The 72,089-nt window shown below is 38.9% G+C and overlaps 2 protein-coding genes across 2 annotated transcripts; both read left to right on the forward strand.

Annotated features, from left to right (window-relative positions):
• Positions 1–8,534: 8,534 nt before the first annotated feature.
• LOC149232147 (tocopherol O-methyltransferase, chloroplastic-like) lies at positions 8,535–14,159 on the forward strand. Its single transcript, XM_089379371.1, has 7 exons — positions 8,535–9,301; positions 9,410–9,579; positions 12,575–12,679; positions 12,827–12,937; positions 13,351–13,443; positions 13,542–13,644; positions 13,990–14,159. Exons 1-7 carry the CDS (start codon positions 8,815–8,817, stop codon positions 14,091–14,093), a joined length of 1,173 nt encoding a protein of 390 aa, XP_089235497.1. The 5' UTR covers positions 8,535–8,814; the 3' UTR covers positions 14,094–14,159.
• Positions 14,160–46,907: 32,748 nt separating this feature from the next.
• On the forward strand, positions 46,908–47,387 carry LOC149232148 (uncharacterized). Its single transcript, XM_089381843.1, has one exon. The coding sequence runs from the start codon at positions 46,908–46,910 to the stop codon at positions 47,385–47,387; it is 480 nt and encodes a 159-aa protein (XP_089237969.1).
• The last annotated feature ends 24,702 nt before the right edge of the window (positions 47,388–72,089 follow it).

A 72,089-nucleotide genomic window follows, 5' to 3' on the forward strand; every position in this document is an offset into this window, starting at 1 on the left:
TATCAGATCGACAATAGTTTCTTGGTACAGCAGGAAGCAGAGATCTGTGTGGATGAGGATGATCCTGGTCGGGTTGTTCGGGTCCAAGCACATCAGGTACCATCATATCAGAGATTGTGTGCAGCGGAGGATCATGTTACTTTCGTACATTCCAACGGAGGATCAGGATGCTGATATTCTGATGAAGGCTCTCACCAGGAGAAAATTCGAGTACCACCGAGGCAGGATAGGGGTTGCTGATAATCCATATCTTGTCGAGAGGGAGTGTTGAGATTGCAACAAGATGATGGAGCTTAGTGAAAAGAGTCGCCTTCACTAAGTGGGCCCGCAGGCTATTTTTGGCGCAAGTCTATTTTTAGACTATGTCTATTTTTAGACATATGGATCATGTCTATTGATTGCAGGTTGTTGTTTATGGATGATTGATCAAGTTGGGAAAAAATAGATGGACTTCTATTTTTGATGAAAGTGTGAGTGATCACAGTGTGAGTGATCAAAGTCTATTTTTAGACTGGCTGTCAAAAATAGAAAAGTCAAATATTATTATCTCACAATAATATTTGGACTATAAACTTAATCTTATTCTCTTGGAGCACTTCATTTTGAGCTACAGAGGTGGCACATGCAGCTGTCAGAAGGAAATACGCTTTTCTTATGAGTCAGTTGAGTTGTTGCATGCATGACTTCAGTTAGAACTCAATCAGTTGAGTTTGGTGGAGTTGATTGTGGAGTTGATGGAGTTGTGTTCAGTTTAGCTTTGTTAAACTGGTTGTATTTAGTCTAACTGGCAAATAGACTAGAGATGAGCTGGGTGAATTAGTTATTAATTAATTCACAAGTTATTAACTCATAATACAACTAATGAATACATCAGTTAACTCAGTTGCATGTCAGTGCATGTTCAGTTCAACAGGGACAGGTGGTAGAGAATCAGATTGCTATCAGTTGTGACTATAGTTGTGCACCAGATCTTGCACAATCAAGGGATTGAGTATGCCAATGAGTTTGCTCACGTATTTGCCCACATTATAGCTTGTGCTCACGTCCAACAAAGAGTGAGTGACTATTTTGCAGGTGAAAAACGAGTTTGGTGAGCCATTCTCATCAGTTCTTGAGCAGTGGAGGCAGGCAAGCAGTGGAAGAGATTTGGAGATCAGATCTGAGCTGTATTGTGTGTAACAGAGGTGGAGATACTTGTGAGAAGTATTATGCTGTGTAATGTTACATGACTCAATCATTAATATACAGATAGTTGGGGTTTTTAGCGAGATGCTTTCCCCGGGATACATACTGTGTTAATGTGTGAATGCTCTTGATGTTTTATTGTTATTGATGCTGCTATATTGATGATCAACGTAGAGGAGCTTATGTATTGTGTATGTTTTCCGCAATAGTACATGATCAGGATAATCTCCATTGAATATGTGCTAAATTATTCAAAATTTCTACATGCTAGGCTGAGGCTGGCTTTTAATTTGTGTTTTTTGGGCCTGCTGCCCTGGTGCTTTGCTAAGTCACTGCTTTGTTATCCTGCTTTCGGTATGCATACTTGACCTTCTTATAAAATTGCCGCAGTCATATCTTGATTCCCTTTGCCTGCTACCCTTTCCTTTAGTTCTCTATTTCCAGCGTTGCCTCTTGCAAATTTTTGGGTTTTGCAGGTAGCCGAGCAATACGAAGCCTTCCATTTTGGGCAATTTTTCTTAGCGATGTGCGCTAATCGCGCATCAAAAACTGCCTCTGTTTCTTGTTTCAGGCATTCTTTGACGCGATTCTCGCCCTTTGCGCCTTTTCTATGATGACGTCAGCATGACGTCATCGACGGGTCCCGGGTACGGCAGGGTGACGTGGCAGTACGGTAGGGTGACGTGGCAGCTGACTGGTTTGATGACGTGGCACAAGACACGGTGGCGGGGTAGGGACAAAGGTAGATGTGGTGGCAACGACACGTAGCAGTGGCGGGTTGACGGGGAGCTGACGTGAGCGGCGACGTGGCGCTGACGTTAGGGGAGGAGAGACAGAAGGCGGTTTGTGGTTTTATCGGACCGCCTTCTGTACGAGGGCAGTAAGTGTCAGAGCCCTCCCGATGCAATCAAAATGGGACACCTGTCTTCTGTACGATGGAGAAACCACTATGTTATCGGAAGCTATCCGTCGGACGTCGGGGCGGCTCCGAAATCGGTGAGAGCCGTCGGATGGGGAGGGCCCGATCCGACGGTGGACGGAGCGCGGAGCTGGCGGCAGGTTAATGTACGGGGCCCGCTGAATATTATATCATTTGTTTATATGGCGGGGGTTCAAACCTTTGGGTTTGTGGGTTATGGTATGTGCGCCGGGGGTAGAGTTTGACTGTTTAATCACATATTTAAACAAAACCCGAAAATGTGAGCGCGCAGGGTAAAACATTAAGGGTTATGGGTAAGGAAAGGGAAGGGAATGGTTATTAATTTAACCGAATGCTAAATTAATTCCAGGTTTGAACGCGGAGAGGCTAATGCCAAGCCCCAAATGAACTTAGCATTTCCCCAAACTGATGTTATAGGGCTATAGTGCCAGGGGATGGGAATATGTATTTTTTTTGGGGTTTTTATATAACTTTTTGTATAATAGGGGATAAGGAAATGATCTAGGGAGTTAGATGATAGAGTTAGGAGTTAATATGACCTTGTGAAGTGAAAGTGTAGGGGCATGAAGCTAAGTTTATGGACTGAAACTTAGACATAAGAAGTGAATGGAATGCGGAGAAATGATTTTTACACAAGAAATGTGGCTTCTTTTCATTGAAGAAAGTCAAAGCTTGACTTAGTATTTTTCAAAAAAGAAGTGATAGCAGGACTTATTGGGTAGATCCCAAGGTCCTTAAGGGGTGTTAGTAAGAAACTTTGAGGGGGGGGGGTGAAAGGGAGTTAGACATGCTTCCATAATTCTGCCATCAAACAACTGCCTTGACACTTTTGTCACTGATGAGATGAGCTCTCCTTTGATAATACATGAGGTGATCAAAACCTTGTTTCTACAACCTCAAGCTACTTACCCAGCCTAATTCACCTAACATTTTTTCTTCCTTTTGAATGGGTGCACTTAGACTTGCAGACCCTGATTATCCTTTTTTCTTTTGACTGTCCTCCTATCTAAGTGTACCCTTATCTCTTCCAAGGGCCCAGATTAAGCAGTTGGGCTCCTTCATTTCTCTACCTAGCTACTCATCTACCAAGCTTAAGCTGTTTGGACAGATATTCATTCTCTATCTTCTAAAACAAGCAATTTAAACCTAGGGAAGCCAAGATTAAGCTGTTTGGCTTTCCCTTAACTGTAAAACTCTTCAAAAATGGTATGATTCTTCAAAAATGGAACTTCTTGGAAATATGGAACCTTGCAGCATGAAAAGATGACATATTTGGCATGTAAAACAGTGAATCATGAAATATGAAACCTATTGCAATAGGAGGCTAACAATATCAATTGAAAGAAGTTGTTTATTTTTCCAAATTAGATTTGCATAGTGGATATCATCAGGTCAGAGTTGCAGAACAAGATACATGGAAGACTGCTTTCAAAACAAAGCAGGGATTGTATGAGTGGCTAGTTATGCCTTTTGGCTTAACTAATGCTCCTGCTACTTTCATGAGAATAATGAATGATGTACTCAGACCTTTTCTTGATGATTTTGTTATTGTATATCTGGATGACATTCTTATATTTAGCCAAACGTGGGAAGAACATTTAAAGCATGTTAAACAGACACTAGATGTTTTGAAAAGAGAAAAACTTCATGTTAAACTCTCAAAGGTGAATTTGGAAAAACATCCTTAAATAATTTGGGACATATAGTAGGGGGTAGTGAATTGAAGATAGATCCCTCTAAGGTGGAAGTCATTGTAAACTGACCTAAACCCAAATCTGCTACAAAAGTTAGAAGCTTCTTAGGAGCAGCACAATATTGGAGAAAGTTCATTTTTAACTTTTCCTTAATTGCAGCTCCCTTACATGCTTTAACAGGATTGAACAAGGTGTTTCAGTGGGGAGGCAAACAACAGAAAGCCTTCGACACCTTGAAAGAAAAGATTAGTACAACACCAGTACTAGCACTACCAGATCTTCAAAGACCGTTTGAGATCCAAACAGATGCCAGTGACTATGCCATGGGAGCAGTGTTGATACAACATGGTAAACCCATATATAATCATTCTGAAACATTAATTCTGCAGTAGTTAACTATCCCACATATGATAAAGAATTGTATGCATTAGTACAGAGTGTGAAAAAGTGGAAACATTACTTAATGGGCAAAGAAACAATTATACACACTAATCATCAACCACTTCAATATTTACACTCCCAAACTAAGTTGCAGCAATCAAGGCACTACAGGTGGATGGGGTTCCTATAGCAGTTTCATCTAGTAATCAGATATAAAAAGGGCATACATAATAAAGTTGCAGATATGTTATCTAGACCCATTATAAATGCATCTACTATACTTAAGCATAATTCTGTGTTGCATGAGAGCTACATTGAACAATATGTTCAAGATATAGACTTCAAATATGTATATGCAACTTTAAGTCAAGGCAAACGAGTAGAAGAATTGGATTATCACATTAAGGACCAACTCTTGTATCATTGTGGGAAGCTATGCATTCCACAAACTGAAAGAGTAAAGATAATACAAGAGGCACACACTTCTCTAATATCAGGTCACTTTGGGGTAAGCAAAACAGTTGCATAACTGCAAAGATTTTGTTATCGGCCAAAAATGAACGAGACAGTTTCTAGTTATGTAAGAGGGTGTATTATGTGTGTTAAAAGATAGCCCAGCAATAGGAAAATAGGCTTGTACACTCCATTGCCAGTTCCTTCTCATCCTTGGGAAAGTATTTCCATGGACTTTGTTGGAGGACTGCCTAAATCTAGGAAAGGTCATGACTATCTATATGTTGTTGTGGATAGGTTCAGCGAAATGTGTATTTCGATACCTTGTAATAAACAGATTACAATTGAACAAACTGCAAAACTGTTCTTTCAACATGTATGGGTTCATTTTAGATTACCCACTTCCATTATATCTGATCGAGACACCAGATTTGTGGGAAAGTTTTGGTCAAGTCTGTCGGAACTGATGGACACCAAACTGAAGAAAAGCACAGCTTTCCATCCACAAACTGATAGCCAGACAGAAGTAGTCAACATGACAGTGATCCAGTTGCTCAGGGGATATTGCAGCAAGCATCCCAAGCTTTGGGATGAACATTTGTGTTATGTGCAGCATGCTTACAATCGAGCCAAACATTCTTCCACACAAAGATCTCCTTTTGAGACCTGTTTTGGTTTTACACCTAGGTCACCCTTGGATTTTGTCTTTGGTAGGACACAACAGTTGGGGGACACAGCGATGTGGACAAGGCAACTAGGTTCGTTGAAAAAATCCAAGAGATTCACCAGGCAGTACAGAAACAACTGGAAAAGAGCCATGCCAAATACAAGGCAAGGCATGACAAGCATCGGATGGAGCATAGTTTCGAAGTTGGTGATCAAGTCTGGTTGTATATCAACAAGGACAGGATGCAAGGTGAAGGTAAAAAGCTAAAACCAATAAGGTATGGCCCTTTCAGGACCCTTGAGAAAATTGGTGAGAATGCTTTTCGTCTTGATTTGCCAGCTTATATGCACATCTACTCAGTCGTCAATGCAGATAGCTTGAGACTATTTAAACCTTCGCTAATTGAAGACCCTGAAGAGCAGAGTCAATTGCCTTCTATTGATGACCTGCTACCTGAATATCTTGATGAATCGCAGAAAGACACAGTTCTAGACAGGAAGGTGAGGGTGACGCACAGGGGAGATGTTGAGTACCTCAGAATTGGGTTCAAGGGTTCAAAGCCAAGCAGTGCAAAATGGATAGAGATTGGACAGGTGAGAAAGTTGTATCCTCACTTAGTCGATGCTTGAAAACCAACTTTTGGTGGTCCAAAATCTTTTTCAGTGGGAAGGCCGTGATCCGAATTGGATCCTCAAACAATTCCATGATTGTTAAGAATGAATGACAGACTTCAAGAAATCTTATAGCTATCAGAAATAACCTCTAAATAATGGTAATTTGCAGCCAGCACGGAACAACGAGGACCTTCGGTCAAAGCGCGCTGACCGTTGGCCCATGGAGACCACGCATGGCGCAAAAATGGCAATTGGGAAGCTCAGATCCAGAAATGGAGGTTGTTTCTGATACGCGCAAAACCCCTCGAGAAGGAAAGGCCCCGAGCGCTCGGTCACAAGGGAAACCAGAAAACCGTGGGAAAGCGCTAAAACCAACAAGGCGGGTCCCGCGCTCAAAACCAGCGGAATATCGGAGGCATTTCGAGCGGTAAGTAGGTTTGGCCGAGGACCCAGCGATTCCATACACCGAGTGATGCGTGTCCGGCGGGGAGAGAGAGAAACTGCTTACATCGCAGACTAACGGTCGAGCAACTCAACCGCGTGATATAAGCGAAGATCGTAGGATCTGGGGGTTCCAGATCAACGACGGAGGTTCAACCCGATGGATGACCGGACCCGAGGGAGAAATAAACTACAGTGCATAAGATTTGAAGTCCGATTTGATTGATGAATTGATAGAAGGATCCATTTTGCAGGCATCTGGGAAAAAACGGGAAAAAATTGACCGTTCAGGAAGAATCGACACTCAGTTCGCAAGAAGACAGGTGGCCACCTCTCTGTGAAGCGTTACATAGCAATGATGATGCAGGGCAGAGGAGTCCCAACAGACAGAGGTAGGCGATCCAGAGAGTTGGGGAGCCGAAACGAACAGTCGAGGGAACGAATTGGCTTTAAAGCCACAAGCTGATAGAGACAGTGAGGCAGAGAAGTAGTGAAGAAGCCGAAGGCCGAGAGACACATAAAGAGAGGCAAAATTGCAGAGAACAAAGTAGCTGAGCTGACCCTCACAGTAAGGGTAGCATCGAGCAGACAGAGACTAATTGAGGTAAAAATTTGGTAAGGGGAGTTTGTGAACTCTAAGGACTTGGGAGTTCCAAGTTCCATCCTACTGATCATCCTCTGTCAAGTGAGACTCAGATTGAGCTCCTTATTGTAAGACTTTGCTTTTAAAAACATAATAAAAGGGCCACCACTAAAGGCTGGACCAGGAGACGTAGCCCAGGAGGATTGGGTGAACTCCTTATTAAATTTTGTTGTGTTTATGTTTGCTTACTGTGATCTCTTACTGTTTCTAGTGTCTATGTATTTCGCAATCTTATCGATCCGTTGCACAAGATAACATAGAAACACACACTAGCACATGAGTCTGTAATACCTTCATTATTTTTTCTAAGGTCACCTAGGGGTGATTTCAAATCATAGGATTAGGAATAGGAAAAGTTCATACCACTTCTGGGATTGCCTATGCTTCGTCTATAAGTTTACGAAACCCCTGGGTTGACAATTAAGTGTCGAGGAGTTTGCTTAAGCGCAATTCCTGCACCCAACAACCCTGTACAATGGTGGTTTTGGGGATTTGATGAATTGATAGTCTGTTGTTGCAGCCAAAAAGAAAGGAAGAGAGAGTCGAACTTCGTGGGCCCGTAGCCCACAAGCTCTGAGATTAGAGCCACCAGGGGATGGAAATGAGGAACCCTGTTGATACTCATCAGTTAGGCCATGACTGCGCTCTTCTAGACCAGTCTAGACATTTCCTCTTCTGATAAACAAGACCCTTCAATGATTTCAAATGGCTTTTCCAAATTTGTTCCTACTTTTTCGCTTGGGACTAATCACTTTGTGAAGCCCTTTCCACCCTCTATAACCTTGAATGAAGGCTCCCAAATCCCCCTCAATCCTATAGATCATCCTTTTGTCCCCTCTTTCAAGGATGTCCTCAATATGGCTCTTATCCCTACATTTTCAGGGTCATCTCCTATTGATCAACTATTGACAAATCGTCTTTCACCATTCCAAAATGTAATCATAAAAAAGAAAAAACTAACCAAAAATCTTTGGCAAGAGAGAAAATCCTCGAAAGGTCATCCAATGCCAATACCATGTTTTATCAATACCACACGCCCAAAACACCATAACTCATTCCATATGATAGGTATTCATAGTAGAAAAAGCATAACTATTTTGGAGATAAATATCAATCTTTGATTTGTGACTACTACTAAAAATATTCTAAAATATTTCATGAAGGTTAAATCTTTATCATCCATTTAATAATTAAATTAAAATTATGGAAACCCTATTTCAAAATAGACATACTTATAAATGTAAATATTTTATAGATATTCTATAAATTAAAACTCTACTATCTACTTATTTAAATATTAATAATTAAAATAATTAAATTAAAATTCTGTAAAACTGTTTCAAAAATACATATAAAATATAAAAATTATTTAAAATAAAATTATAATTTTAAAAAATACATATAAAATATAAAAATTACTTAAAATAAAATAAAATTATAATTTAATTGAAATATATAATAAAATAGGTTTCTTCGATTTTTATATATGTGCACTACCTTAACGATGACAAAAATCTGTTAATCTTTGCCAATCTCTATCGAAGCTGGATGAAAACCTGATTCACTGCATTCTGACCTTAAAAAATTAAATAATTGGTTTCAATTTTTTATATCTGCACTACTTTAACTATGACAAAAATCTGTTAGATCTTTGCCAGTCTCCCTCTGTGAAGCCTTAAAACGATTGATTGGATTCTGACCTCAAAAATTTTAATAATTGGATTTTGGAATGCCAATTATCAGAAGCCAACAAAAAGCAGAAGAGGTTTGAATCAGGTACTGAAAAACAGAGTTGAATGGCTGCTCCTGCTATTTATGGTAGTGTTACAACACCAGAAATAGTCTGGCATTATACCGCTGCGTTATCCCAGCCATTGCGACTACGCCTACCGTCACTTGACAAGTGTTCAACCCGGATTCGATACCCATTAGCGCCTCCCACAGCAGTAGCAGGCTGCCACAATAACGCTGCATTGTCCCTGCCATTGCGACTACGGCCTTCCTTACTGGATAAGCGTTCAACTTCGATTCGATTCCCATCAGCGCCTCCCACAATGCCTGGAAGTCGCGTCCAGTGCAAGGCCGGGGCCGACGCGAGTTTTGCTGATCTGCGCACTGGAATAGCAGAGTTCTACGATGAGTCGTCCGGGGTTTGGGAGGAGATGTGGGGGGAACATATGCATCACGGATTCTACGAACTCCCACCGCCCCAAAAGCTCCTCGAACACAGAGACGCCCAGATTAGAATGATAGAGGAATCCCTCTCATTCGCTGCCATCTCTGGTTAGCATGAATGCCATTGGTTATATGATTCTTGACTTTAATTTGATTGGTAGATTCTGGAAAAATGGGATACGGTATTTTGGTATTAAATAAGATGTTCTGTTGCAGAGGAGGATGTTAAGAAACCAAGGCGTGTGGTGGACATTGGTTGTGGTATCGGAGGGAGCTCCAGATATTTGGCAAGAAAGTACGGAGCCCATGTTCAGGGCATCACACTCAGCCCACTGCAGGCTCAGAGGGCCTCTGCTCTTACTGCTTCCCAGGGTCTCAGCGATAAGGTATGTGTGTTTTTTGGGCAATCCCCTTCTCTTAAGCTGACCTGTTTACCCAGCTAAACCAAGGTCTCATACCTCATAAGAATTCAAATGTCCTTCATTTTGGTAGGGATGGGTCAGTTGCCATTCATTGACAGAGCAGATTCGTTTAGGTGTGACTTTAATCAAACAAAGTTTTTTTGGGTTGTAATCCAATTATATTTCATTCATTGTAATATTTTCCATATAAGGAAAGTGCATGCTTGCAGCTCAGTTACTCAACAACATCGTCAACGTCCATGTGCATATCAGATCTAGGTTAGATGGATATTTAGTCAACTCTGGATGTGTTTTGATGGTACCCTGAATCTAAACGAGCGTATAAACACTTTGGAAAGGGTGGAACACCTCACCATTACTTGAACTGTAAAATATACCTTGTGTTTTTAGTAAAATTATACAAACCACTGCATCATATGAATCGATCAAGTGCAAATATATTTTAGACCACAAAGTTACCTTTACTAGAAGATAAGATCCCAGTCTCAGACTTACATGGGATTGGCAAGTCAGGGGCTGGTCAGGTTTGTCGAAAATTGGAGGAGCCGAAGACATGTCGCCGGCCAATGGGCTGCTCTACGCTGTGGGATAACTGCCATTGAAAGCGCCCTACCTTCTTCATGTTTTTGGGCAGAAATCAGCTTGGAATCAAAGAGCTGCAATCAGAGCACTCTTGAATCATTCGGGCGTTGTCTAACTTTTTGGCTAGAATTTGGGCCAAACAATTTTGGGTGGGATTGTTTTTTTTTGTTATTTAAAATCTTTTTTGAATGTATAAAATGATTTAACGTCCTGAAAAAACCCTAAAATTATTTGAATATAACCCTGAAATTACTTGAATAATGTAAAGTTCACAGATCAATATGGTGATTCCAGTAAACTCCTGGTAGGTTATCCACAAATTTGACCAGAAAATATATAAAAAAGAAAAACCATAAGACTACGACTAATCATAATCCGAATCATAATCCTGGTAACGGAAAACTGCGATTTTAGAGTTTTCCTGGTTCTTCTCTAAATCAGCCTGGGACCTCAAAATTGCAATCTAAGCAATGGAACATTCCAAGAATGTTCCCGTACCTCAAAATTGCAATCTAAACAACATAATATTCCGGGGAGGTTGCCAGAAATGAGGCAATTTATGTGCCAGTTATCAAGCTCCCTGCTGAGTTACATTTCCTTAATTAAATCGAATGGTCTGGATGGCTACCTCACATACACCCGTCTATCTCAGCTTTACCAGGTCGGTTAGGAGAACTGGCCCTTTCACGGAGCTAGCTCTAATGAAACCTCAGGACCTTCCCGACAAAGGTATTTCGCATGACTCAGGTAGGTTAGGTCTCTTACATGAGGCCAAGGTAATGTCATCACTTGCCCTTTTCTAAAAAGATATCACTATTCTTAACTATGGCATAAGGTAAGTGATAAGCATATCCATGCAGAAGAAAAGTGTCTGGTCTTTCTGGTACTATGGTGAAAAACATACCTTTGCGAAGCTCGAAGGCCTTACTTGAGCGACAAGAGATAACCTTGCCTTTAGGTAGCGAAAGATTTTACCTGAGCTACGAGGATAGCCTCACTGATGCAGACTACCTTGAGGCTTTAGTCTACTGCATCTCTATACGACCGATCAGTTCAGATGCGAGCATATACCATAGTCCTAGATATATAGAGCGGCCTCTGGGATGTATCTCCAGCCCTGCAAAGATATTGGTAACAGCAAGGCAGTAAATTGGGCAATACGACAGCTAAAACACAGGGGATCCCCAATACAATATATTAACAGAACTTACAGCTGCTAGAAGGAAGCTTGCCAGTGAGGAAAACAAAGAACTACAGCAGCTGCGCAGCACATTTCAATCTGAAGCGAAGCCTCTCCCTCTCTGTATCCCCCAAAAGAACATACGTTCTTACAGAGCAAACAGGGCAGTCGGTAATCATTAACTCTTGTCTTTTCCTAAGAATAATCTGCCCTAGTCTAAAGATCATCCCGCTAGTACCCAACTACTTTAGAAAAGACAGGAGGAGGTGGGCTCTGGGGCCATCAATTATTTCCGCAATCTTGTCAATGGAACCATGGTTGTTGCTTCACGGAGGTTGCAAAACCCATATTCGGGAACTGCCAGTGGAGCCCATAGTTGCACCAATTGGATACCTTTCCATAGCAATAAAGTCTTACCCAAGCTATAAGGAATCAGGATAACCTGCCCTTCACATAGTTAGGTATCCACACTTTGGCTCATAGGTCTCCTAGCCATCGCCCTACCACTGACCTACCTGGCTTTCATATTAGTTGAAAGTTTGACAAGTTAGCAACTGAATCCACGACCTGGCCAGAATAATAAGGTGCTCTACCCCTAACCTACTTAATCCTTAAAAATTTAATGTCTGTTGTTACCTAAAACACCTCCCCTTCAAGCTACACTTTGGCTTAGGAGACCTAGACACCAGCATCCTACTTGGCTCTCCTTCCATGTTAAAGATTAAACAGGGATGGAATCAAACCAGGACTTGCCCCAGTCAACAGGCTACTCTATTATTACGTTACGTATCTTTACGTCTTTGTTGTGAAAACACAGGGTTCAAATGTATCTGTGTTTATCATTGTCACTGTAACATGGTAATTCTATACCAGCTACTCACAAATTTTTAATCATCATGGTTCATCCCTTTAAGATTTTGCTAATAATATTCCTTATGACTCAAGGCACTCTCCAAATCACCTTCGGGTTTCTGATGTGAATATCAAAAACCCATTCCTATTAATTTGTTTCTGCATGCACTTACCTGTTCAACCTAAAGCCGTGGATTGCTCAGGTAAAGGATAATCTCTTACCTTTTCCCTAAGGGATAACCTTTAGCTGGGACATTTCAGTTTAGATTGAAATTAATTATATGACTACATTTTATTCAGTTTTTTGAGCTGAAACTGTAATCTAATTTGTCCCCATTTGCACAGGTTGCTTTTCAAGTAGCAGATGCATTAGACCAGCCTTTTCCAGACGGGCAGTTTGATCTGGTTTGGTCAATGGAGAGTGGGGAACACATGCCAGATAAGGAAAAGGTGGGCTAAGATTTGTTTCTTTCTTCAAATATTTTGTAAGCTGAGATAAGTCCAACTTTGAACAGTGTTTCAAGAATATACTGTAATAGCTATTATGCAATTTCAGACATATGAAGTGGTATGTTCATCTTTTGATTTGTTTTACAGTTTATGCAAGAGTTGGTCCGAGTCGCAGCACCTGGTGGTTCCATAATTGTAGTGACCTGGTGCCACAGAGACTTGTTGCCAGGGGAGACCTCTCTGCAACCCAGTGAGCAGGTATATGCACAAGCTACTGTAGATTGCATTAGGACTAAGAGCACTATTTCAATTCTTTTTAACGTAATTAAATTAGTCCAAAATGTTACCAGGTGACTTGGGGGGAGGGTTCCTTTAGTTTAGTGGAAAGACACATGGTTGCAGTTAAGCCATGTCAATTGCAACTAGGTTATGGGTATACTTCAGTTGAGGCATTTCTTAAAACTCACGTGATATGAAGGTCCAGCACAGATTATGGGGCTGCAGTGAATGCAAATCTAATGAAAGGCACTCTCTAACAAGATAGAAAGGCTGGACAGCTTCGGCTGTTCATCTAAGGGCAGGCTGGATAATATTTTCCAACACAGAGGAGGGAGTCAGGGAAGGGTATGTCTAAGTTTTTGGCTCTGACATTGCAATTGAATTGACATCAGGAGCTCTTGGACAAGATTTGTGGTGCATATTACCTTCCTGCTTGGTGTTCCACTGCTGACTATGTGAGGATCGCACAAGCTTTGTCACTACAGGTGAACTCTAGTTTTACTCTGAAACCAATCAAGCAATAAAGTTTGCAATACAGACTGCATACAGAACAGCTCTGATTGATTCTAGTATTTTTCAACAGAATATCAAAACTGCAGACTGGTCAGAAAATGTAGCTCCATTTTGGTCAGCAGTAATAAGATCAGCCATAAGCTGGAGAGGGATAACGGGTCTCCTTAATTCTGGTAAGTTAGCTGTCCATTTAGTCTTCAACCATCTGGTAAGCAGCCTTTTCCTCCAACTTTGTTATGTTTGATGGTCCCTGCCTTCCTGTGGCACGGGATATGCACAAGAAAGTATACATAATTTCTTAGGCAAACTTCGAAGTATACCAAATTTTGATTTTTATCAGAGAGATGGTTCAATTGTTTAAAGCGCTAAGTTTAATGTTGGCCAGCGAACGTTATCTCTGATTTAAAATTTAAACTACTAGTCGATTGGAAGATTGAACTGCTCTCCATCACATGTCCTGCAGTTCAGAGAGTATTAGCTGACCATTGTTATCCAATTTGGTTTGGCTTTTTGCGCAGGATGGAAGACCATTAAAGGTGCATTTGCCATGTTTCTTATGGTGAAAGGCTACAAGCAAGGACTCATAAAATTTGCAGTTATTACTGCTCAGAAACCAGCATGAAGCACGATAAAACGATGCCAAAGGTGCCTTTGATTGTTACCCAATATGAAGACACTGCTATTTATAGGTTCAGAGACAAACTAAGACAAGGATCACAAATAGTTTATGAAAGTAATTGTAATTCATGAAAACGTGAAGCGTATCGGCTTTGACTAGACATGAATATTACATATTAGTGAAGTGGGAATGCTAGTGTGGATGAATCCAATAAAATTCTTTGTTAATAAATTCGGAACTGACATATAGCTACAATAAACAACCGAGAGTCTCAAAGAAAAATTACATGAGGGAGGATTGATCTACAAAAACCTATATCTGGTGATTATAGTAAATAATGAATTTTTCTTTGAGCATTTATTTACAATGGATGGTCAAAGCTGTCTCCAAAATTCCAAAGAGGCTCTCTTTCTGGAAAGTGCTCCTAACTTATCATTCAAACCAGAGGCAGTTGACTTATCAACCAATAATGTCAAATTAAAACTTCAATTGCTTTGGTTAAATATGTTTTTAAAATTTATATCATATTTTCACATGAAATGTTTAGTTCTTTAGGAAGTTTGCTACAAGTATAACTCAGTTTAATGGTCAAGAGTATGTGTTTCCTCCTAAGAAGAGGTTACAGGTTCAAATCTAGAAAAGTAGATTGTGTATGCCTTCCTAGGCTTTAGTAGTCACATCGCTACTAGAAAGTGGGTCCTTTATCTCACAAAAAGGGTGGTTTCATACACCAATTTGGTGTTTGGTTTGACTATAACCTTCAAATTAGATTATTATTACTATTCCACAAATACATTTTATTGTTCACAATAACTACATAGGCCAAAACTCTTTTAGACATGGGCCATTTCAACATGGAGTCATCTAACGAGGTAGAGGAATTGCCCGGACGGCCAAAAGAGGCCAGAATCTAGGCAAAAAAATTTCATAAAATCTTGTAGACGCAGTGTTTGAATCATGCTTTTGATGGTGGAAATGGATTCAGCACCATTAAAAACGTCTAGGACACCTAAAATTTTGAAGTTTAACAACTATAACTTGGATTTACAAAAATCCTTGCTGGATTTTTTCTAAATATGACTGGAATTTCCATAACTTTCCGGGCAACTCCTCCGCCTCGTTAGACTACGCATTTCAAATTCTCTATTGGGCCATGTCTCCTCCAAGAATATTTGCTATGGGGTGTTTTGGGGATTTTGGATGACCATTAAAGATTTTATTGGGATTCAACGACTTGTTTTTATATTTAAATATTTTAGGTAATTTTTTTTTTATGTTTCTAGCCGATTTTAGAGATATTTTGGATATGTATCTTTAGTTTTGACAATGAACAATGATTGATTAGACAATATGGTTATTTCCCCACCCTTTTTTTCCCTATATCACATGAATATGTAAGTCCAACTCAAAAACATGGGTTTCAATTTGGGTTTTGCAATTCAACTATTGTTTTTCAACAACATTACAACGAGCAAAGCCTCTATGTATTGGAACCATGAAATTTCACATGTTAAAACATGTCAGAGCTTTGATCCTTCACGTTATTGTCCTTATTCTTCTCATTTTAAAGGTCATCTTAACTTTTACATATTATACATGGGTGAGTTGTTATGTGAGTCCAATTTTTCCACCATCCCAACTTTAAGCATTGTGCAAACAATGAAATGGTGTTACTTCTGATTGTGTGTACAAAATGGTTGAATAATTTTCTATTCAAACACTTTCTTAGTCTCAAATATAAATTTAATCTCTTTACATAATGCATTGCTTGTATATCCTGAAGTCTTTCATAGTGGTTTTCAACACCACGTTAAAACTCTATAGAATTTATTGAGAAGGGAATGTCTTTTAACATAATCATCGTAAACAAGAAATATGAGGAAGAAAAGCCATTATAGAGATAAGCATTTGTCTTATAAACTCTTCAAGAACTTTAGTGTAAATTGAAAATAGTTACATTTATGTTTGTAAACTAAATTACATTTTGCTCATATTTAGGTGTTCAAAACCATTATAATTATACACTCTATATGAACTCAAAATGTTGCTAGTAAAAATTGAATTTTGTTAATTTTGGATAATAATGGTATGTTCTATGCTTTAGAGCAATTTACTTCAATTTTTCTTATTAGCCCAATATCAATTTTTAGATTAGCAATCACATTAACATTGATAGTAAATGCAGATAGAAAATAAACAAAAAACAGAAGACAAGTCATGATAAGAGGATACAGAATTTGGCGGATGCCAAGGAAAAGCCCCAATGTGGGGAAAACCCTTTGATCAAATATTCTTATTATTCTTCAAAAGTTCACCAGAGAGAGAAAGTACAATATACAAAATTTACTTGCCCAAACACTGTAAAAAACAATCCAGTCAAATTGCAGTCAATAGGATGGCCTAACCAGAAAGTTAACGCTGGTCAGACCAACAAAAATTCTCCTCTAATTCAGCTCGGTCAAACCCAGTGACTCGGCCTTCAAAGACAATCCAAATCAGCCCAAAACTGTTAGGCCAGGCAGTAACTCTCCAAAGGCAGTAAAACTGATTCGTATTTCATTCAATTAGGTAGGTCTATTATATACATGAGGGAGAGACTGTTCAGTTCATCTCCCGATCACTATTCACATTTCTCATTTATTTATTAACATAAAATTCACCCAATCATGAAGATTAGGTGTCAACATCCCCCCCCTTAATCTGAAGGGATGTTGGTGAGTCCAAGCATCATTTTGAATCGTTCAAGCTTTTCCCTTCCAAGTGCTTTGGTGAAGATGTCTGCAATTTGCTCATTTGTGGAACAATGATGGAGATGAATTGTTTTGGCCTCAACATGATGTCGAATCAGATGATATTTAGTATTGATGTGCTTCGTTCGATCATGGAACTTTGGGTTCTTGGCCAACTTTATTGCAGAGGTATTGTCAATCATGAGTGGGGTTGATTGTACTTGTTTTACCTGCAAATCTTCAAGAATTTTCCTAAGCCACACAATTTCTTTTGTTGCTTCAGCTGCTGCCACGTATTCTGCTTCTGTTGTGGAATCTGCTGGAATTGATTGTTTGCGTGATCTCCAAGAGACAACTCCTGATTCAAGATTCATAACATATCCTGAAGTAGATACCCCAGTTTCTTTGTCTCCATCGAAGTCCGAATCAGAGTATCCAATCAAGCTGAAGTTGTCCACCTGTGTATACTTGATTCCAAGGTCTTGAGTTCCCTTCAAGTACCTTAGAACTCTTTTTGCAGCAGACCAATGTCCCTCATAAGGCTTTTGCATAAACCTGGAGAGGATTCCAACAGCAAATGAAATGTCTGGTCTGGTAGTAGTGAGGTAGATGAGACTTCCTACAAGTTGTCTATACTTTGTTGCATCCTCAAATTCATTTCTTTCAATAGATGTGAGCTTTAAGTTTTGTTCCATTGGAGTAGTGAGAGGATTGCATTCTGTCATGCCAAACCTGTTCAACAAATCTCCAATGTATTTCTTTTGAGAAAGAAATATGGACTTTGGATGTTGGGTTACTTCAATGCCAAGATAGTAATGAACATAGCCCAAATCAATCATTTCAAAACTTTTCCCCAATTCCTTCTTTATGGATGCAATGTAGCTTTCATTGTTCCCTGTCATTAAAAGATCATCTACATATACTACAAGATATACAACTGTTTTTCCAACTTTCTTGACAAATAAAGTTGCATCATCAAGATCAAAATGATTGAAATTGAGTTTCAGAAGATGCTCAGTTAGTTTTTCATACCAGGCTCGCGGTGCTTGTTTGAGGCCATACAAGGACTTCACAAGTTTGCGTACTTTATGTTCATGTCCTTTCATAGCAAATCCTTCAGGCTGGGACATAAAAACATTCTCTTTTAGATCTCCATTCAAGAAGGTAGTTTTTACATCCATTTGATGGACTTTCCAACCGTTCTGAGCTGCTAGTGCAAAGAGTGTCCAGATGGTGGCCCATTTTGCTGTGGGGGCAAAAGTTTCCTCATAATCGACCCCTTCTTTCTGCGCAAAACCTTTTGCCACAAGCCTAGCTTTGTGCTTGTCAAGTGAGCCATCAACTTTGTACTTGTTCTTGTAGACCCACTTGCAGCCAATTGGTTTGGTTCCAAATGGAGGATCAACCAGCTTCCAAGTGCCGTTCTTTATGAGGGCATCATATTCCTTTTGCATCGCTTCTTTCCATTCATCATGAGAAGCAGCTTCTTTAAAGGAAGTTGGTTCAAAATCTGTAGACAAGTTCAATTCACAATCATAAGAAACATCCATATCAACAGGTGAATTAGAGTCATCTACATCACCTCCATTTTGGCGGTTTGAATTTCTGGTTCATGTTTTTCCGATTTCATCAAGATGAACACTTTCAAGTGTCTTTGTCAGCCACTTTGGGGGACCTTTCTGAGATGGTCCAGGCTACTGTGTTGATTGAGTTGAGACTGAATCACGATTGAGTCTCCCAATTCTATCAATTACATCACTTAAAGCATCATCTGTTGTTAGAGTTTCATTTGGGGGAGAGTGTTCTTCAGAAGAAGATTCCACATGTTGATCTAGAATAGGAACCCCCCTTCAAGATGTGGAATGTGATTATCGAATTCTTGAAATGATTTTGTTTTTGCGAATCTATCCAAGCGATCAAGTTGCCGCTCAACAACATTGTCAGATTTGGATGATTCAAGAAAAATTACATCTCCAGATACAACGAACTTTTTATTTACTTCATCATAGAGACGATATGCTTTGGAGGTGTTTGAATACCCCAGGAAGATACACTTACGACTTCTAGCACCAAGTTTGTTTCTATGTACCTTTGGTATCAAAGCATAACAGGTGGAACCAAAGACCCTGAGATGTTTTACCGAAGGAACATGTCCATACCACAATTCATAAGGAGTCTTATTTCTTATAGCATTAGATGGACATTTATTCTTTATATATGCAGCGCATAGAACAACATCAGCCCAAAACATTATCTTTACATTTTTGAAGAAAAGCATGGATCGTACCATATTCAAGATTGTTCTATTCATTCTTTCAGCTACACCATTCTGTTGGGGATTATAAGGCACAGTTGTTTGATGTTTGATCCCATGTTGGCGAAGATAGTTTTCAAATTCATTTGATGTAAATTCTTTTCCATTATCAGTGCGAATAGACCCAATATGAGATTGTGCATCATTTTCAATCCATTTATGAAAATTCTTGAATGTTTGAAAAGCATCAGATTTGTTCTTCAATAAATAAATCCAACACATTCTGGTGTAGTCATCAATAAATGTCATGATATATTTATTTCCATTTGCAGAAGGAACAGGCATTGGACCACATAAATCTGAATGAATGAGTTCAAGCTTCCTATGTGCTCTTGAATGTGAATCATGAAAACACTATTTGCTATGCTTTCCTAGAATGCAAGCATCACATTGCTTATGTTTTCTAGGAATTGTAGGCAAACCAGCAACACCATTTTTCTTCAATAAGTGGAGACTGTCATAGTTTAAATGTCCAAATCTAGCATGCCATAATAAACTTGATGGAAGTGTACCTTCTTCATGATGAGAAATATATGAGAAATGTTGTGCATGAGCAGAGGTTCCTTGCAGCTTGAGAAGCATTTCTTCTTCTATTCCCCTCATGACAAGTGAGTGGTCAGATGCTTTTCTTACCTCAAGCTTGCCATCAAACATATGAATGGAGTGACCTTGCTAGCGGATGTGGAGCAAGGACATCAAGTTTCTCTTGAGCTGTGGGAGATATAGAACATGATCCAGAAGAAAGTCTGGAAGATCAGGCAGTTTAAGCCTGTTTGTGCCAAGCCCCGATGGCTTGATTTTTTACTGATCTGCAAAGTATACTGCTCCATCAACATTGTCAGTGAAATATTCAAAAAAATATTTTCTATGAGTCATGTGACAGGTTGCTCCTGAATCAAGCAACCAATCATTTTTCCATGGAGCAAGTGAAGCATTAAACAAATCTTCATTTACTCCAATGTTACATTGTGCCTCAACATAGTGAGCGGATTCAGGTTCTTTACCTTTGTCTGTATCATCAGTTTTACCTTTTTGTTGGTTTCTTTTCTGTTCAATTTTGTCCCATGGTAGCTTGCATGTAGAGGCATCATGTGATCCATTTTTTTTGCAGCGAATGTAGTGTAAGTTTCCCTTTTCTCCTTGAGAATGTCTGCCCCCCTGCCTCTGAAATATCTTCCTCTTCCTCTTCGTCCACCTCTTCCTCTTGTAGAATCTTGAGCAGGAAGGATGCTTTTCTTTATGAGCAAGGCACACAGTCTCTTCAGAAGATTCAGGGGCTGTCTTCTTTCCGAAAGCTTTCTCTCTTTCAACGAACTTTTTCGCAAGGGAGTCAAAGGTTATATCTTTAAGATTTCCGTTTGCTTGTAATGACTCAAGATAATTGGAGTAAGTAGGATAGAGTGCCTTGAGAAAAGCAATAAGAGGGATATCCAGCTCAACCTTAGTGGAATTGATATCATGCATTATAGACTTTACTTCAGATGCAAGAGCAAGAGGATCATTATTTTGCAGTTCAAGAGTGAAGAGTTTAATTATGAGCTGAACAAATTCAAGTGCAGAATGTGAGTCATATAGTTCTTTTAGCGTTTGTAAGGCTTCAAAGGCAGTTGAATATGAAGAAATATGGCGACTCACCTTTTCATTTACAGATGCTACGATTAATGCATAAGCTTTGCTTTTCTTGTTTTCCCAAATGGCGAGCTCTTTGTCTGAGGTAGACTGTACTGGGTCTTTGTCTCCTTCTCCGACACACACTCCTTTCCACAACTCATTGAAGATGAGGGTGTGTTTTATCATCCGGGACCATTTAGGATAGTTCTCCTTGCCAGTGAGAACTATTCCTACCATGGAGATGATTGAATGCATTCTGTAAAAAAAAACTTTTGCTGATAGAAAAGAATACTTCTGCCAATGTACTCAAAAAAGCATTCTCAAAGGATTTCAAATCCACAATGTGACTCATATAACTCATATAAATCCATCATTGTATAAATTCACCTCACATAAACCTCATATAAGTTTTATATAAGTCCATCATATAAATCTCATAAAACTTCACCTTATAAATCTTATATAAATCTCATAAAAATACCATGGTCATGCGCATTCTTTGAACTGTAATTTACAGCGGTCAACCTCGGCAAAGCATTAAACCAAGTTATGGGTGAACCAAGTTATGGAGGCCAATGCTCAAAACTTATTTGAAATTCAAACTATTCAAAATGTATTGAAACCATTCACCATACCATTTGATCGTATACCATTCAGGCATGTCAAAAATACCATTCGAACTTATTTGAAACAGGCAGCAAGCGTATTTATTTGAAATATTCAAAGTATATGTCAGCAGCATTCAAAACCGCGTTCAAAACTTATGAGAGTTTTGCAGCAGTAATTTAAAAAACGCACACGCAGCACTTATTTGAAAACAACAGCATCATTCCGCCAACCTTAAACCAGTATAGTGCTACACCGTTGAGCCACAACGACAACACTTATTTGAAAACAACAGCGTTTGTTTGAAAGCACCACGAACAAGGGAAGAGACCTGGGCTCATCAACGCTTTCACTACCATTCGATATCATTCGATATATGACAATGTTCATACGATATGACAGGACAGGCAGCATTTATTTGAAACAGGTATTCGATACCATATTAAAAACGTAAAGGAAACAATGAAATACCGAAGCCCTTCAAATTGCGTGTACCCCTTCTTTGTATCACAGAGGAATTGAACCAACCGTTAAACATGTATGGGCTCTTGGTACACAAAGGTCTGTCAAACGCAGCAAACGTATTTCAGGTAGCATTTAAAACAGTGGTGATACTGCTTCCGCTCATCACGCTTCCGCTGCTGGGCTTATCACGTTTCAACAGTGTTAACGGTGGTATGTCGATTCAACAGCGTTTGTCTGCCTTCCGCTCTGGACAGAGGTGTTGAGGACAGTGCTCAGGTCAGAACGACAGAGGACAGTGCTCAGTGGACAGTGCTCAGACCAGCGTACAACCCACAGTAGCAAAAATGAAGGGAGTTACAACTTATTTTGAGAACTGGCTGTGATACCATGTCAGGCCAGGCAGCAACTCTCCAAAGGTAGTAAAACTGATTTGTATTTCATTTAATCAAGTAGGTATATTATATACATGAGGGAGAGACTGTTCAGTTCATCTCTCGATGACTGTTCACATTTCTTATTTATTTATTTACATAAAATTCACCCAATCATGAAGATTAGGTGTCAACAAAAACAGTGCTGAAAAATCTGGGAAACTGGTCAATGCACATTCAACTTTCTGTGGGCAAAGGGATGCAGTCAACGCTGGTCAACCCGCTTAGAAAATCTCAATTTCTGTGCGAGAATATGTGGCCTGCTCAAACAGAGAATTTACCACAAAAAAGTAGTCAAACGAAGTCAAACACTGCCCGGTCAACGCTGGTCAAAGTTGTCTGCAACTCGGTCAACGCAGAGAGCAGAAATCCCAAACCTTCGCATGTGTAGAGAGGAACAGGTTCCCTGTAATTTTGTACGACCCAATCATATGTAGAGAGAAAAAGATGTGTGATGATGAGTGACCAAATGAGGAAAATGACTCTTTTATATATACACGACGTTGAGGGTGAAGATACACATTTGTTGGGCTTCATGAGCCTACATTAGACTTTTGGCTGATCTTGACAATTTGTCCATAGAAGAAATAAATTCATAATTCCATTTATACTTGTTAGAATGAAATGATTTTTAGATCAATCAATCCAATAAAAATATCGTCTCTATCATACGAGTTGTCCAAAGTGGAATTTAACCCTAATTGCCAATTTTAATAAATTTGAATAAAGAGAATAACAATCCTTCCTCTTAAATTTTAAAATAAATCTAATTAACCATATTTTTCACAATCTTATATAAAAAAATGTAAATGTGATACATTGTTCCACTAAAGGAAAATGTATGTATATGTTTATAATGAATTTTAAATTTAAATTTAAATTTTATTACAAAATATTTGTTACCATAAGTAAAAGTGAATATTGTTAATATATAAAAATTGTCTTTGAGAAAGCTTAAAATCATTATTTTAAAATACATACCGGATTAATAAATATATGACGGTCGTATGTTATAAGACAAGTATGCTCATATATCTTTTAATTTTAAGATAAAATATTAAATATAAATTAAAAAATTAATATATAAAAAATTGATTACTTTAAATTTAATATTAAAAAAATATTTTGATAATTTTTAAATAAAAATTAATATAATATTGTTGTTAGAGATTTTTTGGAAATGAATTGTGTAGTGTTTCGATTTGTCCAATATTTTGGATGGTTACTCCATTCATCATCATGGTCCGTCCAATGTCTTAGATGGTTACTTCGAAACATTGGATGGACCATGTTGATGGATAGAATAACCATTTGAAATGTTGAACTAACCATGATGATGGATGGAGTAACCATCCGAAACATTGGACGCACTGAAAACACTACATAGTTCATTTCCAGAAATCTCCAACAATAATATGAATAACTGTGGAAGCTTCAGATTACCAATATAATATTGTAAAAATTTCATTTTAAAATACACTGAGTGACCGCTACATCCACAAGAAAATCCAGGTAGATCATCCCAAAGGGATCTACCCGTCGACCAAACTAGCAAGGTCTAACCCCAAGGGCGTCAAGGAGATTTGACCCTGTAACCTCCCAATAAGTGAGGTACTTAGCAACAAGAACTCGACCAATTGAGCTATCCTTTCGAGCTTTATAATTTAAAATATTACAATTATATAAATCGATTTATTAAATTCTCATGTTTTTTTGTAATCCAATGTAACATAGGTTACATATAAAAATATCTATTTTTTATTTTTTTTTAAACTAGAAGAGTTGGTTTTGTGACATAGGATTGATTTCGACCACTACCACTATATATTTAGGTGCCGATGTGTGCCCTTTTTGTAGACATGTATAAATTAGAGAGATTTGAACCTCGAACCTCTTGACACAGTACACTTCATTTCACCATCTCAAATTAAACACCCTAAAGACTGTAAAAACCTCATTTTATATTATATTTTTTACTAAAATAACCTTATTATACTTGCTGCAGGCATGGTATCACGCATTCAATTTGTTTTGATTGCTTATTAGTTTTCCTTTGACAAAAAATTATGTTGGGAATCATGATTGCCATTAGAACAAAACCCGCAAGTGTTAGTCAACGACCACATCACCAGATATAAGGATCCACGAGAGGCGATTAGTCCATGTCACGAAACACACAAGGAGCGTTGGTTTAATTGATGTCCAACAATCTCCCCCCCAACGCGAGCCGGGTGTGTATCAAACTTGTAACCTACGCTCTGATAGCACTTGTTGGGAATCACGATTGTCGTTAGAACAAAACCTGCAAGTGTTAGTCAACGATCACATCGCCAAATATAAGGATCCACGAGTGGTGGTTAGTCCATGTCACGAAACACACAGGGAGCATTAATTTATCCAATGTCCAACAAATCCCTGTTGTTTATCCATCTTTTAACATTGGGAATTCAATTTTTATTATTATTTAAATTTATTTATTTGTAAGGTGATTGGTTGAGGTCTTATTATGGGTTATTTAGTAATTTCTATTTCTATTACTATTTTTTTTTTCCTTTTTATTTAACTTTTTGATTTTTTTTTTTCCTTTTTTCTATTATTTCCATTTTCATGACTTCTAATTTTTTCTCTATATTTTCAATTTAAGATGGCTTATTATTATATTTAAAACATATTTTAATAATTTTAATTATAAAAAATTATATATATTAATAAAAAATAAAACACACACATATATGTTAAAGTGCATATAGGTTAATATAAATAATGACTATATCAGAGTTCACCTTAGGGCTTTTCAAAGAGTCAGTAACGATTCTAGGGTTAAGCCCCCTCGAGAGGATCCCATTTCTAAAGTGCAACTCCCGTGTCTCCAAGGGATCACCAACATGATTGCCCATATTCTTAAAAAAATAAAATTTATGCTTCTTTCAAACCTCTTAATACCATTAGAAATTCTCTCAGGTTTGTTAAGGACCCTAAGGACCCTAAAGACATGAAAGGTGTCTACTCGATTCCTTGTTCCTGCGGGATTCCCTACATTGGAGAAATTGACTGTTCCATTAACCAAAGAATCCAAGAATACACAATAGACATTAGACACAACCGAATCTGCTCATCAGTTGTAGCTGATCATGCTGATAAATATAAGCACCATGTCTGCATTAAGGATGCAAATGTCATTGCAATGGTTGATCACTTCTACCATGGGAAGTTAAGACATGCTATTGAGATTGAGAAGCATGCAATCAACCTCCATAAAGATGATGGTTGGAAAATGAGTAAGAGTTGGATTTAGACCCTCTCTTCCCTCCTTGTTATTTCCTTTTTAATTAATTAATTAGTGAATAAAAATTTAGTTATTTTCTTTAATTATTTCTTTTGAATTTTAATTTCTTCCTCATTTTATTGAATTTTATTATTCCAAATTATTTATTTTTTTTTATATAAAATTAAAAATTAATTTATTAATAATAATAATACTAACCATGACTCTTCACAATTTGACACTTTAAAATTTATTGATTTTATAATTTTATATTTGAATTTGATTTTAATTAATTTTTGTATTTTAATTTCATATTTTTACTTTATATTTCTAATTTTGAATTTTAATTTAAAAAAATATTATTTGAATTTATGATTTTATATTTGAATTTCATTTTAATTAAATTTTTATATTTTAACTGAATTTATGATTTTATATTTGAATTTGATTTGAAATAATTTTATATTTTAATTTCAAATTTTTACTTTATTTTTTTTATTGACGTTATATTTTTATTTTTGAAATTTTAATTTAATTAATTTTTATATTTTTATTACTTTTTATGTTTTAATTAATAACGCATCATATATCACATTTGTATAATTAAAATTTTATTTTAATTAATTCTTAACTGCTATCTTGATGTATTTTTGTTATTTATTTGTTTGGATTGACGGATTTATTCACTTTTATCTTGAAGATGAACCACACTAATTGGTTTGAAACATCGACTAAATTTTAATAATCTGATTCTCATTTACAATATAGATCACAAAAGTCTAAAATCTAATATAAATAATATTAGTTAATCACATTTCTTAATTTTTAGTAATAATTTTAATAATACAATAATTTATTAATTATTTTATTTTTGTTATAAAATTTTATGTTTATATTATTATTATTTTAATAATTTAATTAAATTTTTTTAAACTAAACAACAAATACTAACTACAATATAACCCTTATTTTATATTAAAATAACTAAAATATAACCCTTATTTTATATTAAAATATCATAATTATATAAATGCATTCCATTGTAATTTTAAATAGCAAAATTTATTGTATGGCCCATCTGGAGTTATATACCTCTTGTAAAATATAACTCAGCTTTCTTAAAAGAATCGTCATTGAAATACGTATAACCTCATTTTATATTATGTTCTGTATTAATTTTTTTTTATTTTTTTTTTTATCATTTTTTTTCCCTTAAGGAAAAAGTCGTAATTTCTATTAATAATAGGAAATTACATTTTGTAGATGCTGGTCGCATATTCATATGAGGCCAATGGCCTGTCTGTATATACAAAAAACCTGAAAGAGCTGGATCTCCACGCAGGGAGTCATATAGTTGGCTGTCTATAACACCCACAGTTTTTTACAAAAATACTGCTCTGCTCTAAGAGCACTGATATAGGCCGTTACAGAAACTAGAAATATACAATATAAGTCCATGTATCAAAATTTGCCAAAAATAGCTGTGATTGTTTTTAGGCGGGTCAATGACCCGTTCTATTGAGGTCCACAAAAGGCCTGTGATAGTATTGATGGAAGGTTCCATCAATCTTCTCCTGGATCAGCCATTGATCTAGTTGGCTGTGCGCCGCTTCTTTGGAAAGTTGGTCCGCTTCTGTATTCTGTTCCCTGTATATATGACGACAGACAAAGGATTCAAAAGATGTTGTCAGTCTTTTGGCTTCATCCAGTATGTGTCTCAAAGAATATGCATGACAATGAGATGCAGAATTTAGCCAATTGCAAACAATCTGTGAGTCTCCAAACAGTTGCAGGTGTCTGCAGTGTTTTTGGTGTGCAAAATGAATGATGTGTTTTGCTGTGCATAATTCGGCGAAATTGTTTGTGCCATTTTCAAGTTTGATCTGGATCTTGTAGCAGTGTGATTCATTGATGTATAATACAGCTCCACCACCACAGCCCGCATCCTGTGCGGATCCATCGAAGAAGGCCCAGGGCTTTGACTTATCAATAGCAATGGGATTAATAGTGCGGGGTGGGGGGTTGGAGACTGTTTCAGGTATTAGATTGTAGTCTGCTATAGTATGATTCAGTATAGTAGGCCAGTGGGGAGCTTTATTGTTGAAGATGATATGATTCCGCGCTATCCAAATAGCTCTGCATACCAAGAGCGGCATGTTAATGGTCTTCCCTGAGTTTTCTCAAATCCAATAGCTCCAAGCCTCCTGGATGTTCGCACCATGCTACTCAGTAAGGGAGGTATAATATGATGTTATTCTGTGCCAGAACTCTCTAGTGACTGAACAGTGTAAGAAGAGGTGATCCGTGCTCTCCTCGTCGTTACAGCAGAGGTGACATCTGTATGGCCCGTGGAAAGATCTTTTCAAGAGATTTTTTCCGGTGGGAACCTTATCAAATATGATGTTCCACATTAATAATCGGCAGCGGGGGGTAGCTTGAAGCTTCCATAAATTTTTCCATAGAGGGAGGATATTCGGGGGCATATGTGGCTCCATTAATTTCAGGTACCCCATTTTGGGAGAGTACAATCCATGTTTTGATATGGCCCAAATGAGCTCGTCCGGTCCATCTGTCAGTCTGATGTGAGCCTGGGTGAGAGCGTCGGTGAAGTTACCCCATTCGTCCTGCCATTGCTTAGGTATACCCAGAGTCTCGGATGAAAGCCAAGCCTGTTGTAGGAAATTTGAGTTTTCACTGTCACCAATTTGATTGATATGTGTGATGCCTCTGTTGTGTAGATGTCCGATGAGGCCCTCCGAAAGTCTGTGTATATTACCACACCCGACCCATGGGTCCTTCCCAATTCTAACGCTCTGCCCCCTCTTGATGCGCCAGGTAATACCCTCCCTCAAAAGTGGGAGGGAGCGCAGCACTGCCTTCCAAATGTTGGATATGTTATGCCCAGGCTCTTGGTGCTGTCGGAACCAGTCCATGAGATGAGCAGGTCTGATGTATTTTGCTTGGGCGACCGGGGACCAAAGGCTGTCGGAGGTCAGTAGCTACCATCCGAGTTTTGCTGCTAGAGCATTAGCAAAGAGATCAAGCCTTTTGATGCCCCAGCCTCCCCAACGTTTTGGCCTAGCAATAGTGTCCCATTTCACCCATGCAAAAATCTTCCCAGAGTGCTGTCCTTTCCATAGAAATCTAGAGCATATACTCTGAATTCTATTGAGTACGCCACGTGGTATCCAAGCAAGGGTCATCCAGTATACTGGCGTAGCTTCTATGACTGCTTTAATGAGAATTAGCCGACCCGCTCGAGAGAGGAATTTGTGATACCATATATGTAGTCTTTTTTCCACCTTGGCTATCAGCCAAGTCCAGTCAGCAATCTTGTAGCCAAGAGGTTTTAGTCTGTACCCCAAATATTTGATACCGTTAGCAAGGGTAGATGAGGAAAAGGGGAAGCGATGTGTGGCATAAGCAACTTCATGTCTAGAGCAACCAACCGTAGTGATAGTGGATTTACTATCGTTAACCATCATCCCCGTTGCTTGCTGAAATAGGAGAAAATTATTGTGGAGGGCAGTGACATCTCCTATGCCTCCATTTAGGAATATGAGGATATCATCCACAAACAGTAGATGCGAGAGGAAATTTTTTTCCGATATATTAATTCCAGTAAGCTGATTCCTATCCCTGGAGGCAATGATAAGCCTGCTTAGCCCTTCCATGACTAGAAGGAAGAGGAGAGGGGAAAGAGGGCAGCCCTGCCTGAGCCCTCTTTCCGATGTGAAGAACAGAGTGGCTTCCCCGTTGAGGAGAACACTATAAGGCACATCCGTAATACAACTCATGACCCATTTAGTGAAGTTGTATGGAAAGCCGAGGTGTGTCAGAAGCAATCTGATGTAGAGCCAGTTGACTCTATCAAATGCTTTGGATAGGTCCACCTTCAAAATCATTCCTTTTTGCTTTTTAGTGTGAAGGGTATGAAGGAGTTCCTGAGCAGTAGCTATGGCTTCATGGATCTGTCGGTGGTTTAGGAAAGCGAATTGTTTTGATGAAATGTGGCGAGATAATATAGGCTTCAGACAGTTGGCAATGATTTTTGCAACAATTTTGTATAGACAATTGTAGAGAGATATGGGTATGAAGTCATTGAATGATGCAGGGTGGTCAGCTTTAGGGATGAGGGCGATGAAGGTAGATTTTAGGGCCGAGGAAACTCTACCATCCTGCCTGCAGAGTTCGATGATTTTCAGGAGATCATTTGCCAGGATGTCAAAGAAAGCGATATAGAACTCAATGGACCAACCATCCGGGCCAGGGCTCTTATCCTTTTTAAACCATTTAATGGTCGCTTCTAGTTCCTCCATGGTCACTTCCTGAGTGAGGTCGTCATGATCCTCTTGAGAGACGAATCTGGGGAATTTCTCGGCCACCCTCATGATTTCGAGGATGTTGGCCTCCCTGGGTGCCTTGAAGATGCTTTTGAAATGATCAGTCGCTAGCTTTGCCAGGTGCCTCTGAGATGTGACGATATGTTCCTGATCATCCTTTAATTCCCAGATTGTGTTAATGGCCTTCCTGCCGTTTGCAAAATTGTGGTAGAATTTGGTGTTGTCATCCCTTGCTGTGAGCCAAATGGCTCTGCTTCTTAGCCTCCAACTTTCTTCTCTTTCTTTCAGGATCTGTGTCCGTTTGGCTATGAGAGAGGTGTATAGATCCTTGCTTTCCTGAGAAGGGAATATGCCTCCTTCATCTTCCTCATGTGTTGCGATGATCCTCTCAGTCTCGCTCAATGTTTGGTCATCACGGAGACGCTTCTGATGGGCCCAGAGCTTAGAAATTCTTTTGAGCTCCGATAATTTCCTAGTGAAACCTTCAATAAGGTTTTCACTGTCTCTGATGGGGTTATTCTGCCAATACTCGGTGACCATCTGGGCGAAGGATGGGTCCTGCAACCAGGAGGAGTTAAACTTGAAAGGGCTCTTAATTTTGTAGTGGGTGTCGGAGATCTCCAGATAGATTGGACGATGATCCGAGATGCCCCCTGATCCAATCCATTGTCTGATGTGAGCAATTCTATTGTATAGGGATTCTTTAATCAGGAATCTGTCAAGTCTCCTGGCTAAGCTCTGGTCACCACATCGATTGTTTGTCCAGGTGTGTTGAAGTTTGGCCATAGGAGTGTCTATCCAGTGGTGATCTTCCAGCAGAGTAGATATTGTTTCCGAAAAAGGGTCCACCCTGGCTACATGTCCCCAGGATTCACAGAAACCCATGGTGAAGTTAAGGTCTCCTCCCATTATGATGTTATCTTCGCGTAATAGGGCTGATCCCAGAAGGGAGCTCCAGAAGGTTGCCCTATCAGAGCAAGGGCCATATACATTGATGAGGCGAAGGTCTAATTCCATGGAGCGAACGTATGCATCTATACCAATATACCCTCGTCCACCCCAAGTATTCTTAAGCCTCAACGCTTTATTATTGATACCTATAGCCAATCCGCCAGATCTCCCGGAGGCATCTAAAGCGAAGAAGGTCCAGTTGGGTAACCAGGTTTTGAATATAGGCATAAGAGTATCAGCAGGACAAAGAGTCTCTTGCAGAAAAATAATATCCAATTGCGCGAGGGAGAGTAATCTCCTGAGTGCTAGTTTTTTGGGGTTACTAGCAAACCCTCTGCAGTTATAGGATAGAATCTTCATGACGGATGGGAGGCAGGGCCTGTCTGTGCTCTAAGGGCCCTAAAGATGGTCTGCTGTCGTCCAATGGCGACTTCAGCATCTGCAGTATGTCTAGCTTTCGATATGCGAGATGGCCTGCCCCGAGAGTGCTTGAGAGAGGCAGGCACAGAATCCAGGGCAAGTCCAATAACATCCGGACCTCTGTCTTTTGATCTGGGGCGGAGGGAGTATCTGGGGGGAGCAGGGGAAGATGGGGCCGAGAGCACATCAGAATTTGTGGGAAGAGTCGGCGAGCTTGAGGAGGAGACCAGAGGAGGGGGAGGGATAGGGCAGATGAGAGAGGAAGGGAGAGGAGCGGTGGATGGTATTGAGGACGCAGTAGGAGCTGTTTGAGGGGGAGGATGCAAGTTATGCAGATGTGCAAATGCAGAAATTGATGATCAATCAGAGGCGATAAAATAAAAGATGAAGATGGGAAAGACATACCCGGCATATCGTCTCCCATCGGAGCAGTGACTGCGGGAGCTGAGGCAGACGATGTGCGGGTCCGAACCCCAGTCGAGGAACTCGGATGATCTGGAGGAGATCCCTCAACCTGCCCCTGAGTGTCCCCGGGCTCCCCAGATAGTGGATGAGCAGGTGATGGGGAGGGTCTAGCCAGTGTATCTTCTTGATCTTCTACCCTTCCTTTACGGAGAAGAGGGCAATCCCGATAAAGATGCCCAACCTTGTGGCATCTGCGGCATCTGTATGGGATCCCTTCATAATCAATGATCTGCCTCCTGGATGAGTCCCTCCATTGAATCGTGATGTATTCCTGCAGACCTCCCCTAGTGTCCAGGTTGATGAGAAGGCACGCGTAAGCCATCATGCCCGTGTGAAGATACGACTTGTCATAGTCCATGAAGCCGCCAATGGCGTTTCCAATTCTCCTGAATATGTCTTCTGACTAGTACTGCAGGGGAAGATCAGGAAGCCTGATCCATACAGGTCCTATCCCAATCTGCTCAGTTGCCGGGTCGAATAACGGGGTCCATCGTTTGAGAAGGACCGGGGCGTGCTCGAAGTGCCAAAACGAGGATAGGACCCAATTAGTGTGGTCGACACGAGCGAATCTGAATGCGAACCATCCCCTCACAAAGGTTTGCACGAAGGGGATGTCAACCAGATGTTGGCCCCAAACTTCAGTAGCCCAGGTCTTTAGTTGAGCTGCCGAGTAATTCCTGCCCCTGATGCGGCCCACAAGGACTCTGTCTGCAAAATCGATGACCTCGCCCCACTGTATGTCCTCTTCAAGCCTGAGAAATGTATCCTCCACCCTGGATTTGAAACATCGGTACTTCGATTTGTGACCAGATCTCGTCGGGGGGTTTGATACCGGGTCGGGGCCGAAACCCTGACGGGGTGGAACGCTGGTTGCGGGGGGCAGGGGGATGTTACCGGTGGAGGAGAGAGGTCCAGAGAGTGGCGGGATCCCGGTGAAGCTACCAGATAGAGCACCGGCAGATGAGGAGGCGGTTAAGGGGGGAGCGGAAGGCGGAGTGACATTAGTTGACCAGGGTACCGAGGTTTGATAAGGGGCAGAACTAGGGTTAGGGTTTATACAGCCCGCAACAAAACCCAGGGTGGCCGGAGAGTGAGGAGGTGTAGACAAAGCCGGCCAGGTGGGGGGGAATCCGGGAGAATCACAGGATAGTGACGCGGCGACAACCCAACGGAATATGAAACCAAATTTTCCGGGAGATCTGTTTGAAGCATACCTTGTGATGTGGAATAGGGTGTACGCCAGATGGAGACGCCCTCCAGCGGGTCCTCAGAGTAGTCGACAGCATCCTGATCCTCCATATTGACAGCGACAAACCTCGGAACAACGGACACCTCGGTTGCAGTTAGCCGCAGAGAAGTAGGGTGAGGGCAGTGTCTGCCGTTAACGGTTGATGGCGATCTGGTAACACAAAGCGGAGGAGTCGGTAGGTGAAACAGGGTCGCAGGGGGGAGCCCGAGCCCGAATGCGACCTAGAATGTGAACAGCGACCGGGGAATGATGCGAGTGACCGGGTGAGTATTCATTCGCGTACCGCAGCAGTGTTAACAGAAACCCTAACTTTAACCGAACCCGCCGCGCTCCATTTCCGCCTTATCATTTTTATTTTGAAATATATATATATATAATATTTTATATTAAAATATCATAATTTTATGCATTCGCTTGTAATTTTAAATAGCAAAATTTATTGTATGGCACATCTGGGAATATTAAAATATCATAATTATATAAATGCATTCGCTTGTAATTTTAAATAGCAAAATTTAATGTCCATCTGGGGTTATCTACCTCTTGTAAAATATAACTGAACTTTCTTAAGAGAATCGAGAGAATCATCATTGAAATACGTATAACCTCATTTCATATTATGTTCTGTATTAAAATATTAACAATTTTTTTATATTTATCATTTTTATTTTGAAATATATATATATATATATATATATATATATATATAATATTTCTTTTTTATTTTCTTGTGGTTAAGAGTAATTTGATATATGTATAATTTTTTTATTTATAAATTTGTTTTTGTTTTTAATTTATTATTGGTTCTATAAATCATATAATTATATTATATAAAAAGAATTTTCAAAATATATTTATGAATTATGTTATTTAAATCGCTCTGGAGTATGTTTTAAGATTTAGAGGCATCCAATAAGAGTAAAATCGTGCCTTATTATATACTACCAATGAGTCAACTTGCATTTGCCGATAGCAATTAGGGATGATTGTCCTTACTCGTTTGACTCCAATCTTTGAAAAAAAATAAAAAATCATGCTATTTAAATAGAGTATGTTAATATAGAGATGTTCACAAGTTTATTATAACAATAAAAACTATGGAGTATGTCCCAAGATCCAGAGGCATCCGACAAGAGTGAAAACATGCCCCCTTATGGACCACCAATGAGTCAACCTTAGCAACTAGAGATGGTTGTCCTTTCTGATGGTTTGACAAGTGAGTTATGATACGTTTTCCTACCTTTGAAAAAAAAAATGAAAAATCATACTATTTAAATAAACTATGTTAATATAGAGATGTTCACAAGTCTATTATAACAATAAAAACTTGAACAAAAGTTGTAATTGCAATTAACCAATGTTGTAATAATGTTTTATTCGTAGAGTAGACAAACATTACATTCAATAGATATTTTATATGTTTTTTGACTCTAAATATTATTGGAAACACTCAGAGGGGGATGAATTAGTATTTCCTTTCAATTGTTATTTTTACCAGTTAGATCACTTATATTTAGAACACAAAATAAATAATAAGAATAAAAGCTTTTATTAATTTCTTCTTTACAATAAATCAAGTACAATATATATATGGCTCCAACCCTAGATGAAGACACCGATCTTCAATTTCCCAGGCTCCAACCTATATTTTGCCAAGCACCGACTTGGACTTCCAAGGCTCCAACCTTGTCAATTTAGAGGCACCAACCTCAAGGGCTCTGACCCTATATCTAGTTCAGGCTCCGACCTAGTTTCTTGAGGACTCCGATCCTCTAGGGCTCCAACCCTATCTTCCAAAGCACCAACTTTGTCCTTTCGAGGCTCCAATCTCTTGGGCTCCAACCCTCAGCTTCACTTCGTCAAGATGTATTTAACTACACTTCACGGCTCCCAATGTCTTCTTCAATGAACCCTATCAATCTTCAATAATTCCTTCACTTAGTCTCCACGTCACATCATCAATGACAATCTTGATCTTCACATGAAAGTGTCTCTGCTGTTCTTCATGATACCCAAACAATTTCTTCAAGTCACCTCATGATAACTTCAATATATCATGGTCTCCAAAGGTGTCTCCAAGATTAGCTTCAATACGCCCACAAATTAAGTCCACAAGTCAACTCAATCGAGACCATCAAAACTGCCTCAAATAAGCTCAACACTTTTTTCCAATCAAGAATGCCTTCAAACACTTACGAACTGCCAATCCCGTGCTTCCAAAGTTTGCAACAAACTGCCAACTCAAGGTCTGCAATAGATCTGTATCAAGCTCCAATTTGTCCACTGAATCGTTTTCAAAAGTTTCACTTGTCCAAAGTAATGTTCCAAGTGTCCTTTGTCCAAGGTTCCTAGATGTTTCCAATATGTGACTGTCCTTGGCTACCAATGCTTGACTGTAGCTGCAATCTTCCACAGGACTGCTCCATGATTTAAAAATTTGCTTTATCTTAAAAAACACTTCATAGAATAATGGTATAACTGTCCAAGACTTTTTAGGCACTCATCAAGCTTAATTGTCTGATATAGTTAATATCCAAGCTAGCTTCACTGTTTGACTTACTAACCATAGAAAGTACCCAGGTCCGAAGCATCTATTGTTGAGAGTTCTTTGATGATCTATACCTTCAATCTGAGCTTGTTAATCAATTTTCCAACTGTTCCGAAGTTCTCTGGGTGAATTTAGCTTCTTGACAAAGGACCCGAGCCATATTATACTTCGATCCCGAGCACATATATATTTATCACTCTTGGGTCCAATTTCAACCTTCAAAAATATGAGTTAGGTCTGTGTGACATCTTTTACATCTACAGGTGACTGTACATTTAGATGGAATGATAACCCAATAGCCCAAACATAAATGACTATGCCCTCCTCGGCCTTTTTGTCTTGTTGTTCTATATTTCTGAAGCAATCTTCATTGTGAATGATAACCGACAGTCCGCAGAGAGGATCCAAGCCACAGAGAGATGCTGCACCAAGAATATGTCCGAACCACAGAGAATTGTTGCATCTGTTCCGAGGGTCCTTTAAGGTTTCAATCAATTCGATGCACAAATTCTTATGTCAGCGAGCTTCCAAAACGTTTTATAGTGCAGTTTCGACGTTTATGAACATACCCCCTTTTTTTTCACATGAGCATCTTCGCCTTAGAGCACCTATTGCCCAGACCCTTCTAGAATTCACGAGATGTGAATTGTTGTTTTTGTTCTGTCCCTGTGGGTTGTCTTCGAAGAGTTGATCGATAAACCGAATGAGCTCATGCGATGTATATCGATATACGCAGTTGCCAGTTTGAATAATTACGTCTGACTTAGTGTACCCGACCGATGTTGAATGGTCATTTTTTTTTTTTGGGTTGAATTAGAGGGCCGACAGAAGAGTTTGAGTTGATTTAAATATATGCTCAATATATGTTAACATCCAATGTATGTGGTAGATACATTTTTATTTATTGTCAATATATGTTATATATTTTATATCATATAAATATAACATATATATTTATGTTTGATATAAATATACATATATATATGTTGAGTGATTTTTGCCCCCTTTTTTTGGTTTTATTTTGGTCATCCCTCAAAGGTCAGGGCATATTTTTGTAGGATTTTTCATGAAGACCTTTTTATCAAATTAGGGTTATAGTTTGCTTTCAACAAAGGCTAGGGTTTAATAAAGCTAGGGCTAGGGTTTCATAGTTTTAGGGCTAGGGTAAGATAGTCTAGGGCTAGGGTTATGTATCACAAGAATATTTGCCATCTCGACAATGCCATATTGACATCAATGTCAACCTTGATTAACAAACATTTGGTGTATGTGTTTTATTTCCTTTTTGGGAGGGTTTTGATTCAGAGAGATTAATACAATTAAAAAAAGTTAATTGTATTATAGGTGTTTCTTTTTCTCTAAAGACATCAAATAGACAATGATCTTCTCAATCTAAGTTGTTCATTCACAACTAATTTACTCAATTTTGACTGCTCATTGAGCACAATTCTATTTCACTTGTCAAATAAGTGTTATGAATGAGTGGGTAGTTATGTTCCATTGGTGAGTGTAAAAGGAATCTAGAATGAAGCATTTAGAATGAAAGGGAAAGGTCAGAGTTGCACCAAGTTTTTTTATCCTCCATTTGTGTTCGTATTGAGGGTCTATAAAATGTTGACAATAATAGAGATAATGACAAGATTGTGAATAACACATAACACAAATTTTACTTGGTAAAACCCTAACAATTTATCAGGGGAACATTCACGAGGCAAGGTAAGCTATTTTATCATCAAAGATGAACAATTATAACAAGGCTTACGACCCCATCCATGCATCTCTTAGACTGCCTTGATATATCTATCTTGGCATTGTTACATTCTTGATATGAACTACCACTGTTTTCATAAACCAACACCATTAGACTGGCCACCAAATATTTACCTAAGTAAATTTTGGTTTTTTACATTTTTTTTAATTTATTAGTTGTCACATTCTAACAATCTTCACCTTGACAACAATTTACTGACACCTTTCCCAACCCCTTTATCACTTCTTTAAGCCAAGAGAAGCCAAAAATCACCACAACTTCTCTAACAACTTGACCAAGCCCCTTCATCACATTTTTTGTAAGCCAAGAGAACTTGAACACCACTGCAACTTCTCTATCAACATTGGTTTTGTAAATATGTTTGCACAATTTTCTGTGTGTACCTTTTTAAGATCTACTCCACCTCTATCAATGATTTGTGTTACAAAATGGTACTTGATATTAATATGCCTAGTCTTACTATGATAAGTTGCATTTGTAGCCAAATGAATAACACTTTGGCTATCACATAATATAGTGACATTGTCCGACATTCTTCCAAGATCACCTAGAATACCCTTCAACCAAATTGCCTCTTTGCAAGTGTGTGAGACAATGATATATCTTGCTTCTGTAGTGGATAAAACAATTGTTTACTGAAATTTTGACATCCAACTAATAGATCCTCCTACGAGAGTAAATACATAACCTAAAGTAGATGTCCTCTTGTCCAAATCAGTTGCAAAATCTAAATCCACTTAATTGCATAAATAATCACTATTATTAATAGGTGGATGCAATAATCACTTGTTCTGCTAAGATACAAAAGTACAAATTTCATTGCATTCCAATGCCCTTTTCCTAAATTTTCCATGTACCTGTTGACAACGCCTAGTACACTTGAAATATTTGGTCTTAGTACATAACAACAAGTACATCAAATATTTTAATTTTGACACTTCAAACCCCAAGGATCTTATAAGAAATATTATTTCCCATAAGAACAATTCCCCCATGAACAACTTGATATGAAGAAAACCAACTTCTATGTGGACACATGTGATGAGAAGCATTAGAATGTAGAAACCATTCTTTATAATATTGAGGGACGTTACAAGTAGACAACACTTCACCAATCATACTTAGACCTAATTGAATTGGATTTGCCTCCTTTTTGGAGTCTTCCTTCAATTCCTTTCTCTTTGCATAATCCTTCTTGAGATGCCATGACTTGTTATAGTACCAACAATTAAGTTTGCTCTTCTTTCCCTTTGACTTTGATCTGGATGCACTTCTTGACTTCTCTCCTTTTTCTCTGGACTGAGCTCTAACCACCATTACTTATGGTGTGGAGGTTTCAATGTAAATTTCCTCCTCACATCTTTAGGCAACGATGCTCCAACAATAGAATAAAATTCAAGAGTCTCAATTATACTAAAGCTAATGGAAGTTAGAAAATGATCCCATGATTAAGGTAATGAACACAACAATCTAACAACCTTATATTTTTTATTGAGTTTAATCCATACTATTCGATTGGCATATATAAGATGTAACATCCGCCTAATTTTACCCCTATTATTTTAAATATAGAGACGACAACCACATTAGCATGGAAACAACTACAACGGGCTAAAACCCCAAATTAGCTATTGATATTAATTAATTAAAAAAATATTAATTAACGCAACTGAAGGTTGCATTGCCTTACAAATCCTCAGTATGAGGGAAAATTACTGAGAATTAGTTTTTGACTGGAAAACCATAACCTTAACTTGCTGCATTTAATTATGGAACCACTCACAATTGGGAAAAGTAATTTCTCCTATCAAATTTTTAATAAACTATAGCTTACCAATTTTAAAGTTGGCAGATTGGCTGACTAGCTCTAATGTAAAGAGATAAAACAAAGTTGGCAGGATTGCTGATTGTTTTTGCTTGGGAGAGGCAAGTTGACCGAGTCGTGCGGTTGGAAGGAGCAAGACATGGGGGGGGGGAAGGTACCTAGGGTGGTTCCCTCTTCACTGTGCCAAGGAAGCATAACACAGGCTCTAAATACATAGAATAGATATGGATCATAAAGGGTACCATTCCTTTAATACTATATTTTGTTCTATCTAAAAATGTTGGCTCATATGTATCACATCTTGTTGAGGATGTTGTGCCACCTCTAGTTAATGCTGAGCAACCACACAATTCCCTCCTTCACACAGGTGCTAAACACAACATCGCTTATTGGAAACTCTTGTACCATTTTAGAATTCTAGATCACATGCCCCATCCCTCAAAATGTTAGTTGTTTATCAACTTGGATGATAGAGAATTGAACTGGGGATTTTCCAGTGTCCCGTCAATCTACCCGTGATTTCCTCAGACCTTGGATTCAACTTTGGGTGGTCAGCGACAAGATAGTTAGTGGCACATCTGGCCTATGGTTGGGAGGAGAGTATAATGCCTCATTTAGTTTCCAATTGAATCATCCATATAAGTAACAGGATCTACACCTTCTGCGTTGTGAAATCTATGTTTCACAATGATCAATTTATCTTTAGTTTACAATGGTTAGTTATTTCACTGTAAAAATTACAATTGAATACCAGTTAGCTATATAATTATGCCCTGAGATGTTCAGTGATCACTTAGTTGTCTAGTCTTGTTGATTCAACGACACTTTAGAAGTCAAAATTCACTTTATAAGTTGGACAATACCAAGATTGTACCATGCACCCTATGTGCCTGTTGATCCTCAGTTTTGTTCTTATCACTGCAGGAATTAATTCCCATTTTGCCCCTTTTTGTCACCATGGAACCCCTTTCTCTGCTAAATCACTATCCTAATCCTATCTTTACTCTCCACTTGAGGTAAACCTTCTCATGGTTGCATTTAGCTAATTATTGGTAGATTTAAGTAAAATAGAAGTGGCATATTCTCAAACTAACTTATTATTATTATCTAGTGTAGACTCTCGGCTGAATATGCAGGTCGATCCCTAGAAGGAGCAGTTGATGCATGAAGATCTTCTACTTTGGTACTCAAGGGTTATATGCAGATGGGCGCTCAAATATCGAAATGGATAAGATTGCAGCATGTTCTGGAAGATGAGAGGGCATCGCCACAAGCAGCACGCATCATGATCCTGAGATCCTCGTCTGATTTCCCTCGATTGAAGCATATACAAAATTGGGAATTGGTTATGGATAGACCAAATTTGAGATGCCTGTTTGAACCAACTCACCTGAAAGGAGTAATGCGGATTTACTTGTTATTTTTAGTTTATGTTTAACTGTTAGTGAAATGCCTATAAAGGCGATTGAATGTAATATGTTAAGGGGAAGACCATAGCACTGTGGCACTGAACTTATGAAGTAATTTTGATGTATGTTCGAACCAGTTGAATACAATCATAATGCTATTGTTCTGAAGCGGTTTCCAAATGCGTTGATGGAATGAAGTTCATGTTTTAATTATGTATCGAATCGTTAAACTACTGTAAGTTCTCCAACCCCAGGTGTGGCCGGGCCCACCCATCTGGGATTGTTTGTATTTTGGAACAGTAGTGACACTGCAACCCTCGATTTGCTTAATTCAATTTTACAGTTCAGTCGTGTGAATTATCATTTGTTTGACGGATTGTTGGTTATGCTTGCAGCAGTCTTTTCATTTTTATGAATTGCAATTGGTTTGGTGTGATTTCGTGCCTTTCGAACCAGAGCCACCCCATCACTTTGTTGCCCTCACCTGGAACTCATTATATAATCATTTATATATCAATTGGAATTGTCATATCAGAGCCCCTAACGCTTTCAAATAACTAGATGAAAAATGATTTCAATTGCATCGAATAGGCTCTGTCTATTTTCCCTAAGTCCACCTCTGTTTCATTAGCATCAACTTAAATCCATTCCATTGTAGCATTACAGAGGCATTGAAGATAGGCTGGCACTAGCTAGATCGTTTGAGAAATTCAATGAACTTAGTTAAATGATCAAACTAGTAGTTTAAATACATGTATGTCTGAATTGCACAAATGATTAGTTGATTGTTTTACTATGGATGGATGCACTGTGAATTGGTATAAACATTCCAGAGAGGTTCCCAAAAGAACCACCCTATAGTTACCATTTATCCCCTTCTGCTCATTTAACTATTAATACCGGCGATAAATCGAAAGATCATCCTTACTTCTGTGCAAAAGACAGTCTCCTGTGAATGAATGATTTCTTTTTCAGTTCATACATTAGGATGTTTACTCCATGAATAGCTCAACGTTCTGATCAACAGCAACATAGTGATTTGTTTGATCGCAACATTATGATTTGATTGAGTGTAGCATAGAATTAGATACATCTTTCAGGATTGATAGCTGGCATTAATGAGATAGTATCCTAGTTGTTTTCATTTATGAGAATTCTGTAAGTGATCCATTGAATCCAAAGTATCAAGACAAAGCAAAATAGAGTAATTCTCCCAATTGGTGCTTGAATCCTAATCCTTGATTTGAACATGAACCCTTAAGTATAGGATAATTGGTTGATTGAAGCATTAACATGAGAGATCACTTGTTGAATTAGTAGTTGGATTGTCATATATTAGTTATCCTGATTTGCTCTGGTAACGAATGCTTATGGCATCAATAGTTTAATAAGCAGGGTGGTGATTATCATAGGGTTGTTTGATTGCTTTCAAAGAATTGTCATTACAGAATGTTTGATTGAGTGATTTTTCATATAGAGTCTGGTACCAGCATGCAAAGTTTGATTAGGGTTTGGTGTGAATAGAAGTTCATTTTTATTAGGAATATTTAGTTAAGTGCAGATTTGAATATTGAGATTTATGAAGATTTTAGGTAAGATTTGATTGTTGGGTTTGCTCATTAGACGATAAGATTTGCAAGTATTTCTTTCGTAAATCATTAATAAGGAAAACATTACAATCTGACATAGCCTGAACAAAGGAAGCGCAAGGCAATTCGTGCTTATGAACCCTGGGTTGACAATTAATCTTAAGGGATCTAATCTGACAAATTAATCTCTCAACATTTTGGCGCCGTTGCCGGGGAAATTGCCATTTCTTATTCAGGTAATCACTGTCAATTGAGTTTCAAGAACCTGTAGAACTGTCAAGAGGGCAGAGAGAGTACGGTAAGACGTGAGTGAAGAGCCACGCATCCACTTTTGTGGGGTTGCTCCAAAGTCTGACTGATCACTGTTTGTTCTTGAATTTCTATTTCCTTCATCTTTATGCATAAGAGTACAGGTAGACCTAGGGACAGCAAAGGTAGATTTATTTCAAACTCTAAATTTCCTACAACTTTTGGATCAGTCAATATACCTGTTTTAACTGCTGCTAATCGATATGCAGGTCTAAGACAAGAAGGAGGAAGTGTTGACGCCAACATGGTTTTAGATCAGGAATTATTTGATCAAGAAGGAAGGATCATTCAGGAAATTATCTTTGATAACCCAGTAGAAGAACTAGTGGAACAACCAGACCTCGTGGATGAGCAGTCAACCAATATCTATCGTGTTCCAACACCCCAAATCCACACCTTGATCAACAAACCCCAGTGGGTACCTATCGCAGATATGGAGCATGCAAGGGGTGAAGGCAGACACAATGACGAGCACCAAGAGGAAGGAGAAGGCCCTAGAAGGAATGTTAACCTACTTGGGGGAAACCAGGAAGAAGAAGAGGAAGAAGTTACTTTCGGGTTCCCTATCCTGGATGTAACTCGCGACATTAATATGAAGAACATTCTGATGGCATCTCTACCACTATTCTACAGTAAATCATCTGAAGATCCCGATGCTTTCCTTTTCGAGTTTGATATCTTATGTCGTAGCTATAACTATTATGACGATGCACACAAACTCAAATTGTTTCCCGCCACATTAAAAGATGCAGCCCTTAGGTGGTTCATGAGTCTAGGGCAGCATACCATATACACATGGGATGACATGAGGTCAACCTTTCTAAAAAAATATCAAGACTTCTGTAAGAGTAGGGACATCAGTGATATCCTTAGGATGCAACAAACTGAAGATGAAAACCTAGAGGAGTATCTTGAGAGGTTCCTATACAACTTTCATAAATCCCGTGGAAATACCCTAGATTTAAAAATCATCAGAACAATGTTCTTAAGAGGGCTAAGAGATGATTGTATAGAGACATTAAACTTGCTTAGTGGTGGGGACATTTACAAGAAATCCTTTGCTGAAGTCATTGACCTTTGTCGCACCTACTCTAGGAGCCAAGCTAAAGTAGGTAAAAAGCTTCGTGAGCTTAGAGACAATTCTCGAGACTATGTGCAGAAGAAAGCTGTGGCTAATACTGTCACTAGGGTTGAACTGGGAAACCTATTAGAAAATTTCAAAACTGACATCTTAAATACAATCAGCAACTAGCTTGACACCATGAAAGTCAACCAAAAGCATGAGGCTGAAAAGGCAGCTATGGCAGTCTTTTGTCCCAAGTGTAGACGGAAACATGCAAAGAGGGAATGTCCTCTAAATTCTATAGAAGTCTGTGGAATCTGCACTCTAGAGCACCAAACCGAGAAATTCCCATCACTTCCTAGTCTTCAGGCCATTTATAAAGGCAATACTGAAACCCTTGACCAAGCTTAGCTAGCCAAGAGACCCACCTGGAGAGGTCAGAGTCAGAGTGCGCCCCTAGACCCAAATTTTCAAGGGTACAACCAAAACCAACCTTGGACCTTTCCTGCATCCTACTCCCCTTGGGGTGCTCAAAGTACTGCCTGGAGCCAGAATTGGAGAACGAGCCCTTATAGCACCAGCTATCAACCTCAATCCCAATTCTACACGCCTTATCCAAATATGCCAAGTACTTCATACAATCCAACCATGCAAACCTATCAGCAGGCATATAATCCTAATATGTACCAACAACCTACGCAGTTTCCACCACCTTTACATCAATTGCTGCCAGCACCTGCCAACACAACACCTCCTATGCATCAATTGCTACCTGCACCTACTAACACATCACCACCGTAGGCACCAGCTAACATAAACCCCCCACGACCTACACTGCTGCCTGCACAACCCATACCTAACCCAAATCACAATAGGACACCTCAACTGGTGCAAAACATAGATATCCAGCCCTTTCTGACATACATGATTAGGCCATCCATATGAATGAAATTCAGTTACAATCGGGGAAAAAAGTTAATAAAGGAAAATCAACTATGGTTATTGAAGAATAGGTGCCCTCCGCGTCATCCGAAAAACAACTACAAAACGAAAAACAACAAACAACAAACAACGAAAGAAGAATTAACTGAACCACCGTACCTTGAGAGGCTAATAGTAAGAAAAGAAGAGGTCCCGCTTGAATATGACCTGGAAAATGAGCTTAGGAATGTTTGTATTAAAATTCCACTCTTACAAGCAATCCGAGACATTCCTATATACACTAAAATTGTCAAGGATCTCTGTATCAAGAAACCGAGGAGAAAAGGGCATAAAAACCAGAATGTCAAGATTATGAGTCAAATGTCCATGATGATTTTAAATCTGCCTGCAAAATACAGTGACCCTGGAAATCCCATCGTCACTATTGAAATAAATGGAGTGCTTCTGCCAAATACTCTTGTAGATTTAGGGGCTGCGATAAATGTAATGACTTACGAAACAATGATATTGCTACAACTGCCTAGATTGAAAACCACCCCTATCATTTTAGAGATGGCAGATAAATCCATTGTCAAACCAATAGGATCCTTGGAAGATATAGTAGTCACTATCTCCTCCTGGAAATATCCTATAGACTTTGTAGTCATTTCTCCAAAAACTTCTAGACCTGGACACCCTGTGGTCCTGGGAAGGCCATGGCTGGCAACTGCAGACGTCGTCATTAGATGCAGAAATGGGAAATGACCATTTCAAATGGATCTCACAATCAAACATTGTCCATCTTTCCACCTGCTCAAACAACTGCCGAAGTACCGGTATGGCTCGAAAATCCTTATGGAAACGAAGACTGTATGTTTCCATTATTAACATTAGAACAGTCTAGAGGTTTCCAGGAACACTCTGACGAGCATGTTTTGCAGCAGTTTCTAGCTGATAGTTCTTGCATTAATTATCCCATCTCGTTTAATGGTTATCAACATGTGTTTAGTGATGAGTTTCAGGAAACTTTCCATCCAGCCGTCTTTACCTCATTTGCCACCATGGAGGTAAGTCGTGAGCTCACCATAGAACCTGTGGAAATGTTTGAAGGGAAGATTCTACATATTGGCACAGGATTGACTGCAGAACAAAGACAACAGTTGATGAGCATGGTTCGTGAACAAACCAGAGCATTTGCATGGGATTACTTGGTATACATCCAGACACTTGCATCCATCATCTCTACCCAAATGAAGAAATGAGACCTGTTTGGCAACCCCAGAGGTGAATGAACCCCACATTAAAAGATATTGTTAAAGAAGAGCTTCAGAAACTTCTGGCCGCATATTTCATTTACCCCATTTCTGATAGCAAGTGGGTGTCACCTTTGGTAGTAGTCCCAAAGAAGAATGGAAAATGGTGAATCTGTGTCGACTATAGAGAATTAAACAAGGCCACACTGCGCGATTATTTTCCATTGCCTTTTATCGATCAAGTTCTCGACACACTCTCAGGTAAGAAATATTTTTCTTTTCTAGATGGTTATAGTGGATACAATCAAATACAAATAGCTAAAGAGGACCAGGAAAAGACCACCTTTACATGCCCATGGGGTACTTATGCATATAAAGTCCTTCCCTTCGGCCTCTGCAATGCCCCTGCCACCTTCCAGAGAGCTGTGCTTGCTATCTTTTCTGACCTAATCCATGACTGTGTGGAAGTCTATATGGACGACTTCACAGTCTATGGGGATGATTTCCTGCAAGCCTTGGAGAATCTAGAAAAGGTATTGATCCACTGTCAAGAAGCCGACCTAGCCCTTAGTAGTGATAAATGTAGGATGATGCAAACTAAGGGAATTTTTCTAGGCCACCATGTATCATTTGATGGGATCTAAGTAGATCCAACAAAAATTAAGGTAATTTCATGTATCCCTATTCTGAGCTCGCAAAAGGAGGTAAGAAGTTTTCTAGGGCATGCAGGATATTATCGAAGATTCATTGAAAATTTCACTAGAATAGCAACACCATTATTTAAATTGTTAACTAAAGATGTTGAATTTGTATGGAATGTCGACTGTCAATAGGCTTTTTAGGTACTGAAGGAAAAATTGTCTACAACTCCGGTGCTAAGAGGACCAAATTGGTCCTTACCCTTTCACATTTGTATAGATGCCTCAGATACTGCACTGGGAGCAGTTTTGGGACAAAGGGAGGATAACTTTCCCTATGCCATTTACTTTGTTAGCAAAAATCTCTCTCCCGCTGAATTAAATTATACAGTCACTGAAAAAGAGCTATTAGCAGTTGTACATGCCATAGGGAAGTTTAGACATTATATTACTGGTTATGAGACATTTGTCCATACAGATCATTTTTCTGTTAGATTTTTAATGAATAAACCAATTACTAACAGTAGGATAACTAGATGGTTGTTTCTTTTACAAGAATTTAACATAACTATAATTGATAGGCCTGGAAGGGATAATCTAGCAGCTAACTTTTTATCTCGTTTAAACCTTGCGCAGGGGAACATGCCAATGCCAGTGCCCGATGAATTCCCAGATGAAGATCTATTTGCCATTTCTACCATTACTCCTTGGTTCGCTGATGTTGCCAATTATTTGGTATCAGGAAAACTGCCTCAGAACATGTCGACTTGGGAAAGGCATAACATAGTGCAACATAGTGCGAGTTACTCATGGATTGAGGGAGATCTATTCTATACAGGGCCAGACTTGATTATAAGGCGATGTGTGTGGGAAGACGAAATGCATGACATACTAAGCGCTAGCCATAACGAGCCTTGTGGCAGCCATTTTGCCGATAAAAGGACGACATACAAAGTTCTCCGCACTGGATACTATTGGCCTATGCTCTTCAAGGACGCCAAGAAGTTTGTTTTAAGTTGTGACACTTGCCAAAGAATGGGGAGGCTAGTGGCCTCCGAAGAAATGCCCCTTCACCGCAAATTGCTATCGAACCCTTTGAGAAGTGGGCATTGGATTCCATAGGGCCCATCTCCCCAATGTCAAACAAGAAAAAATATATTCTGGTGTGTACTGATTACGTCACCAAGTGGGTGGAGGAAGTGGGTGGAGGCTAAAGCACTGTACGCTGCCATGGAAAAGGTGGTGGTAGAATTCTTGTTTGAGTACATCTTTACAAGATTTGGGGTTCCACGGGAAATTGTCACTGACTAAGGAACCCAATTTACATCAAAGCTAGTCAAAACACTTACAAAACAATACCAAGTGAAGCACTGCAAATCGACTCCCTACCACCCTGTTGATGCCCCAAAAATCGTTGTATCAACATTGGGGGATAACCACCCGGTTCGGACCTTAATACAACTCCTTTTCCGTTTGGAATGGTGGCTCCGACTGGGTATAAAGGGACCAGTTTCCCAATAATGAATAAAAGGGGTGGATGAATGATTGATTATCTAATCTATCGATAGGTGAATAACTTAATCTATCAGCAAAAATAAAAGAACTACTACTAATCCCGGGAACTATTATTCTTTGAAATGTAGCGCTTGATGATCTTTGTCTATTGACAGGCATATAGATGACTCTGTCTAATAAACATAGACATTTATTCATTCAAAGATTACTTTGTTTAAATAGTTAAACAAAGTGATTAACACAATATTTCTACACTTATCATTTAAATTATCGATACATATATGATCAAAAGAAAAGCATACTGTAAACATCCAATAGTGGAAGGAATAAAGAATGCTGTTAAAAACACACACATATATCCGATAATAGCAAAAGCGATCAAATGACAATTCATATAAGAAGAATGAATTCAGACATAGATAATAGTACCATATGAGCTGCTAATCACTCCCAATATCAATCGCTATTTGAAATTCTTCTTCCGACTCAGAAATACTTTCAAACAAAGACAATAGTGCACATTCGCATAAAAGCTTCTTTGTCAAAATCAGAATAATTGGTCCAGTTTTATAAAAGAATATGCCTGAAGTACAGTAGTGCAACTTCAGGTTTTAAGTCATATACAAAACTTACGACCCTTTCCAAATACATGAAAGGGTCTATAAATACTTAATTAAGCTAACTACCTATGAAACTGAAATCCTACTTAATTGGTAGCAATTGATTCTTAATATCTCTTTCACAGCAATCTGGCAGTCGGCGGCATGAATCATCATTTAGGCTGTTTGCCTTTAAACCTGAGCTGGCATATCGCAGGCATTGGCTCCACTTCGGGTGGTCTGTTGAGGCGAGAATTGAGTTGGGCAGCATAGGTGGCATCCTGTATATCGGGAATGATATACCCGATTGCACCTGTAAGGCATTTGAGGGCGGCTCTCTGGCTGTATGGTTTGACTAAGAAGAACCAATAGGTGTCCCATGTCAAACTGTTAATTCCTGCGATTAATCTCCCATTTTTCTCTAGTTCTGGATAACGTGACTGCTCCAATGTTTTAGCCGCTGTCAATTTACCTGGAGTACATTGAGAAATCATGTTAGACAAGTAGAGAATATTATTAACCAATTCAACCAAATTACTTGTGGTTGATTTGCATCTTGAAATTGCTCTCCCTGCTTCCATTAACTGGGACTGCCATTCTGTAAATAATATCTCCTTATGTGATTCTAAAATCTTTGGTGAATTAGCCGCCTGTCCCTGATCGGTATCTTGCCACTCAAGAAAATTAGTTAATGTTTCATCGGCTTGATCCAAGTCTGTTCTAGCTTTTTCTGATTTTTCACTTATTGATGTCATCAAATCGCATAACGGTTCCGCCTGGGCGATTTGTTGACATAAAAGCTTTATCTGTGTTATCAATGCCTTGTTTATCTGTAATGCCTCTTCTCTGAATTCAGTTAGCTGTGGAAGATTCTTTGTTTTCTCTAGCTGGGCTGATAGTTGAGCAATTTGCTATTCTTTTGACTTCAGCATTTGTTCATTCACTGCTTTCAGTTGTGCCAATGCCTCGGACAGCTCTTTCTGCTTTTGGACTGCACTATAATCAATCCTCGGTTTCTCTTCCTGCAATTGTTTAGTCAATTGATTATTTATTTGTTGTTGTGTAAACAATTGCCGTTTTGCTTGCTCCGCCTTTTGCTGTGCCTCCGATAGTTGTGCCTGTAGTGAGAAGATCTCCTGGTCTTTTGTTTTTAATAAATTACTCACCTCTAATGCCTTGTCTATTTTTGCTGCCGAATAGGCTCCAGCATATTGGGATAGTTTTGTGAGGTCATCGGAGGGGTCAAATTCCTCTTTCCAAACTACGTTGCCCGTCACTGTTTGTTCTGGGAATAGGGAAGGTTAATCAATCCTTCTCCTTTTCCGCTGTCGTTTTACCACAGCCTTGTGTCTTGGGCTATAGAAGACATCTAAGGAAGGAATTTCTTCTACTTGCAAAATAATCTGATCGGAGGGATCCTTTGGGATTATCTCTACTTCTTTCGAACTGGGTAGGCTGCTGGTTCCACTTGGAACCTATTTTGAAGTTGTCTCCTGTGTATCAGCCGTTTTTTATGTCTCGGCTTCCTTAGAGCACTCAAGATTGCTGATGATTGAGTCGAATTGCTGCCATTCCTGGAGCAATTTCGGGTCAACCTGAGTATCTACATTCACCTCTATGCTGCTCTGTTCCTGCTCTTTTGTCTGGGTTTCCTCTTGTTTTCTCATATGCACTTCCTCCTGTTCTTTTGATGTAACAAGAGGTTCCTTAGTGAGTCGCTGCTCAGGCTCGCTTGATTCTGTCGTTGGGGTTGTTGCTAACAGATCTAGAGGCAGAGTTTGCAACCTCTGTTCTCTAAGTCTGTTGAATTCAACTAACCCGTCATCTTTGTATTCCATTATGGCTAGCGATTTAACTTGGGACATTGACTCGGTTGAGGAGAACAGGTCATCGAACTTATCTTCTTTATGATCAAACTTTGTCAATTTGGCCTGTTCAAGTGCATTATAGGCGACTTTGTTTGGATCAAATCGCCTATTAGGGAGAGTTGCTAGAGTTAATGCCTTCATCTTTTCAGCTTCTTTCTTTGCATGTTTAAAATCATGCAAAGTGTAGACACCGCATCTCAGAGGAAAAGAGGGCCAAACCTACTTCTTATTTTTCTTCAGAGTTTATGTAACTCCTTCGGACATAATCTGATAGGCTATCTCCCTAGCCAACAGTTTATCAGGTATGTACAAAGGGAGGACATGAGGTTTAGCTTGGCTGCCGAAAATTCTTATGTAAGTAAATTTTTCCTCTTCGAACCATCTTCCTATGGATGTCAAATCAACCCCTGCTTGGTAGGAAATCTTAGGAGCAGGTTTATCAAAAATATAGTAGTGAATGGGTAACATAAAGCCATTGCAGACTTGGTATAAATGGTGCTTATAGTAAGTTTTCCAAAACTTCTGATGGTATATGTGAATGGGCATGGAGTCTTGTGGAGTCGACCTCCATCCAAGCACGGGAAATTCAGAATTAAAACACAGGGTGTCCAGGATATAAGCACTGTAGTAGAATGGGGGAATAAGCCTTTCAGTGACGCGGGTTTTGCTTCTAAAATCAAGAACTGCGGTTGCTAGCTTATTTGACAGTATAGTTGCCCAATCCATTATTTCACTATTACATGCCGCTTCCATCAAAGGAACCATTTCTATAGTGAAATTAGCGGAATCATGCAACCCCCACAACCTACACATCATTATCCCAGCATAACAATAAGGAGAACATAGAGAATCAACAGAGTACTTACCCGAAGACTCATGCTTGTGTTTTGCCGGATTTTGCCTCCAATCCCGAATGGGTTCGGATTCAATTTCGTTCTCATCTCAGAATTTCTCCAGAAATGCCTTGTTGTACTTCTTCTATGGTATAGGCAAATGATACATTTGCCGCAAATCATTAGATTGAAATGAACCGAAGATTCTCCCATCTCTGGTGCAAAAGGTTCTGTCTGTGATTGGGATTTCCTCAATTGCCCACCTCACTACATCCGTATATGGGAGAATTTGTTCCCGAGCTGTTACCGATGAAGGAAAGAGTCGGCTAAATCCTTTAGAGTAGCATCTGATTTTCGAGTGGTATCTACTGTGGCTTGTACTGCTGTCACCTCGGGTTCTTTGGCCTCAATAAAATTATAGGTACTTTTCCAAGTAGTTTTGCCGAGTCCTAGACATGTAGTGTCGGATATCAATCCTTTTCTTTTAGTTCCTGGATTAGCGATGAGTTGTCCTGAGGCTGGTGAAGCGGAGGCGATTGTAGTTTTCTTAGACTTCTTCCCCATTTTTCTTGAATCTACTGCTTCAGAAGAGTTATGCACAGGAGTGAAAATGAACGTAATGCAGAGAATTGGTAGCGCAAACCAAATATGAGCGAGATATATTGATCAATGCATGATGAAGGATTACCTTAAAGTGGCCACAGATACAATCTGTGAAAAGATTTATTAGACTTACTATTCCATTAAATGGCCGTTAAAACCTGTCAATCCTTTAAATGCCCATCATATCGTTTATTGGCCGAATGATTTTTTTAAGCGTGCCTTGGATGTTTTGGCGGTTGAGCGCAGGTGAATCGCTGTTGGGAAGATAAATCCTTTAATACGAATTAATCGTAATATCCCTACTTTATCAATTCTTTGAAATTTGCGCTTTTGGCTTTATCGCAATCGGCCGTCGGGAAAACTTAAATCGTTATATTGGTTCCTTTTGGAATCCCCGATTGCCGATAGCGATATCGCATTGCATCGGGAGTATTAACTGAGAACTTTGCAAAGCATGCATGGTACATCCCCGATCGCCGATAGCGATATTGCATCGCATCGGAGCAAAAGGGACTTTATCGCATCGCATCAGAGCGAAAGGGACGTTTGTTATGATAACTCGTTATTGCCGATATCCGATAACCTTTTGCGTGTTGTCGCATCAGAGAAAACCAATGGGTCTTTAAGTTATGCCTCCTTTGTCATTGCGACATGCAATCTTGCGATCACTTTATCGCAATGATAAAAGATTAATCATTTATATATTATAAGACCAAATAATTGGTTTATCAAAAAGGTTTTGTAATGTTTTCATTTTGTTTTCGGACCTTTTTGAATAATACTAAGTTGATACCAACCAAAAGGAAAAAGGGGCCCATTTCATATTATAGTTTTGGAATAAAAATGATATGAAATAGGGGGTTGTTGTAGAGCACAACAATTGGCGATTCGCTGGAAGAAGCAATTATCTCTGAAAAGTACGGAAATACTTAAACTTTTTTCAAAATATAAATCTCATCAAAGGGGAAAATTCTAATATAACTAGGTATATATGCATTCCAAATAAAATGAAACTATCTTTGCTAATTTCCTATCTTGTTTAAAATTAGATACATTCTAAGTTTTAAATTGGCCTCTATTGGTTGATAATGATAAAACAGAAAACCTTTCCAAATCAGCTTTTAGAATTGACTCCTTTGTCATAGGTAGAGCCTCTGCGGCCAACAAACGTTCATAGTTTCGACAGGGATACCTTTTAACCATGTTATTGTCCATTGTCCCATCCATTTCAGAGTATGATTAACAAAATGCATTCAAGACATGCTTTTCACATTTTGCATTTCTTTTCTACTTTTCTGTTATTTTGTAAGATAAAAAGCCATTGTCCTGGTTTGGTGACCAGCTGAGTGACAATGCCATTCACTGGTAGTAATTTAACCGAACAAGATGGCTTGTGATGTGACCCCTTGTCTTATAATTCTAAGCCATTACCCTGTTTTGGTATGCAGTATTGGTAATGTCGGTTAAACTGTTTCCCTATGATCATGGTAAGCAGGCTTGTAATAAGACCTCTTATCTTTTATATCAAATATTTTAGAATTACACTCTGAGTAATCATAAGCTTTGGTGAGTGGGATAGACAATTTTCTCCTTAAGAGTAAATGGATGACAAGGTAAGAGTTAAAGATGCTGAAGTTGGATTAGTTCCTATTTTGATATTGATAACCCTTTTGTGACCAATTTGAAAACATAAAATGATTTACAATACTTCTAAACTTTGAGAAGCGTTCACAAAAATTGAAGTGTGGTTTCAGAATGCAATTATACCTAGTTTCCTAGAAATTATCCCTTTTGTTTAAGACTTCTATTATTTTAAAAGCAAATATCAACACTACTTCTTTTGAACAACTTTTAAATACAGCAAAGGTCAATGGAAGATACCTTACAACTTTATTTTCTAATGGTCCTACAAACTACAAAATTCTATTAAACTAAAAAAAGGAGAAGGGGTTACCTCCTCAATTGAAGAATTTTTTTAAGATAAGACCATTAACAGGGAGAGAATCTCTCAAACCTGATAAATCTTGTAATATGAAGGTCGAATGGCCTATCTTCTCACAGATCTGAAATGGCCCAAGCCACATCTTCTGGAACTTGGTGTGTTTTCCCTTATCTTCATGGGCTTTGTCCCATTTCAGAACTAAATCACCGACTAGAAATTGTTTTGAACCGGATGAGACTGAATCAAAGGATGACTTGATAATTTGTTGATGTTTTGCATGAATAACCTTGGCTTTTTCTCTTTCCTCTTCTAATTTTAGAATTTGGTCATGTCTAAGTTGAATAGATGAAGAAGGGCTTTCCTCAATAAACTGAACTAGGGCTAGAGAAGGAAGGACAAGATTTGTTGGTAGTACTGCTTCTTTTCCATACACGAGATTGAACGGAGAAGAACCTATGGAAGCCTTCTGCGTTATCCTATCAGCCCATAGTGCAAATATTAAGGATTTGTGCCATTTTTTATGATTCTGTTCGATAGTCCGCTTAATAATTTTAATCAGATTTTTATTTGTGGATTCTGCTAAACCATTACCCTGGGGATAGTAATTAGCAAAATATTTCAATTTAAATCCTCTTTTAATAACGAAATCAAACATAGCATTGCCTGAGAAGTAAGATGCATTATCAAAAACAAGAGCATTTGGGACACCAAACCTCGTAATGATGAATTGATCTATGAATTCTATGATTACCTCAGAATTTGTTGTCTTTAAAGGAATTGCTTCAACCCACTTAGTAAAATAATTAGTAGCGGTAAGGATATACTTATGCTGTTTGGAAGAGTGTGGAGTAATTTCTCCAATGATGTCCAATCCCCATTGCTCAAATGGTTGTTCAATGTTGACTGGTTGCAAAGGGAAAGCTGGCTTTCGTTGTCTTCCACTAGAAGTTTGACAATTTCGGCATTTCCTTACATATTCGTGCGCATCTCTAAACAGAGTGGGCCAATAATATCCAGCATGAATGATTTTGTGGGCTATTGTGTCAGCTCCAAAATGTCCTCCTGCTGGTCCATCATGTAATTCCTGCAAAACCTTTTGTGCTTCAGGTTTTTCTAGGCATCTTAATAAGATTGAATCATAATTTTGCCTAAAAAGCACATCATCAATAATTGTGAATTTTTTTCTTTTAATCTAATGGCCCTTTTGTTTTTGTAAGACAGGTTAGAAGGTGCATATCCATTTTTCAAATAAAAGATTAAGTCAACATATTGTGATTCAGAATCAGTGATACTTATCTGGCTGATCTCTTCGGTTTGATCTGTATCACCTGATTCTTGAATGTGGGATGCTCCTGCCAATAACCTGCAAAAACCTTGGCCTCTAACAATCTTTGCTGGTTTAATTTCTAAGTCATATTCTTGAAGTGCTGTAACCCAATTTTCCCTTTTTTTCACCTAATTCCCTTTGGATTAATAGTTGCCTTATTGCAGGGAAAGGAACTATAACTTTTGTATGGGCTTTTAAAAGGAAGGGTCTGTAATGTTTGACAACTTTATATACAACAAAGGCTTGTTTTTCTACTTCAGAGTAATTCAATTCAGCACCCTGAAGGTTTGAACTATAGAATGAAATGGGTGCTTCTAAGTTGTGATTGTTAATCTGTGTGAGTATTGCTGCATAAGACAAATCGGATGCGATAGTATACAATGTGAAATGATCAGAAAAATTAGGAGTATTTAAAGTGGGGGCATTGATTATTGATTGTTTGATTAAATCAAACGCTTCCTTTTCTGCTGATCCCCATCTAAAGACTGAATTTTTCTTAATCATAGTTTGAAGTGGCAAAATGATTTGAGAAAAGTCTGGAACGAATCTTTTGACAAAATTGATTTGGCCTAAAAATGACTGCATGGATTTTTTATTATGAGGGAAAGGGATTTCAGAGATTTCTTTAATCCTGTTCGGATCAATATAAACGCCATCTTTAGAAACAATAAAGCCTAAGAGCTTTCCTTGGTCAAGAGCGAAGAAGGATTTTTTAGGGTTAAGTGAGATACCATACCTTTTGCAACATTGAAAGATTTGATTTAAATCATGCAAATGATTGGATTTCTTTTTAGAAAATACAGTAATATCGTCTAAGTAGACAACTACTGTTTTGTTAATCAACCCTTTAAAAGCTATATCCATCGCTCTTTGGAACGTGGCTCCTGCATTAATAAGTCCGAAAGACATTTTCTGATATGCATACGTTCCCCATTTTGTTCTGAATGTGGTTTTGAGTCGGTCATCAGGATGGACCAAAACTTGGTTATATCCTGAAAAATCGTCTAAAAAGGACATCAACTCAGAGCCTGCCACTGATTGGAGTATCTGCTCCATAGTAGGTAATGGGGAATTATCTTTTAGACTCGCCTTATTCAAATTTCTGAAATCTATACAAATCCTGATGTCGCCATTTTTCTTTCTGACAGGCACCATATTGGAGACCCAGTTTGAGTGCCGAACGGGAAAAATAATCTTAGCTTTCAAGAGTTTATTGAGTTCAGATTTTATTTGACTCTCTAAGTTCTGATGTATTTTTCTCAACTTCTGTTGAATTGGTTTCTGTCCGGGAAGCATTGGAATGGTATGCTGGATGATGGATGTATCGTATGTCTTTAAATTGTCATATTTCCAAGCAAAAACATGTTTATTTTTCCGTAACAGTCTAATGAATGCCTCCTTTTCTTCCACGGAAAGTCCTAATCCTAAATTAATGTTTTGAGGATTTTGCTCAGTGCCAAGGTTTATCGATTCAAACCTTAAGGTGGAACTTTGGAGCTTTGTATTGGTCACAGGTTTAAACCTGTCTTTAATATCATAAAGATCCTCAAGTTTCACCACAGTCACCACAGGCTTTGGGATTGAATTTTCCTCGTGCTTACCTCTCATTTGAAGGTCATGCTCATTTTCCTCAATGATTTGATCATCATAGGACTTTTCGGAAGTTAAAAATTGTAAAATGTCTTCATCGTGGTTGAATACTCTCCAATTAGTGACATTGTCAGGAATCGTTGGCCTAAAAAGTAATTCTACTAAAAATCTATCTGGGCTATAATCTTCGGAAGGTAGGAGCTTGGAAGCAACATTGGCTAGCAAGTAGGCTGTTGAATTTTGAGACCTGGGGATGGAAGAAATATTGAATGCCGAAAAGTGGGAGGTGAGTTCCTGTACCAGTGACTGATAATGTTTGAGATGGCTAGAAAGACAATGAATTGTATTCCTTACCTGTTTAATAATAATTTCCGAATCTCCAAACACTTTCAAATTTTGAACCTTGAGGCCAATTGCTTTATATAGTCCTTGGACTAAGGCTTCATACTCAGCTGTATTATTCGTGCATTCAAACTCCAACCTATAGGATAGCATTGTTTTTTCTCCCTGTGGGCTAACCAAAATACATCCTGCTCCTGAGCCCTCGCTAGACTTAGACCCATCGAAATATAGTGACCAAAATAAAGAAGTATTAACAATTTTATTTACAGTTTCCTCAGTATCATTAAAACATCTTGACCTATCTGTTTGTGAATAATTTTCGATCTGAGATGTAGAATTGTTTACTGAGAAAGGAGATGGTTGGGCAGTGAAGTTGCCAAAGAATGACTCAGATGAATAATTCCCCAAAATGTTGTTATTAAATGATATTGGTTGGTTTTCTTGTTCAAATTCTGTAACTGTATGGGTCACGTGTTTCTCTCGATCGATTTTTATTTGATTTGGCTTTCCCTTCTAGGGAAGCCACATATGGGACCAATCAGTAGAAATATACCCATGGAGTTTTTCAGACCAATCCCTACTCAAGATCAAACCATAAAATTCAGGTATATCAGCGATTAAGATATCAATTCTTTGAACTACTCTAGGATCAGCTGATAGCCTGATAGTTACTGAGTTGATTTCCCCTAAAACCTGGACTTTAGTCCTGTCCAACTGCACAATATGAATGGCGGACTTTTGGGGTTCAATGTTCAGTTTGGAACAAACTGAAGCTAGCATTATATTAGAGGATGCCCCTGAGTCAATTAAACAGTTATGCAGGTTTCTATTGTAGATCTCGTAGGTTAGAAGGAAATGTGGAGTATGAGAATTTGATCTATCTCCAATCAGAACTGCGTCTGTAGCTTCAACCATACCAGAAGGTGGTTGACCTACATCATTTGCAGCTTTAGCACTGGGAAGGGGTGAAGTAGGAACAACATTTAATTCTTTGAGAAGCAATTTTTGCTGATGTTTCAATTTACTAAGTTCAAACATGGTAATGTTTGCCTTAGTCTTTTTCATGTCATCAACAATATTGTAATCCATTGAATCGGACACTACCAATGTCTTGGATGTTGACGGAATATTTGAGGTTGAAGGTTGGTTTTGTGGAACTGTTGCGGGTGGCTTCTTTGGGGGTACCTTTTCCTTTGTTGTAGTAGCACCTGCACTCCTTTTCTTTGAAGTTGTCTGAACAGGTTCGGAGGTACTTTTACTCATAGTAGTGACAAGAAACGCTTCTTCTTCATTTTCTGTACGGAGTTAGGTAATATAAAATCCCACATTCCATGACATTCAACAACTTCCTCCTCTTCATCAGTTGGTGAGACTGTTTCTTTTTCTCCTTCTTCAAGATCTGAATCTGCATTAGATATAACATTCAGTGGTTTTGATTCAGTTTTCTTGTAATTCTTAAAGGGCCTTTTGGTTGAGGCTTCAGCTACTTGTTTTTTGATTTCAACCATTTCATTTGACATAGTCTTGAGGACCTTTTGTAGACCCTCCATGTCATATGGATCTTTAGGGTTTTTCTTCTTTGAATCATCTTTAAAAGAAACTTTTTTGGTTTTTCTATCTTCAAGAGCAGCTTTCTTCTCTAGAGCATTAATATGTTTCTCCACAGCAAGTGCTTCTTTCATGTTTTCAGCTAAAGTTGGTTTTCCAGCCCTGTCTACGAAAATAGCTATATTGGTAGGTAGGGCAGTTATATACCACTCGCTTCTGATTTGCTCACTTGGTTTGGAGGCTGTTGGGATTTTATTCAAGAGTTTATTGAATCACGCATTAAATTCTTTAATTGGTTCCCTATGCTCTATCCCAAGATTGGAGAGATCATTTATTAGTGTAGCTAAAGACCTATCATCACCATACTTAGTAAGAAACTGTTCTTGGCAAGTTGTCCAACTGGTAATGGAACCAGAAGGCAAGGAAAAATACCAGGATCCTGCTGATCCTTGCAAAGTATAAGGGAAAAGCCTAACGACAACATCTTGCTCCATTACTCCCTTCAAATTAACCGCTAACATGAAATTATTGATATGTTCCTCAGCTTGTGTTCCATCATCTGGATTAAACTTGGGTAGCCATTTCTCAGGAGCATCAGGTAATGCATGCAATGGTGCGGGCATGTTGATTGCACCAGGCCTGGTCCATGGATCTGCCATTGTAACCGCAGTAGTGGATGATACTACTATTGAACTTCCAGATGTCTGGGAAGGAGTTGATATTGAGGATCGCGCAGGTTGGGATGTTGAAGTTGCTAATCCCTGATGAACAATAATGTGTGATGAGGGAGTGGATGGTTGACTTCGCACTGGGGAAGGTGAGATGGAGGATGTAGATGAAAGTTCTTCACTGTCAGATCCTTTAGTGTTTTTCTTTGCCTTTTCCCTTTTGGGTAAAGGGAACTCAGTAGGTTCAATACCGAGCTTTCCACTCTGAAGTCTGGTGAGAGGGTGAGGTAAATTGAATTGCGAAGTCGCACTGCTTTGAGATACCTCAGATTTCTGTGGTGATATTGAGAAGCTCTGAAGTTTATGGATGAGAGACTGAACTTTAGGAGACTCAAGACTTAATTGTTCTGGAGTATTATGAGTGTGAGCAGTGGTAGTTGATTCCTCTTCTTCTTGTTTGGATACTGGAAAACCAGCATGCAATTGGGAAGTACGAGGTGATGTGGAGGGAGAATTACTCTTAGAATGGTCTGTAGATTTGGGTTTGCTTGCCATTCACAGTTGAGGGCCCTCCTTCTAGCGCCAAAAATGTTGATGCCCCGAAAATCGTTGTATCAACATTGGGGGATAACCACCCGGTTCGGACCTTAATACAGCTCCTTTTCCGTTTGGAATGGTGGCTCCGACTGGGTATAATGGGACCAGTTTCCTAATAATGAATAAAAGGGGTGGATGAATGATTGATTATCTAATCTATCGATAGGTGAATAACTTAATCTATCAGCAAAAATAAAAGAACTACTACTAATCCCGGGAACTATTATTCTTTGAAATGTAGCGCTTGATGATCTTTGTCTATTGACAGGCATATAGATGACTCTATCTAATAAACATAGACATTTATTCATTCAAAGATTTTTTTTTGAAATAGTTAAACAAAGTGATTAACACAATATTGCTACACTTATCATTTATATTATCGATACATATATGATCAAAAGAAAAGCATACTGTAAACATCCAATAGTGGAAGGAATAAAGAATGTTGTTAAAAACACATACATATATCCGATAATAGCAAAAGCGATCAAATGACAATTCATATAAGAAGAATGAATTCAGACATAGATAATAGTACCATATGAGCTGCTAATCACTCCCAATATCAATAGCTATTTGAAATTCTTCTTCCGACTCAGAAATACTTTCAAACAAAGACAATAGTGCACATTCGCATAAAAGCTTCTTTGTCAAAATCAGAATAATTGGTCCAGTTTTATAAAAGAATATGCCTGAAGTACAGTATTGCAACTTCAGGTTTTAAGTCATATACAAAACTTATGACCCTTTCCAAATACATGAAAGGGTCTATAAATACTTAATTAAGCTAACTACCTATGAAACTGAAATCCTACTTAATTGGTATCAATTGATTCTGAATATCTCTTTCACAGCAATTTGGCAGTCGGCCGCATGAATCATCATTTAGGCTGTTTGCCTTTAAACCTGAGCTGGCATATCGCAAGAATTGGCTCCACTTCGGGTGGTCTGTTGAGGCGAGAATTGAGTTGGGCAACATAGGAGGCATCCTGTATATCGGGAATGATATACCCGATTGCATCTGTAAGGCATTTGAGGGCGGCTCTCTGGCTGTATGGTTTGACTAAGAAGAACCAATAGGTGTCCCATGTCAAACTGTTAATTCCTGCGAATAATCTCCCTTTTTTCTCTAGTTCCGGATAACATGACTGCTCCAATGTTTTAGCCGCTGTCAATTTACCTGGAGTACATTGAGAAATCATGTTAGACAAGTAGAGAGTATTATTAACCAATTCAACCAAATTACTTGTGGTTGATTTGCATCTTGAAATTGCTCTCTTTGCTTTCATTAACTGGGACTGCCATTCTGTAAATAATATCTCCTTATGTGATTCTAAAATCTTTGGTAAATTAGCCGCCCGTCCCTGATCGGTATCTTGCCACTCAAGAAAATTAGTTAATGTCTCATCGACTTGATCCAAGTCTGTTCTAGCTTTTTCCGATTTTTCACTTATTGATGTTGTCAAATCGCATAACGGTTCTGCCTGGGCGATTTGTTGACATAAAAGCTTTATCTGTGTTATCAATGCCTTGTTTATCTGTAATGCCTTTGCTCTGAATTCAGTTAGCTGTGGAAGATTCTTTGTTTTCTCTAGCTGGACTGATAGTTGAGAAATTTGCTCATCTTTTGACTTCAGCATTTGTTCATTCGCTTCTTTCAGTTGTGCCAATGCCTCGGACAACTCTTTCTGCTTTTGGATTGCACTGTAATCAATCCTCTGTTTCTCTTCCTGCAATTGTTTAGTCAATTGATTATTTATTTGCTGTTGTGTAAACAATTGCCGTTCTGCTTGCTCCGCCTTCTGCTGTGCCTCCGATAGTTGTGCTTGTAGTGAAAAGATCTCCTGGTCTTTTGTTTTTAATAAATTACTCACCTCTGATGCCTTGTCTATTGTTGCTGCCGAATAGGCTCCAGCATATTGGGATAGTTTTGTGAGGTCATCAGAGGGGTCAAATTCCTCTTTCCAAACCACGTTGCCCATCACTGTTTGTTCTAGGAATAGGGAAGCTTGATCAGTCCTTCTCCTTTTCCGCTGTCATTTTACCACAGCCTTGTGTCTTGGGCTATAGAAGACATCTAAGGGAGGAATTTCTTCTACTTGCAAAATAATCTGATCGGAGGGATCCTTTGGGATTATCTCTACTTTTTCAAACTGGGTAGGCCGCTGGTTCCACTTGGAACCTATTTTGAAGTTGTCTCCTGTGTATCAGCCGTTTTTGATGTCTCGGCTTCCTTAGAGCACTCAAGATTGCTGATGATTGAGTCGAATTGCTGCCATTCCTGGAGCAATTTCGGGTCAATCTGAGTATCTACATTCACCTCTATGCTGCTCTGTTCCTGCTCTTTTGTCTGGGTTTCCTCTTGTTTTCTCATATGCACTTCCTCCTGTTCTTTTGATGTAACAGGAGGTTCCTTAGTGAGTCGCTGCTCAGGCTCGCTTGATTCTGTCGTTGGGGTTGTTGCTAACAGATCTAGAGGCAGAGTTTGCAACCTCTGTTCTGTAAGTCTGTTGAATTCAACTAACCCGTCATCTTTGTATTCCATTATGGCTAGCGATTTAACTTGGGACATTGACTCGGCTGAGGAGGACAGGTCATCGAACTTATCTTCTTTATGATCAAACTTTGTCAATTTGGCCTGTTCAAGTGCATTATAGGCGACTTTGTTTGGATCAAATCACCTATTAGGGAGAGTTGCTAGAGTTAATGCCTTCATCTTTTCAGCTTCTTTCTCTGCATGTTTAAAATCATGCAAAGTGTATACAACACATCTCAGAGGAAAAGAGGGCCAAACCTACTTCTTATTTTTCTTCAGAGTTTGTGTAACTCCTTCGGACATAATCTGATAGGCTATCTCCCTAGCCAACAGTTTATCAGGTATGTAAAAAGGGAGGACATGAGGTTTAACGTGGCTGCCGAAAATTCTTATACAAGTAAATTTTTCCTCTCCGAACCATCTTCCTATGGATGTCAAATCAACCCCTGCTTGGTAGGAAATCTTAGGAGCAGGTTTATCAAAAATAGAGTAGTGAATGGGTAACATAAAGCCATTGCAGACTTGGTATAAATGGTGCTTATAGTAAGTTTTCCACAACATCTGATGGTATATGTGAATGGGCATGGAGTCTTGTGGAGTCCACCTCCATCCAAGCATGGGAAATTCATAATTATAACACAGGGTGTCCAGGATATAAGCACTGTAGTAGAATGGGGGAATAAGCCTTTCAGATACATGAGTTTTGCTTCTAAAATCAAGAACTGAGGTTGCTAGCTTATCTGACAGTATAGTTGCCCAATCCATTATTTCACTATTACATGCTGCTTCCATCAAAGGAACCATTTCTATAGTGAAATTAGCGGAATCATGCAAACCCCACAACCTACACATCATTATCCCAGCATAACAATAAGGAGAACATAGAGAATCAACAGAGTACTTACCCGAAGACTCATGCTTGCGTTTTGCCGGATTTTGCCTCCAATCCCGAATGGGTTCGGATTCAATTTCGTTCTCATCTCGGAATTTCTCCAGAAATGCCTTGCTGTACTTCTTCTCTGGTATAGGAAAATGATACATTTGACTCAAATCGTTAGATTGAAATGAACCGAAGATTCTCCCATCTCTGGTGCAAAAGGTTCTGTCTATGATTGGGATTTCCTCAATTGCCCACCTCACTACATCCATATATGGGAGAATTTGTTCCCGAGCTGCTATCCGATGAAGGAAAGAGTCGGCTAAATCCTTCAGAGTAGCATCAGATTTCGAGTGATATCTACCGTGGCTTGTACTGCTGCCACCTCGGGTTCTTTGGCCTCAATCAAATTATAGGTACTTTGCCAAGTAGTTTTGCCGAGTCCTAGACATGTAGTGTCGGATATCAATCCTTTTCTTTTAGTTCCTGGATCAGCGATGAGTTGTCCTGTGGCTGGCGAAGCGGAGGCGATTGCAGTTTTCTTAGACTTCTTCCCCATTCTGCTTGAATCTACTGCTTCGGAAGAGTTCTGCACAGGAGTGAAAATGAACGTAATACAGAGAATTGGTAGCGCAAACCAAATATGAGCGAGATATATTGATCAATGCATGATGAAGGATTAACTTAAAGTGGTCGCGGATACAATCTGTGAAAAGATTTTTTAGACTTACTATTCCATTAAATGGCCGTTAAAACCTGTCAATCCTTTAAATGCCCATCATATCGTTTATTGGCCGAATGATTTGTTTAAGTGTGCCTTGGATGTTTTGGCGGTTGAGCGCAGGTGAATCGTTGTTGGGAAGATAAAACCTTTAATACGAATTAATCGTAATATCCCTACTTTATCAATTCTTTGAAATTCGCGCTTTTGGCTTTATCGCAATCGGCCGTCGGGAAAACTTAAATCGTTATATTGGTTCCTTTTGGAATCCCCAATTGCCGATAGCGATATCGCATCGCATCCGGAGTATTAACTGAGAACTTTGCAAAGCATGCATGGTACATCCCCGATCGCCGATAGCGATATCGCATCGCATCGGAGCGAAAGGGACTTTATCGCATCACATCGGAGCGAAAGGGACGTTTGTTATGATAACTCGTTATTGCCGATATCCGATAGCCTTTTGCGTGTTGTCGCGTCGGAGAAAACCAATGGGTCTTTAAGTTATGCCTCCTTTGTCATTGCGACATGCAATCTTGCGATCGCTTTATCGCAATGATAAAAGATTAATCATTTATATATTATAAGACCAAATAATTGGTTTATCAAAAAGGTTTTGTAATGTTTTCATTTTGTTTTTGGACCTTTTTGAATAATACTAAGTTGATACCAACCAAAAGGAAAAAGGGGCCCATTTCATATTATAGTTTTGGAATAAAAATGATATGAAATAGGGGGTTGTTGTAGAGCACAACACGCCGCCAAGCTAATGGGCAAGTGGAGTCCACGAACAAGGTGTTGGAATCCATCCTCACAAAGACAATCCAACTGCATCACAGAGATTAGGTGGAAAAATTACTAGAGACACTTTGGTCTTACCGAATCACATGGAGGAATGTAATTGGGCATACTCCCTATGAGCTAGTTTATGGTAAGAAAGTACTTTTTCCCATCGAATTTCAGGTAAAAACATTTAGAACAGCTATTGAATTAGGCATGAATTTAAACGAGGCTCAAGAGCAAAGATTGATGCAATTAAATGAGCTAGATGAAATCCAACAAGATGCCTATCACCAAATTGCATTAGTACAGAACCAAAGAGCCTGATGGCACGATAAGTTCATTAAGAAGAAATTATTCCGTCCAAGCGACTGGGCTTTATTATACGATAGTAAGTTTAAGCACTTCAAAGGTAAATTTTCTACTAGATGGTTGGGACCATATGAGGTAATTGAAGTTTTTGATAATGGCTCAGTTCGCATCTGTACTATTGATAATGACAAGACTTCTTTTGTGGTAAATGGTCATCGGCTTAAAGTTTATCATAAGCCACTCTCACGTGATCAGTTTTTGCAGGAAATTCAAAAGGACCCAAGATTGGAGCTGATCCATGCAAAGGACCAACCCCTTGCTGGTTCAGTTAATTAATATATATATCTATATATATATATATAAAACAGTGGGTTGTCCTTTTTGTTATCCACAGGTGGTCCTCCCCACAACACATGTAGAATAATGGAGGAATTCACCAGGAGAAAGTTTATCCCTTTAACTAGGCCTAGTGAATTACATATGGAAAAGGAACTCATGGAGTCTCCTTTGGAAGCCTTCAGACTCTCTAAATATGAAGCTCTTGAGCAATGGCTCATCCAGGCTCGTAAATGAAATGGACCAGCAGTAGTCTAGGGATTCCTTGAGTACAAAATTGTTCTTTTCCGGGCTCAAGGAAATGATTACGGAAAGGAAACTTGTGGAGTTTACTTTGGGCAATTCAGACTCTATAAATAAGAATTCCTTGAGCACTAACTACTTTAGGCTCGTGAAAATAATAAGGTAGTAGTAGTATAAGGATCCTCTGGGCTGAGAATTATTCTTTTCCAGGCCCAAAGGAATAACTATGGAAAAGAAGTGTGCCTGGAGCTCTCTTTCTGGCCATTTCCAGCTCCCTAAAAAGAAATGCCCTAGGTAGTCACCATTCTAAGCCTAGTTAAAATCCATGGATGGTAAGCAGTTCTTTATCAAGATAAAAAGCAATTTGGTCTATGATACCCAAGCTGGAGATTTTAGGAGGGTGGTAGTTGAACTATACACTACACTATGTTCATTCCAAATGTTTTTGTGTGAATCTCAGAATATGGTGCTACCTAATTCTATTCAGATGACTGTGTTTTTGGCTGATCAGAATACTTCTATGTCATAAATTCCTTTACTCTGTCCAAGAACGTGTCTCGTATTGCACATATGGGCCCAAGAGCTTGCTTAAAGGAGGGTCCTACAATCCCTCAGCTATTGCCAACACACACAAGACCACCTTGCAACATTCGTGCATATAAATCCAGGCCTGTCTGATATGCAGTCGAGGAATGCTTGGGACTATCAATTCGCTCAGAATTAAAGAACAGGTTCACATAATCAGTATTTTATCCACCAAGGCATAGCATGTCAACCTTACAAAATCTGGGCACCACGCATGCAATCGCAGGGGGCATTGTTCAAACACATGGAGCTCACACTCGATGACAAATCACTTAAGTGGTTGAGGTATGCGCTTGTTTTTGCTTGAATTTTACTGATGAGTAGTTAAGTGTTAATCATTTTGAAGCACGCCTCGAGATCTATCATCTGATCATCATAATCATCCATTTCACATCTCGCCTACCTAAGTCCCGATTTCATAAACAAATATTCCCCGTATTCCACAATCATCGCCAGCGATTCATCCTTATTGTGTCATAATAACCGCTCCCCGCTTAACTATCATTCCACCATATCCCCTGTCATCATGGTGGTAACCCGTCGCCTCATCGCAGAGGAGCTCACATGCTCTCCCCACAAACTGCATTCCGCACTCAAGTACCCACGCTTCCCAATAGAGAAGGTGGAACGATTGCCACCATGGAACCAATCCCTGGTATCCGATTGCCATTATGGAACCGATCCCTTGTGCCAGCTCAATTATCACAACGATCGTCTAGTGGTAGTTAAATAGAGAACACTTGAAGACAGGGGCCGAGAATTGATCGGAGTCTGGCAGCGTAAATTGTAGTTGAACCATAGGTGCCATGGGAGCCGACAGACATGAACCAACCTTCATTTAGTTCTTGCGCAACCCAGAGTACGAGCAGTGTAAAGGAAGCCTGGAAGAAAAAGGTTGGATGCCTTTTCTCCAGAAGTTCCAAGGCTATAACGACCAAGTAGTGCTCGCATTTGCTAAGAGCTTCGATGGTGAAAAGGCCAAAGTCGGCAATTTAAGCTTTAAAATCACAGAGGAAACAATTAGTAAGGCCACGGGTCTATCAGCCGATGGTGAGAAATTCTTCAAAGGTAGCCAGTTGGAAATACCAAGTTGCACAGGGTTCTTAAAGCTAGCTTACAAGTCAATTAATTGGACAAAGGGGGTGCTTTGTAATTGCATAGAAGAGCGATGGTATCCACTCCTAACCATGCTACAACATTTCATAACCTGTGAAGGGAGGTTCGTTGTGGTCTTCCTCTATCACATTTGGCTCCTGGTTCACTTCACAGAGGGTAAGCATCTCAATATCCCTCATTTCCTAAGGTTGAGCTTGTGCAAAATGGCTAAAGGAATACATTCATGGGGAAAAAAGCCGACACGACATTGTGGCTAAGTTGAGGCAACAGAGGCAGTCGAGGGAGGACTTCCTCATAGAAGTATTCCCTGGACATGTTACACAAATGAAAGGTCGAAAACGTATAGTGGGAAGATCCCTCAAAATTAAAGAAGCCACTCCCCCATCAAGGTCTGTATCTACCCCTACCCATTCTCCTACCCCTGTTTCTGCACCCCCTCCTACGGCTGTAAATCGTGTGAAGGATGGCACACGAAACGTTCTGAAGGAAACCCCCGCAAGCCCATCACGAAAGAGGAAAGGTGATCAGGTAGAGCCCATCCAACTGGTCCAAAGCCCCATGATAAAGAGCGATGCTCTGGACTCCCCAGAGAAACCCCCCTTCAATCCTAAAAGCATCACTCCAAAGCCTAAGCACCGAAGACCCTCATTTCCCTGTAACACTCCCCCGATTGTTGTGGCCGAAACTTCAGCTCAAGGACGCTGACGAACCCGTAGTATGGGCCGCACCCCATAGACCATGGTTAAAGGAACTAGCTTGGTCCATGTCCATGTTTCGTCCTCCCACAATGACAGTCCCCCGCAGTCCTAATTGCCCACAGAAGAGGAGGTCACAGCCCTGATCAAGCTCCAAATTCCGAAGGATATCGCACGGGATATGGAAGCTTTCTCTCCTACTGAACCGACAACGGGTGAGAATGCTGCAGAACCTACCTCGCATCAGTTACCATCTAAGAAGCATAAGGGAAAATCACCAAGAGGGAGTGCATCACAACAATCCACAACACCGGCTAAGAGTCCTACATTGGATGCAGAGGAAAACTTGAAAATCAAGCTCATGAAGTTGCGGAAGACAATTGCTAAACTAGAGAGTATGCACACAAATATAAGGTTTTGTTTCAATTCGTGCAGGACATAAACCAACGAGTCTGAGATTCCAATATGAAGCTATATGTGCAGAATGATGCCTTGGTACGCAAAAATAAGCACCTCCTACATTGGAAGGCAGCTCGAAACAAACCTGTGAAACGATTGAACACTAAGGGACTGGCATTGCAATTCTAGAAGTGTTCGCCACGGATTGGAAAAGGGATAGAAGTCCTAATTAAGACTGCTAGTCTGTGACAACAGTCCCCTTTAGTGGTACAATTCCTTTTTGTTGGATGCATGAGGACATGCATCAGGCTAAGCGTGGGAGGATGTTGATCCTCAGTTTTGTTCTTATCACTGTCGGATTTAATTCCCATTTTGCCCCTTTTTGTCACCATGGAACCCATTTCTCTGCTAAATCACTATCCTAATCCTATCTTTACTCTCCACTTGAGGTAAACCTTCTCATGGTTGCATTTAGCTAATTATTGGTAGATTTAAGTAAAACAAAAGTGGCATATTCCCAAACTAACTTATTATTATTATCTAGTGTAGACTCTCGGCTGTATATGTAGGTCAATCCCCAGAAGGAGCAGTTGATGTAGGAAGATCTTCTACTTTAGTACTCAAGGGTTATATGCAGATGGGCACTCGAATATTGAAATGGATAAGATTGCAGCATGTTCTGGAAGACGAGAGGGCATCGCCACAAGAAGCATGCATCATGATCTTGAGATCCTCGTCCGATTTCCCTCGATTGCAGCATATACAAAATTGGGAATTGGTTATGGATAGACCAAATTTGAGATGCCTGTTTGAACTAACTCCCCTGAAAGGAGTAATGTAGATTTACTTGTTATTTTTAGTTTATGTTTAACTGTTAGTGAAATGCCTATAAAGGTGATTGAATGTAATATGTTAAGGAGAAGACCGTAGCACTATGGCACTGAACTTATGAAGTATTTTTGATGTATGTTCGAACTAGTTGAATACAATCATAATGCTACTATTATGAAGCAGTTTCCAAATGCGTTGATGGAATGAAGTTATGTTTTAATTGTGTATCGAATCGTTAAACTACTGTAAGTTCTCCAACCCCAGTTGTGGACGGGCCCACCCATCTGGGATTGTTTGTATTTTGGAATAGCAATGACACTACAACCCTCGATCTGCTTGATTCAATTCTACAATTAAGTTGTGTGAATTATCATTTGTTTGACGGATTTTTGGTTATGCTTGCAGCAGTATTTTCATTTTTATGAATCACAATTGGTTTGGTGTGATATCGTGCCTTTCGAATCAGAGCCACCCCATCACTTTGTTGCCCTCACCTGGAACTCGTTATATGATCATTGATATATCAGTTGGAATTGTCATATCAGATCCCCTAACGCTTTCAAATAACTAGATGACAAACGATTTCAATTGCATCAAATAGGCTCTATCTATTTTCCCTAAGTTCACCTCTGTTTCATTAGCATCAATTAAAATCCATTCCATCGTAGCGTTACAAAGGCATTGAAGATAGGCTGGCACTAGCTAGATCGTTTGAGAAATTCAATGAACTTAGTTAAATGATCAAACTAGTAGTTTAAATACATGTATTTCTAAATTGCACAACTAATTAGTTGACTTTTTTACTACGGATGGATGCACTGTGAATCGGTATACACATTCCAGAGAGGTTCCCAAAAGAACCACCCTCTAGTTACCATTTATCCCCTTCTGCTCATTTAACTATTAATACCAGCGATAAATAGAAAGATCACCCTTACTTCTGCGCAAAATATAGTGTCTTGTGAATGAATGATTTCTTTTTTAGTTCATATATTAGGATGTTTACTACATGAATAGCTAAACGTTCTGATCAACAACAACATAGTGGTTTGTTTGATCACAACATTATGATTTGATTGAGTGTAGCATCGAATTAGATACATCTTTCAGGATTGATAGCTGGCATTAATTAGATAGTATCCTAGTTGTTTTCATTTGTGAGAGTTCTGTAAGTGATCCATTGAATCCAAAGTAGCAAAAGAAAAACAGAGTAATTCTCCCAATTGGTGCTTGAACCCTAATCCTTGATTTGAACATGAACCCTTAAGTACAAGATAATTGGTTGATTGAAGCATTAACAGGATAGATCACTTGTTGAATTAGTAGTTGGATTGTCATAGATTAGTTATCCTGATTTGCTGTGGTAACGAATGCTTATGGCATCAATAGTTTAATAAGCAGGGTGGTGATTATCATAGGGTTGTTTGATTGCTTTCAAAGAATTGTCAATACAAAATGTTTGATTGAGTGATTTTTCGTATAGAGTTTGGTACCAACATGCAAAGTTTGATTAGGGTTTGTCGTGAATAGAAGTTCATTTTTATTAGGAATATTTAGTTAAGTGTAGACTTGAATATTGGTATTTATGAAGATTTTAGGTAAGATTTGATTGTTGGGTTTGCTCATTAGACGATGAGATTTGCAAGTATTTCTTCCATAAATCATTAATAAGGAAAACATTACACTCTGACATAGCCTGAACAAAGGAAGTGCAAGGCAATTTGTGCTTACAAACCCCGGGTTGACAATTAATCTTAAGGGATCTAATCTGACAAATTAATCTCTCAACAGTGCCAGTAATATTGAAAATTGGTATTGTAAACATGAAATCCAGGACATCGCACACCTCATTGGTTGTTTACCTAAATGTTCTATATTAGTTTATGATTTACGTTTTGTAGTAACACTGTAGACTGGTAATGACTAATATGAAATCATATAGATTAGATTGTTTACATATGATGCATGTTTATAATTAAAGTTATTACTTAGTTAATTTCCAAGGAAGTGCCTAGGGCGCACCCCTCTCTTAAGCCAAACCTTGTGGTCATAATGGTTATCACCACCCTAGTGTTTCTATGCTAATGATTCTGGTGTGTTATGGACCATCGATATCCATGTATATATGTGTTGTGAGGAAATTAGATTAGGGATATGCATGTATATATGTGTCGCGAGGAAATTAGATTGGGGTTGTGCCCTTTTTAGGTCTTAGTAATGTCACTTGGGAAATTATCATACCATGCATTCATGTACTATCTCATTTGGTGTCTTATGAAATGTGTATACTCCTATACAATTGTGAAAGTTAGCTAACTAGCATCCTCTCTTGGCGTCAACACGGTTGTAGGGGTGATTTTGCATGCACCATTAAGTTGGGTGTCTATAACAGTAGAGTTATATATATCTATATATATATATATATATATATATATATATATATATATATATATATATATATATATATAACTTCTTAAAATTATTGAGAAAGCATTGTGTTGCTTGCCTCCCATGGTAATAATTTTCCAAGTACTTTAGTTGGTTAGGGTATGTGTCAATGTCTAGTTATTTAGTGGGTAGTGGAAAAGCAAGAGTAAGTTTATGTAATAAATTGGGATTAGAATTTAGTTGGTTGTGTTATATATGTATCTGTATATGTATATGTATACGTATACGTATACATATAGTTTGGAATGTGCCTTGTTTTGGTCTCAATAGTTTTGTTGTGTTTTTTAGTCACGCATTGCAGTGATGATGTCCTAGTATAACTTTGTTGAATGGGCAATGAATTCGCTCACATATCTCTACTTGAACGAGTATAAACTAGATTTGTATAAATAGATAGAGATTTAGTGTGTTATGAAGCGATCAGACGTGCGTTAAACAGAAACATTTATGAGCCCTATTGTGCATAGATGGATTGTATGCATATACCAACCTTTGGTTCTACCAAGCGCC

This window comes from Pinus tabuliformis, chromosome J (assembly GCF_031772625.1).
Source record: "Pinus tabuliformis cultivar Carrire ecotype Pingquan chromosome J, CPIR1, whole genome shotgun sequence".
Lineage (NCBI taxonomy): Eukaryota > Viridiplantae > Streptophyta > Pinopsida > Pinales > Pinaceae > Pinus > Pinus tabuliformis.

Coding starts and splice junctions, on each gene's coding strand:
- LOC149232148 (XM_089381843.1), top strand. CDS start 46,908: ATGCCAATGCCAGTGCCCGATGAATTCCCAGATGAAGATCTATTTGCC.
- LOC149232147 (XM_089379371.1), top strand. CDS start 8,815: ATGGCTGCTCCTGCTATTTATGGTAGTGTTACAACACCAGAAATAGTC. Junction 9,302..9,409: donor CTCATTCGCTGCCATCTCTG/GTTAGCATGAAT, acceptor GTTCTGTTGCAG/AGGAGGATGTTAAGAAACCA. Junction 12,680..12,826: donor ACATGCCAGATAAGGAAAAG/GTGGGCTAAGAT, acceptor TTTGTTTTACAG/TTTATGCAAGAGTTGGTCCG.